We start from the raw sequence: 72,089 nt of genomic DNA on the forward strand, positions 1-72,089 counted from the left end.
TTCCGAGACCATGTCTGTACATGCTAGGCTCGTAAAGTTTTAACCTTGGTATTTGCATGTGCAAATCTAGCTTGCACCCGTTGTATGCACACGTAGAATCTATCACACCCGATCATCACGTGATGCTTCGAAACGACGAGTCTTAGCAACGGTGCATATTAAGGATGGTCACTTCATGGATATGTGAATATCGTTAGTGCCCCAATAGTTGGAGGATTGTGACGCCTTGCGTCTTCAACCTTCGTACATTCCCATAAAACTTATGAGTTCATGTAGTCTCACCAAAATATATTCTATCATCTTGCAATAAGGTCTTAGATATCACTTATATCTCATACCTTGATTATTTCTGAAAACTAAATTTTCAGCTCCTTACTTTTCAAACAAATTTGAACTTCAAGTTTCACGGAGACAAGATAACTTTAGGTACTAATTAAAACCATAGCTCTTTGAATCAACAATGTGAGGTTTACTAAAAGTTTGCAATAGGACTTAAACAATTCTTGATTCTTTAACAATACGGTACCAATCCGTAAAGTTTCTTGTCAGATTTTAACAGTATTTCTATCTCAATAACAAGACTAGCGCATAGTAGTAAACGGATGCCAATACTACAAAATTAATACAAAATACTACTCAGACTATGTTTATGATAATTAGTTCATGTTTTAATCTAATTACTAATGAACTCCCACTTAATACAACATCCCTCATAGTTGTTAAGTGGTACACGATCCAAATCCACTACACCAAAACCGATCATCACGTGAGATGATGTAGCTTCAATGGTGAACATCAACATGTTGATCATATCATCCATATGACTCGTGTTCAACCTTTCGGTTTCCGTTGTCCCGAGGCCATGTCTGTACATGCTAGGCTCGTCAAGCAAACCCAAGTATTCTGCGTGTGCAACATGGCTTACACCCGTTGTATGTGAATCGTTGAATCTATCACATCCGATCATCACGAGATGCTTCGAACGATTTAACTGTTACAACGGTGCATACGAGGGGAGAACACTTTATTATCTTGATATTAATGTGAGGGATCATCTTATAATGCTACCGTCGTGATCTAAGCAAAATAAGATGCATAAAAGGATTAACATCACATGCAGTTCATATGTGATATGATATGGCCCTTTTGTCTTTGCGCCTTCGATCTTCATCTCCAAAGCACGGACATGATCTCCATCATCAATGGGCATGATCTCCATCATCATCGGCGTAGCGTCAAGGTTCATGGCGCCGGCTTCATGGTTGTTCACCTCATGTAGCAACTATTACAACTACTTTGAAATACTACTCAACATGAAATTTAAAGACAACCATAAGGCTCCTGCCGGTTGCCACAATACAATAATGATCATCTCATACATATTCATCATCATATCATGGCCATATCACATCACCAAACCCTGCAAAAACAAGTTAGACGTCTCTAATTTGGTTTGCATATTTTACGTGGTTTAGGGTTTTCGAGAGAGATCTAATCTACCTACGAACATGAACCACAATGTTGATACTAATGTTTTCAATAGAAGAGTAAATTGAATCTTCACTATAGTAGGAGAGACAGACACCCGCAAAGCCTCTTATGCAATACAAGTTGCATGTCGAACGAGGAACAAGTCTCATGAACGCGGTCATGTAAAGTTAGTCCGAGCCGCTTCATCCCACTATGCCACAAAGATGCAAAGTACTCAAACTAAAGATAACAAGAGCATCAACGCCCACAAACCATTGTGTTCTACTCGTGCAACCATCTATGCATAGACACGGCTCTGATACCACTGTAGGAAAACGTTGCATAGAAAACAAAAAATTTCCTATCGCAAACACGCAATCCAAGCCAAGATGCAATCTAGAAGACGGTAGCAACGAGGGGATGATCAAGACTAACCCTTGAAGAGATTCCAAAGCCTATAAGAGTAGGCTCTTATTGCTGCGGTAGACGATCACTTGCCGCTTGCAAAAGCGCGTAGAAGATCTTGATCACGATCGGTTCCGGCGCCACGAACGGACAGCACCTCCGTACTCGGTCACACGTTCGGTTGTTGATGAAGACGACGTCCACCTCCCCGTTCCAGCGGGCAGCGGAAGTAGTAGCTCCTCTTGAATCCGACAGCACGACGGCGTGGTGTCGGTGGTGGTGGAGAAATCCGGCGGAGCTTCGCTTAAGCGTGCGGGATATGGTGAAGGAGAGAGAGACCGCTAGGGTTTGGGGAGAGGGGCGCCGGCTAGGGCACCCTTGAGGGGTGCGGCCATGGTGGTGGCTTGAGTGGCCGGCCAGCCCCTCTCTCCCCCTCTTTATATAGGTGGAAGCCCCAAGGCTTAGGTCAAAGAGTCCGAATAAGACCCCAACCAAAACCTTCCAAGTGTCCAAACCTAGGGGGAGTGGGACTCCCCCCTTTCCTTGGTGGGGTGGCCGGCCACCATGGTGGGGAGTCCACTTGGGACTCCTCCTCCCTTAGGTTGGCCGGCCAAGGTGGGTGGAGTCCCTTTGGGACTCCACCTTCCATCCTTATTTCTTCCGGACTTTTCTAGAACCTTCTAGAACCTTCCGTAGAACCTTCCGGATCATTTTAATTCACATAAAATGACTTCCCATATATGAATCTTATTCTCCGGACCATTCCGGAACTCCTCGTGATGTCCGGGATCTCATCCGGGACTCCGAACAAATATTCGAACTCCATTCCATATTCAAGTACTACCATTTCAACATCCAACTTTAAGTGTGTCACCCTACGGTTCGCGAACTATGCGGACATGGTTGAGTACTCACTCCGACCAATAACCAATAGCGGGATCTGGAGATCCATAATGGCTCCCACATATTCAACGATGACTTTAGTGATCGAATGAACCATTCACATACGATACCAATTCCCTTTGTCACGCGATATTTTACTTGTCCGAGGTTTGATCTTCGGTATCACTCTATACCTTGTTCAACCTCGTCTCCTGACAAGTACTCTTTACTCGTACCGTGGTATGTGGTCTCTTATGAACTTATTCATATGCTTGCAAGACATTAGACGACATTCCACCGAGAGGGCCCAGAGTATATCTATCCGTCATCGGGATGGACAAATCCCACTGTTGATCCATATGCCTCAACTCATACTTTCCGGATACTTAATCCCACCTTTATAACCACCCATTTACGCAGTGGCGTTTGATGTAATCAAAGTACCTTTCCGGTATAAGTGATTTACATGATCTCATGGTCATAAGGACTAGGTAACTATGTATCGAAAGCTTATAGCAAATAACTTAATGACGAGATCTTATGCTACGCTTAATTGGGTGTGTCCATTACATCATTCATATAATGATATAACCTTGTTATTAATAACATCCAATGTTCATGATTATGAAACTAATCATCCATTAATCAACAAGCTAGTTTAAGAGGCATACTAGGGACTTCTTGTTGTCTACATATCACACATGTACTAATGTTTCGGTTAATACAATTATAGCATGATATATAAACATTTATCATAAACATAAAGATATAAATAATAACCACTTTATTATTGCCTCTAGGGCATATCTCCTTCAGAATGAGGAGAGCCCCAAGGGGGCTCTTTATATAGGGGATGGGGATGAGGAGGTGGGGCCACCTAGGACAGCAGCTGCCCCTTCCTTCCACCGATGGACCTCCCTAGGGTTAGGATTTGGTCACGACCGACCTTCTTGGGCCGCCAGCCCACTCTTCCCTTGGGGACTGGGCCGACCACCCTTCTTGGGCTGACAAATGGTGGCTCGATTTGGGGTTTCCCTATTTTTATTTATATTTATAATATTTAATTCATCCAATTAAATAATAAAACATATTGTAAAGTCTTTGAACAATTCATTGACCTAGGAACTTATTCTGATACCTCTCCGGACCAATTCCGGTGTTCTCCTCCTATTCTCTAACAATTCCGAATCTATCTCAAAGCGTCATATACCCTTAAGCATGCCACCCTACGGGTTCGGGAATGCGTAGACATGATCGGGACGACGCTCCAATCAATGACCACCATGGGTTCTGGAAAACCATAATGGTCCCTATGCCTTCCACGAATTTATATTTATCGCTTGAAACTCAACGCCGAGTCTCATTCCTTTTGTTACACGATACCTAGTTTGTCTGAGACTTGATCTTCGGTATCTCACATACCTAGTCGATCTCGTTGCTGACAAACATGTTCAACTCGTTCTCGTGATATCATATCGTTGCGACCTAGTTACATGCTTGCAAGTGTTTTTGATATAATATCATCGAGTGGACCCTGAGTATCTATCTGCCATGCGGATGTACAAATCCCGCTATTGACACATACGCCTCAACCCGTTTCATTGGAATAACTGAATAACACCTTTTGACAACCCTGTTATGGAGTAGCGGTTGATGATGTCAAAGCAGCCGCCGATGATAGTGATTAAGCAAGGTCTCACGGTCTAAGGATTATGTTACAACATTTCATCTTAGTACCACAATGTTGAACTTTGCGATATCTTATATGGGTGTGAGTCCATCATGTTATTCATCTAACAACATGACTCCATTATTAGTGACATTGTTGTCACTACAACAAAACAGACTTTAAGTAACACAATCATGTAATACATTAAAATATGTGTTACGTGAAAAATTGTAGTCGCACATCATCCATAGACTGTAACATATACGAGGTAACATCCGAAAAGGTGTTACACGGGTATCACTATAGTCACACATAATTTTTTGTTCCTCGGAATGTGTTACAAATTATGATTGTGGTAACACATAATGACATAAACATTAGTTGGCACATAGTGCTCCAAAGCTCTCATTCTTCACTATTAAATGAGAGGATAAAAAGGGGAGAACCTTATTTTAATATTAGGATGTAGCTATGGCCTAACCGTTACAAAAATACATCGTAAAACAAAGCAAACAAAGAACGAAAACCCTCCCCCAACGAAGGACCATGGTCCATCACACCTCTAAGCAGTGGCGAAGCTATAACTTTTGGAACCAGGGTGCATTAAGGGTGCCACAAGAGATAAATAGTAATATTTTTAGGGGTGCATGTGTGGTGAAAAGCTGCAATTTTGCAAAGAAAACATTTATCGGGGGTATCCTGTGCAACCCCATAGCTTGCCGTGGATCCGCCAGTGCCTCTAAGATCCCAACGGTATAAAATGTGGAGCGAATCGACAAAGTCGTTGGGCATGGAGGAAGGAACCTTAGATGTGTTTCACTCACCGCCTCCCGGTCGCATGTCTTTAGTCCATCTCGTACCTGTTTGGTTCTGAGAGGGCTCTTGGTTCTAAATCTATTTTTAATTTTTAGGCTTTATTATAATTGTATTGACTCAAAGAAAAAAAATCATGCATTTGTGCTTAAACTTAATTTCAGTCGATGCAGATCATTCTCCCTGTGCAATAACAAATAAAATCCTTTCCCTCCATATTCGTTGAGAAGAAGAAATCGGGAGGGAAAAATCTAAAAAATTCCCGCTAATACACACATTTCCCTCCATTAATCACGCATATACACCGAACCCTTCTAAATAATCTCAGCAGCGCCATATTCATCTCCCGAAAAAACCTCATCTACCAGCCACGTCGCCCACCACCGCCTCCCCGTCCCCTGCTCGATTCACCGCAGCCGCCACCGTCCAGGCGGATTCCCCGGCGCAGCGCCCCTATCTCGACCTCCTTCCTCCTCCCCAGCCGACTCTCGGGCAGCGCCGCCAGATTCAACAGCGGTGTGGTCTTTCAGGAGCAGGTCGAGTGCTGGACGGCAGGAGGTAGGACCAGTTCGCCGGATCGTAGGTCCTCGCCGCCGCCGTTGTGGTGTGGCTCACCGTCATATTCCCGTTCCAGGCAGCAGCATCAGCAGCAGCAGAGGCCAGACCAATGAATTCCTCTCCGCATTATCTATTCATTGAGATAATTCTCTGTGCCTTCCATGTCCGAGAATACAAAGTTTCAGCTTGATTTCCCTATCCGATACTACAAGTTCCTAGGTGGATTCGATCCTTTCTCTTTGACTAATTTATCTGCTACGAATTCATCAGATTCTTTATTTGACATTCCAAATCCAGGGTGTGTCGCGGCCAAGTGCAGATGTGTGGGCAGTTTTGCTGATCTCCTACGCCTTCAGATCCGAAGGTCTATCCAGGTGAATAAATACCTAATTTCGCATTTGGATTAGATGTCTAATGCTCACCCTCTTGGACATGTATATATGTCATTCATGGGACCTGTGATTTCTTAAATGGTTGCATTTGTTCTAGTATTGTATTTTTTTACGGGAGTTGGAACTCCACAAGATAATTTTTACTCTTTACTATTTATCATAGATAATTATCATACAGAAAATATCTGACATAGATTACTGATCTGAAGGAAAAAATAAATTGATTTGTGTTGTTCTTTTTCCGAGCATTGCTTCATATACCAGATTGTCCCATCAAGTTGAACCGGCAAAACAGCAGGAGCAAGTCGATCATGCTCCTTTTTCTATAGCACATCGGAAGAGGTGTGGGGCACCAGCAAACACATCATTCTTGTAGTACAAGATGTAGTTAGGCAAGAACATAATGATTTATGACCTGTAGAGAGGCAATAAGGTGATGATTTATGGCCCGCTGCTTATGCATGCTTATGTTTTATCTAGTCCATGATTTTTCTTAAAAAACTATTTCATTGATGCAGTTAATAATATCTCATTTTGAAATAACAAGTATTTTTCGGTGAATCTTAAAGACTATGTGGCACAAAAGGAAAACCTACAAGAAGTGAACCGAACGGACCTGGTATTAATTGTATTACTTATGATCGATAGATCGAATATTATTGCACACAGAATCCCTTGTTTCTGCTTCATGGTGCTTCAAAGAGATGTATATAGTTTTTGTAGCAATCTTGCAGCTAATGAAAAAAAAAGATAGGTCGGTCAACATTTTCGTTTATATTTCTGTCCCATTTTCTTTTATGATAGTATGTCAAGCTTTTCCTACTATGGTAAAATCTTCCTATTTGTTTAGCAGTAGCATTTATACTTAGTAGTAGATTTTATAAATGCTGTGTAGTTAGCTAGATCAACTAGTCTCTAGCTGATGGAAAGCAGGTTCAGTCAACCATAGACATATCCTTGGCCCTTGGTTCGAGTTTACTCCATTATAGATAAGTTATTCATGTAATCTCAATGGTTCTCATGCATTTCTTCCTGTACGGTTCTCTGTTTGCTATGAATCTCTGTGTCCATTGTTATAGTAGCATGATTTTAAGCTTTTGTTACTTTTGTCAAATCTGCCTCTTTGCATAGAAGTAGCAGTTTTATACTATGTAATGTTGAAATATACTAGGGATACATAAATTAACTGTAGTCCATATTCTACTATTTTAGTGTATTTAACATTCTACTATTTTATTGTGTTAGTGGTACACTTTGCTGCAAAATGAAGAAGAATGAGGAAGAACACAACGCACCAAGATTATAAGTCATAACCCAAGTCAACAACATGTATATCTTTTAACTATTTCTCTCTTTTTCTTTGTATGTTTACTTACTTGCATTTCATGGACTATGTATATAGTTTCAACTACACTTGTGAAGGTAATTATTTTCTGTACTTTTTCTTTGTAGGTTCAAAGACAATTGAATAGTGAGGTCCTATGGTTGATGTTGTGCTCGCGCCAAGAAGCTTTTTTCAACGGAAGACTAGAAGTAGCAACATATGTAGTCTTTATCGATGGAATGAAGAATGTAATATATTTGTGAGAGTGCCTACCAAATAATTAAATGTAATGCATGATACATTAATGGTGTCGCGCTTTATTTTCTCTGTTATTTTCATGGTGTCAAGCGTAATAATAAAAAATTAAATAAACACATGAGATGTTTATTTTAGTAAATATTTATTCCATAAAAGAAATAGATTAATTAAGTTGTCGCACTAATATACTAGGGTTACTCATGGCGTTACTCTAGTTTTAAAAAGGTGTAACTATGGTATTTGACAACTATCAATAGTTGTGTTACAATATTTGGAATTTAGTTACAAATAGTGTTACCGAAGATATAAATAGTGCTACCAATTATGTTACAGTAGTAAGGAAAATGTGTTCTACATCTACGGAAATATGTTACTACTTGTGTTACAGTAGTTACAAAAGTATGTTACTAGCCTATTTGGTAACACATAAAATGCGTGTTACTATAACGTAATGGTAACACAATTTTCAGCATACTGTCACACTTGTTCTGTGTGACAACAAACACCTCTTAGTAACACGGCCTAATGGAACACATTCCAGACTGTGTTACTAAGTGGCCTAGTAACACTGTTTTGGACCTGTAGTGACACAAGCCTGTGTTACCAAAGCTCTGCCCTGTTGTAGTCATGTCCATGATCAAGAAACCTTGATTTTCTATTAATCAATGGACTATTTTACTAGGGACAAGGTTTTTTGCTTATAACATGGCATAAAACTTATTATGAACAAACACATATATGATAATAAAACATCTTTATTTATCTGCCTCTAGCGCACATATCAAATAGAGGCACGGTGACATGCCGTGCTAGCGCCCTCTCCTCAAGATTGATCCATGCATCTTGATGTCCGCAAAAATGGGGTTAGATAGTGGTACTGACGCGGCAACATGCCGCACCCACTGGAGTTAAAGATTTGGACGGAAAATTTCAGGAAAAAATACAAATGGGAAATTACCGTCCATCGTGAGTACTCGGATGGTATAAAGGAAATTAGTGCCAGGGGGATTAGTGACCTTGGAAAATTTCTACTGAATAATTACCAATGGGAAAATACTGTTGATGATGAAGATTTGCCTCGAAGAATTATAATCGAAGCATGTCGAGCACTGCTAAAAATACTGTCAAAAAATACGAACATTTGTAGAGCTATTACTGTAACTACCGTCTAATTACTGTTGGGACTAAATATTTGCATCTAAAACAATTCTCGCAAAGAAAATACAAACGGGAAATTATTTTTTATCATGGGGTACGCGACAGCTGCTGAGAAAATTACTGCTAGAGAATTAGGCCCTATTGGAAAATTAACGTTGAATAATTACGGGCGGGAAATTACTGTTGGGTTGAAGGGTTGCGTCGAAGAACTACCGTTGATGCATGCCGAGTACCCTGATGGGAAATGTTTGCATCGGTTAATTTCTGGAAAAAAAACGTAGTTACAATTTTCTAGCTGAAAAAGAAATATTATCCATCACTGTGTAGCGTAGAAACTGCAGGCGTGGTGACCACTGATTGGTTAAACATAGGGCTCTATAGTGCCCGTGAGGTGGAACGTTGATGCTGGGAAATTACCAGTGAAAATTACTATTGATGCCGAATGTTTGCATCAAAAAATTACCGTCAAAATGTGACGAGTACCGCTGGAAAATTACCTTAGAAAAATTGCGCACTATTGTTGTAGAATTGCTGGTGCATAATTTCTGTATGGAAAGTGCTCTTAGAGCTAAAGATACGCGTCAACAAATTTCTAGGAAGAAATATGAAGCAACGTGCCATTCAGGCTAAAAATAGGACTAGCGCTAAGAGCCGGCCCCTGATTTCCGGAGTATATGTAATCTAATCCGAATATGATTGGAGAACTGATCCGTTCTGATTCTGTATTGAACTCGCTCACTAGTGGAAAAGAGGCCTTTCGTCCCAACCTTTAGTCCCCGTTTTGAACCAAACCGAGATCAATGGGGGGTATTGGTCCCGGTTCATCATGAAAACCCTTTAGAGCATCTCCACTCGTCCCCCCGACGAGGCCCCCGAGCGACGTGTTTTCCATCCGGACGGCGAAATTCGGTCCAGTCGCGCCCCCGGTTCCTCGTTTTCGTCCGGATTTGGCCCTTAATCCATCCGGCGATCCCACGCCACCCCCGGCCCCCCGGGGCGCGCTCGGGGACTCCGGACGAAAGATTTTGGCGCGAAACGGCGTGTGGACCCGCGTAGTCGGCGACTGGAAAACCAAATCCTGTCGATTTTCCCTCCAATTTGCTTGCATATCCCCATTCCCTCCAATTTGCTTGCATATCCCCATTCTCTCCCGCCGAAATCCCCCAATCTCCTCGTCTTCCAGCTCCAGTTCCTGGCGGCGTCTTCTCGTCCACCACCACTCTCCTCCTCGTCTTCTCGTCCACCACAATGCCGCCGAAGGCGCCGGCGAGGAAGATGCGGGCGAAGAAGACGAAGCCGCCGGGCATGTCGAACGCCGAGTGGGCGGCGGACGAGAAACGGCGCGAGGTGGAAACAAGCGCCAGGGCGGAGAGGGTGAAAAGAGCCGCCGCCAAGAGGTCGGCGGAGGCGGCCCAGGACGAACAAGCGAGGCTGATCAGCATGGCCTATAGCGGCGGCATGTTCCCCGGCCAATGGCCGACGCAAGGTACAACAAGTTCCCCGTCTTCCTTCTCGCCTTCGCTGTACTCGCCGTCGCCGACTGCCGTGTTCCAAGAGGGCGCCTACGTCCAACCGTCCAAGCCCACACCGTCGCCGCCCGAGCTTGACGTCGGCGGCGGCGGCCTGTTCGAGGGCACCTCGCCGGCCCTGCGACGAGGGCCGCTCACGTTCGGTGCGATGGCGGCGCCGAACGAAGAGGAGATCCACGAGATGATCACCTCCGGCTCCACCGCCGCTGCGAGCCCGGGGTTCTTCATGACCGCCGCCGCTGCGTGCCCGGGGTTCTTCACGCAAGAGGAGACGAGGGCGACGGCAGCTGTGGCGGCGCGCAACGAGCATCGGGAGGATGTTGCCGACGGAAGCCAAGCCGTCGAAGAAGAAGGCGAGGAAGAAGAAGAGCCAACTGAAGCCGCCGCCAACCTGTCGAAGGGGAAGAAGAAGAGGAAGAAGGACTCGCCGCCTGCCGAACCGCGTATCAAATGGACGCCGAAGGAAGAGGAGTGCCTCGCCGAAGCTTGGATGACCGTGTCCACGAACGGCATAATCGGGGCCAATCAGTCGTTCGACACATACTGGTTTCGAGTGAGGCAGGCGTACGAGGAACGCAAGCTCGTCGATCCCTACTTCAACAAGACGAACATGAACGTGTACCGGGGAGACAAGGCAATGGCCACCCATTGGGGGATCATGCAGACGGCGTGCAGCAAATGGCACGGCGTACAGGAGGAGATCGACAAACGGCCGATCAGCGGCCACGACTTGGAGCAAAGGGTATGCTCCGCCGGCCCTACACCACCGAGGTACATCGTCGTTAGCTGACCCGTATCGCCGTGCTCTTTTTTCCCCAGCTGCGCCGAGCTTTGGACATGTACACGGACGACACCGGCCTGCAGTTCAAGTTCCTCAACGTCTACGCCCGCCTCGAGAAGTGCGAGAAGTGGAAGGAAGTTCGCACGTCCCTCTCGAAAAGCAAGACCGAGCAGTACAACCCCGACGCTCCGCCGGCTTGCGCGGCGGAAGGGCGCCCTGAGCTCGGCCAGAAGAAGCAGAAAGAGCTCAAACGGACGGACAATCCCGCCGACAGGATGCAGGCGTCGATCGACAAGTGCTGGGCCGACTTGAGATCGCACGCCGACGGGAGGAACGACAAGTTCGACGGCAGGTGGCGGGAGATGCTCGCCAACCAAGGCGCCCGGATCGCCCTGCTGAAGACGACGGTGGCGGCGAAGAAGAGGAACACAGACTTGGCGTTCCTCATGGGCGGCGGCGACATGGAACTGATGGACGAGGAGACGAGGAATTGGTACCAGGGCCACCGCAACGACATCCTCCGAGCCACTACGTCGTCTCCGCCGGCTCCTACCTCGTCTACCTCACCATCTACCTCGTCGACTGCGGCTGCTTCGACGTCCACTGCCGCTGCTTCATCGTCGCCCGCCGCAGCCGCTTCGGCCACGGCGTGTGAGGAAACTGGTCCGTCGGACACCGCCGTGCCGGCCGGGACTGCCGACGAGCCTGTCTCCGTGTAATTTCCCTCCGATCGCCGATCTGTGGCTGATCCTTTTGCTCCTTTTGCCGATCAACTGGCCGTACTTGTAGCGCGGGACGGCGATTTGTTTGAATTTAAACTCTATCCGCCGAACTCCGGGTGGACGACTGGAAATATGGTACTCCCCACGCCTTAATTTCGTCCAATCCGGCGGTAGTTTCGTCCGGATTTGGGCGTGGGGAGCGCCAACGAGTGGGGATGCTCTTAGTCCCGGTTCGTTTGGACCCTTTAGTCCCGGTTGGTAATACAATCCGGGACTAAAGGGTGGTGTATGGGGCAAAAGTCTTTAGTCCCGGTTCGTAATACCAACCGGGACTAAAGGGCGGGACTAAAGGGTTTTTTTGCCTCCCCATGCACCTCCACCCCCCTGGATCGCCTTTTTTAACACTGTAAAATAGAAAAGAAAATGATACAAAATTCAAAAAATAAAATGTTTTCGGATTCTTGTATGTTATGCAACCTACTATTAGAGAAAATTAACAAATTTGAATTTTCACTTTTTTTGCAAAAAACGTATAATATATCAAAAAAGTCCTTGGAAAAAGTTACATCCGAATTCACAAGGGTTTACCCGGTTAGCCAATTTTTAGATTCTCAAAATTCCAAATGAAAATATGAAAGCAGGAAGATTTTAGTTTTTGTCAGAAATTCTGAATTTTATTTTTTAATTTTTTTTAAAATAATAAATACATCATGCATAAAGATTACTATTACTTAACCATAAAGTTAGCCAATTTTTTAGATTTTCAAATTTTCAAGTTTGGCAAAAAAATATTAAAAAATAGTAAATTAAAAAAACAATTATAATACAAATTTAAAAAATTATAATTATAATACCATTACCACATCATGTTATTACGTTATTAGTTTTGTTTATTAAAATAATTATTTGGAATTCAAATAATAAATAAGTGTGACATCGACCAACATGTTAATAGGATTGATATGATACTAGTATCACAACATGCGCGCGAAGCACTTGGAAGCGGGATGGGAAAGGAACTTGAAAGTTAAGCATGCTAGTGCTGGAGTAGTGGGAGGATGGGTGACCGAGCGGGAAGTTGGACACGGGTAAGTAATTTGACTAGAGATTAAGCGTAGTTAGAGATTAAGTAGAGTTAGAAAGTAAACTAGTTAAATAACTGAAATACTAGAAATTCTGAAAAAATAGGAAAAAAAAGAGGAGCGAAAAATAATTGGGAACCAAATAGAAAGAAAAATAACGAAATAACCTTTAGTCCCGGTTCGTGTTACAAACCGGGACTAAAGGGTTTTTCCTCGACGCGCGCCAGCAGCCCACGTGGCGGGACCTTTAGTCCCGGTTTGTTTTACAACCGGGATTAAAGGGGGACCTTTAGTCCCGCCTAATTGGTCCCGGTTTCAAAACCGGGACTAAAGGGCCAAATGAACCGGGCCTATAGCCCCGTTTTCCACTAGTGGCTGTCCAAATATATAATCTGTGCGCCGCCACACGAGTTACTCGATCGGTAAGTACTACGATGGGAACAACCGGGGACTGGTCCGGGCTACCGGAAGATCTCCTGCTCATCGCCATGGCGGCGATGGAGGTACCCGACGTGGTCCGCTCGGGATACGTCTGCTCCGCGTGGCGCTCCGCCTACGCTACGTTCCGTCGCCTCCGCCTCCCCACGCGGCCCAACCAGCCGCCCTGCCTGCTATACCCTCGCGTCGACGCCGACGGGACCGGCTCCGCCTTGCTCTACTCCCCGTTCACCAACACCACCTTGCGCCTGCCCCCGATCCACAGTGCCGTCGGCTCGGCGAACGGGTGGATCTTCACCACCGACGAGGCCCCCAACCCTTACCTCGTCAACCCCGTGACCGGCGCCCGGGTCGCGCTGCCGCCCATCACGGCCCTCGAGCGCGTCAAGAACAGCTTCTTGGACGGCGAGGGGAACACCGTGTACGACGTCGACTTCGCCTGGAAAGGCGGGCCCGACATGCAGCACGTCACGGCGCAGAAGGCGAGAGACTGGGTGTACCGCCGGGTGGCCATCTCCGGCGCCGGCACGGCGGCGTGCATCGTCTTGCTGGTGCACATGCCGCACGGGGAGCTCTCCTTCACCAGGCCAGGCGACGAGCGCTGGACCCCGGTCCCTGACCCGATCAGATGGATCCCCGGCGCCTTCGACAGCGTAGCTCACGACGACGAGAAAAGCGGCCTGTTTTACGTGCTACGCTCCACCGGCGACGTGCTCGCTCTGGATCTTAGCGTTGCGTCACCGGTGACGAGGCACGTGACGATCACGTCGGGAAACCACGCCCCCAAGGACACTGACTACCTCATCCCCACGCCTTGCGACCGCAGCCTCTTGCTGGTGAGGAGACAGTTGGTCAGGTCCGTGGAGTTCCCGGAGGAGGAGGAGGACAAGAGCTCCGATGGGTGTGATACTGATAGGCGTCGCTCCAACTCCGCCACGACCCGCATCTACATGGAAAAGATTTGGCTCGACAGTCCAAGGCCATCAAGGATAGAGACGGCGGAAGGCGTGGGGGACAATGCTTTGTTCCTTGGGAGCAACTCGCCCATGTGCTTTCCCGTCGCGGGCTACCCAATGCTCAAGCCAAACTGCGCCTATCTGGTCGACGACTGTGAGCAGCTCACTATGCCCGTCACACGGAGGGACTTCGGTATCTGGGACTTCGGTAGCGGAAGCCTGCACAAGCTCGTTGATGTGTGGCCGTCTCTCCCTCCATGGTCGGATACGTCTATTCCGATCTGGATCACACCATCTCTTCACTAGGAGGACTAGTGTGAAGACACGGGACGCTCGTCGGATGTGGTGCAGGGAGAAGGTGCACCGACTTTTCGCACGTGCCGCGGAACACTGCACAAACAGTTCCATCATTTTCTTCCACGGCACCACAGCGGCGGGCATGATGGTGTGACTACAGATAACTGTTTGAACGGCCCGGGTGTAATTCGTATAGCAATTAAATCCAAGAACTGAGTTTATACATACTGTACATGTTGTCTGACGTAACATATTATTGTTTACACAGTAATGCCATGGGCCTAGGTCATTCTTGCCAAACCCAGCATCAGGACTTTAGCAGCTAGATAGGGATTTTCTATGACTATTTTCCCATCAGGTGGGCAATCTGTATTGTAAGACATTTTAGAATACTTAAACAGTGTGGTACAACGTCTTATAATTATAGACAGAGGGAGTATATCGCCAATATCCTTATGCTTGAATTACAGTCTGCTTGTCCTTTCATTGTACTGAACATTGTTACTCTCAGGCCGTGAACTGTGGACGTTCTTTTTTGGGTGAGCAGTAGCACTGAACTAATTTTGTTAGAAGGTTGTTAAATGCTACTAGTGGAAATAAACCAGTAGATTTTGAATAAACAGAGTTCAAAGTTCAGTGTTACCGGGAAGTTGGTCTAGTCGAAGAGGTGCGCAAAAATGACTGGCGAACCGGTCCGTTCTGATTCTGCATTTATGCTGGGAACTTCCTGGAATGTATGTTGGTTGTGCCCTGCCTATGATTGGGGTTGTGAGAAAAACGATACACTAAAGCCCAGCAAGGATTCATGATAGGATAAGCAAAAACCAGGGACTGAAGAAATACAAAGTTTGCTATTTGTGGCTTGATGAACAATACTTCCAATCTGAATTGTTTGCCCACTGTTACTTGTTACTGATTGTGCTAATGTGGTCTATCCATTTCCAAAAGGCAGGACACCTAGTAATTCGTAGGGTGCATTTTTCATAGCGCCTTTCGCACGTTAAGAATTCATAAAGATACTGAAAAAATCACCCTAATAGCTAGCCCTCATACTAGTCTTTCTGATAAATGAAATATGAAAATATATTTCATAATATATCTAATGGTACTGATTTGGCATTGTAAATGTAAATGTTTTTTTCTAAGAACTTGATAAAAATAGTCTTGTCATTTTTTCAAAAAAATATTCAATTTAAAGTACAGCCAACAAGCTTTATCTTTGGATTCACAATAAATTAACATATTTATTGAAGCAATCATTACTAAGCAAAAGATACATAATACATATCTGCAAGTGTCATTTGGCCGAACAAAAACATTTTATCAGTTCTAACACAGAGGTCAGTCAGATGAGCATCAGCTGAAACAGAATGGAGAACAACAGCTCACCGAAATGTAAGCCACTGCTATGATACATATTATTAACCAACATGTCACGTCTGAATCTTTTCTTCATTTAGAATACTTTATAACATAGCTCTAGGCAGCTTTGCACATGGTTGAATAGTTGGTACACTAAACTCCAACGGAAAGAAATAATTGTAAATATTAACAAAATAAAAATCCCTGAACGATGAGGAGTTGAGGACTCCATATCTAGTCCAAGAAGAGCCATAGAAGCATGCCAATACACATCAACAAACCAGTGTTTAAATTGGTAAATCTAAACCTCTATTTATATAGCAAACATGGAAAATAAAGAAGCAGAGATTTACATTGTTCCATATGAGTTGAGCAAGATTGACACTTTCTGAATGAGAGGCGCCTCTGGCAATAGAACGAGCAGATATCTCAGGCGACATGCTTCTCTACTGCTTCTTTCATTCCCTCTCAGATGATGGGTTTTTTTCGATCAAGGAGCATAGCCCCAGCCTCTGCATCCACACAACTTTCTTTTTTATTAAATTATTCGCAATGCCTTACATGGGGAATACAAAGATCAATCTCGAAGCCTCCTTACTAGCGACAACTCGCTATACCTACGATGAAGGGGGGACCATGAACAACGCCATACTCCCTGACGGTACACAAACACACATCATCCAAAAAGCAAAACCCTGAGGGTGTGCCATTGCACACGTCGCAGGGTTCGCAACCGCCATCTATCTCGAACCCATCTCCAAACGAGATCAATGTATTGACCGTGTCAGGCCTGCCGTCGATGTCACCATAACACCAAACAGCTCCACCATCTTGCCCGCGTCCAACAATCCTCGCCCGTCTTCGATACCCCGCAGCTCCACGCCGCTGAGAATCATCGACGACAACTTGGTAGATGAACACCACTCCACCAAAAACCACCTCCATCCAGCCGCTGCTCAAAAAACGATGCCCCAAGAGGTAGCACGACGCAGGAAGCGCCGTCATCGTCCGATCCTGGCTGGATCTAGGGTTTCCCCCGGAGCAGCACGAGTGAGTTCCCGCGGACTGCGACGACGATGCCTTCAAGAAGGAAATGACGCTTAACGACGCCATCGCCCGCCAATCTTGACACGGTTTTCACCGACAACCGCGAGTCCCCAACTCGGCGAGAGCACACGGAGAGGCCAACAAAGATGATGCCTTCGCAGGGGAACGACGCCAATACCCGCCGCCATCATCCGCCAAGAACGAAGTCAAGGCTCGGTGTTCACCAGTGGCCCCTTCGCCGCTAGCTCGTCGTCGACTAGATCTTCATCGCCGGGGTAGAGGGATCTCGTGATCCGCCACCCCAGCAACCATCCGACCTCCTCCAGTGAAGAAGAAGGCCGCCTCCACCGTCGAACCCAAGGTTGCTGCCCCGGGCGACCTCGTACCGCGGGAGAAGCCCAAGATCATCGCCCCTCACCAGCGAGAGGCGGAGGGAATGGCGCTGTCCGCCACCACCAGCCACCACCGGCGTGCCGCCGATGGGAGGCGGGGAGGCCGCAGCACAGGCTCTGGCCACCGCCCCCGTCCATCCATGCGGGAGGCGGGAGGGCCGCCGTCGCCCCTCCATCCTCGTCAGATCGCCGCCCCGGGAGGCGGGAGGGCCGCCGCCGCCGCGCGTGAGGAACTCCATGGCCGCCATCCCCGACGCGTCACGAGGGAAGGCCGCCACCGCCACGCCCCGAGGTCTTTGCCCCGGCGGCGCTGCCGGCGGCGGCGGCGGGAGGCGGCTAGGGTTGGGAGGGTTGGGGGTCGGGAGGGTTGGAGGCGGCTCAGATGATGGGTTTGAACTGCACTTATTATTCCGTTTCTCCCCTATTCTCTGGAAAAATCAACATACAAGTAACTCCTTGGCCCTGCAGCTTCTACTGCACATGCCTTGCTTAGAATTCACAAACCCTAAACCCTAAATCCCGTGCTTAGCGGGCCGGCCAGGCAACACTTATTTTCGTTCCGGCAGCGGGCTGGCACACCACGCGAGTGAAGGGGCACATCCTATATTCCTGGCACAGCAGCCTGGCGCTGCGTACCCCCGCGTGCCTGCAACATCGCTCGTGGGCCCGCCCACCAACTACTCCGTCGAGGAAGAAGACGAGAGGCGCAGATGGACAGAGCAATCGTCCACCATGCGCAATATATTGCTAGGGCATGGTCCAGCCCGGTACAACACATGGTGACATGGCACGGGGAGCGGGACCAGCAGGGCCGTGCCCGGGCGGAGAAGGGGATATTGTTCTACACAATTTCTTCCTTCTATCAAACAATACTGAACCTTCAAATACCCATTCTACTAGTGTCACAACCTATAGATTCCACTAGTGCCTGCACTGGCTCCATCATCGTTGCAAAAAGGTTACATCACCAGCCTCACGAGTGTGGGGTGATTCCGATCAATATGGTGGTGGTGTTTAGACGTGGAGGGCTAGCTGCAAAAGATGCAAGAATATGCTGACCGCGCAGTTCGATCCAGGAACTGGCCACCTGAGGAGGCATATCGACAGCCACATCACAAACGAGGGAGGGATGGCGACAAGACATACCACACTACATTACAACCCAGACGTCTCGAGTACGCGGTTTCGACTATGATCCTTCTTTCGCTTGATAAGCTTTTTACCGTTTAATTGCTTGTGATGATTTATCATTAAATTTTGGTAAGCCTCCTGCTTTTTTCGAATATATTCAAACTACTCGTAATCATATATTCATTCCAGTTCTATTTTGATATTTTGAGTGGCCGGGCTAAGGAATACTACATTAGTGCGGTCGCTCATTATGTTGACAAAAGGTGGCAACTAGAAAAAAAGTATCATAGGATTCAAATTAATTATGTATTACATACTGGTGAGGACATTGCAGGATCTGTACTCAAAGTTGTGGAAAATTTTGGTCTCACCAACAGGATTTTTGCAGTAAGTTTGTATGTGATTCATCAAATATCAGTGCAATAAGTATGCTCACTCTTTTATTTAACTCTTATGTTGCATCTTTTTATTGTATCAATGTTGGTGGTTTTCATATAATTCATCTTGTTGCTAAATGTGCTTTACAAAGATTGAAACCATACATTGAAAAAATTGGAAACTGCATTTTTATGAATGCTTCTAATTCATGGCTTGCAAACTACAAGAGGCATTGCATTGTTGTAGGAATATGTCCGTCTACACCATATAAGAAGGAATGGAGAGAGGGAGTATGCCATTAGTTTGTGTTCTTAGTTGGTGTAATGGTTCATTGTCTCGATTAAGCATTTAAATCTAGTGATGTACAAATAGAAAGTTAGTCGGACTCAAATTTTGAACCGAGAGGTGGAAACACATTAAATGACATATCCAACTAAACATGAACATGGGTCATTTTTTTACAGAACTAAATAAATCAAATACAATGGCAAACACAACTACAATGGGTGACATGTGTCTTTTTCAATCATGTGCCCTCGTCCGCCTTGGCACCATGCATTTCTATAATTTGGATCCCTATTTTGAGATGATCTTTTGTCTATGGTTTTCGCATCATGTGCTTATTTTCCATCGAAATCTAGGGTGATGCGTTGTATTTATGGGAAATCTACCTCTTTCCGCAATATTTTGTAGGCTAGATGTACTACATCTTCATGTTCGTACCATGTATTTGAAAATTATCTATGTAAATCCTCACTAGAAAATTACCATACCAACTGATACACAAATGAATAAGACATAAACAAAGATTCATATATAAAGGTGTAAACCAAGCCGACTCGTACGCAATGATATCTAGTGTTTATTTGTCTAAAACAACACATGGAACGACTACAAGATTCTTATGGAAACACAACAATATAATACAAGGATATTGGTTAGCTAGAACATATAAATATAATTTTATCTAAAATTATGATTCGTAGGCATTGTTGGTTTATATTCTCAAGTAATATGTAGAGAATCTCATTCCCAAAAAAAAGCAAAAAGTTTTTTTTCCTAACCGCTTCCTGATCAGATAGTAGAATGCCGACGGGGAAAAATATATACTTGTGACATTAGCTATCCAGTATCTGAATGCCTTTCTCCATATTTTTGTCAAGTGTGAGCCCAATGTTTCCTTACACTTTATCTTACCATTTTGATGTTGTTTGATATAAATGGAATTTCAGCATTTAAGTTTTTAATCTGGCCACATTGGTAAGGCACAAGTATCCAGGTGAGAAACTTTTATGCTCAAACATCAACTCCAGGTATTGGTTGCAAGGGATGACTAGAAGAAGTCTACAACTAGACTCAAGAATAGTTCAGGCCAAAGCATGTGGACGTTAAACTTAAGGTTTGATCACTCCACGGCATAAAATTCTCGTACAAATATAAATCTACATGTACACTCTCTATGCAAATTCCCACATAGCAAAATCTCACTAAAATTCCAGAACGCGGGACGTCTAAGATTCAACTATTGTTTTTTATGTGTACAACATAAAATATTTCATATCAATTAAATATTGAAAATGCTTTCATGAGAAGATAAAAATCTCAACACACTTTTCCTTTTTCCATCTACTTAAACGAAGTTCGCCAAAAATTGTGTAACCGCCATATTATGTGATGTGATCTTAGACATAAAAATAATATGTAAATGGAATTGGTCACTTAACTCGACGACTAAAATAATTTGGCATGGTTACATGTCGCCTCGTGCAATCATGTGTTTTTCTTTGTTATTTGTTTTATCGACGACTATTCTGCCACACATGATTCTCATAGCATCAAGCCATCAAACTTATATGGATTTATTTGTCTTTGTTCATCCCTTGATTATGTGTGCGGAACCCTTTTTCGGATAGCGCCTTTGTGAGTACGCCCCATGTCTTTCATCCCATTGTCATGTTGTAGGACAGCACAACACCTAGATAGAAGGGCCTTTTTAGGGTACTAGATAGAATGGTATATGATATTCTTTTTTTTACATGGTGGGGGTGTCTGATATTCTTATGGAACTTCAAGTGCATGCTGTTGCCACGTGGTCCGAAGGAATTTGCATGTGCTAATTATTGCTAGCTCACTAATCCTGAGTTGGTTGTTGGTAGGTAGCAACACACCTAAAATTCTCATCAAGTTTGGGCGTACTGAAAGCTCGATCAAAATTTTATCAAAAGTTTCATTAATTTTTTATTAAAATAAGCTATGTCATCGGCCGAAAGCCTCTGTGCGCGTGCCTGGGCTTAGAGATGGTTGGGTCCACCAATGGTAGGTATGGGGAATTCGGTTTCAGCCATAAGTTGGTCTGAGTAATTCGCTTCATAAGAAATTACATGCTCAACTAGTATACGAACGAGGCTACACAACAACAGCTTGAACTAGCTTTGTGCACATAGACCTTGTTTTAGGATTCAAGGGAATTGCCTTGCCGCCCGCCTGAGTCGAGTGAAGCAACGATAAGTCGACAATTGCTAGAGTTCAATCACAGAAGCAACGACAATGGCAACAAAGGAATCAGCAACGTCCAGGTTGGGGTGTTTTGGAGACGCATGACGACTTTGGTGGGCTTTATTGGCCTGAGGCGGTAGGCACCGCATGGGAGGTTTCATGCTTTTATCATACAAAAGAAAAAAGAGCACACCTGAGTTTTCTATCATGGCCTCGTTTTGTATTGGTGTTTTGATTGGTTTGAGAGTGTCTATTCCCAGCCTAACACAACACACGCGGGAAGACCCCATGGGTTGTTTTGTAGGCCGGGATAGGACAGTCTAAGCCCAAAATTTCACGAGAAACACGTCGGGTTGAACGGGAGAAATCCATACCCCACCTATCGTGTTGCGCTCATGTTCAACGTTCCCAGCTCTAGCAACACAGAGAAAAACACCAATGCTCGCCACGAAAGCGGAAACACACGGAGTTTGCCTCCGCCACCACAAATGGACTCGAGTGGAACTAAGTGGAATTAGTGTAACTGGTCACCAAAGGTCTAAGGGTTAGTTCACTTTGATTTCCGTTCCAGCGAATTTGGCTTGTGCGTTGCCTCCCAATTTGTATGACCGCACCTAGTTTTAGAAACAATTCTAAGATAGCATTTGACACTTGGTGGGGTATTTCTCTTCTGTTATTGACAAGTTCATGTACAAATCAAGTAAAAATTAAACGAAAGCTGGAATAGCTCAGTTGGCTAGAGCGTGTGGCTGTTAACCACAAGGTCGGAGGTTCGAGCCCTCCTTCTAGCGAATATTTTTGTTTGTGTTTCTCCGTATATCTATCACTTTTTAGCGGAGATCCTCCTTCGGAAATTAGCTTAAGATGTTCCTTTTGTTATATTTTGTTGCTCCCGGAGATAAAAGGATGCAAAAATGTGAAGTAACAACAAACTGACTGGTACACTTAGAAATCCAGTGTTTGTTTATCTTGAAACAAACACAGGAGACGAGTAAAAGGTTCTTTCAGAAACACAACAGTACAAAGCCAGGATGCAGGACACAGCTAGGCTTCTACTTCCCAGCAAGCAAGATTGGCAAAGCTTCCTCAGTAATGAAAATCGCACTCACATCATATGCACACGGTACAGTTCCTCAATGTGCTGCAACCACCACGGAGCCGCGCACTCAAGAACACACAATTAAAAACTTCTTGATGATTTCCTGAAAACAGCAGAGTAACAGGCGGAACTAACAAACCACTGTAATTAACATGAGCAGTCCCAATGAACTGTTGCAGATGTATAAGCAAAACTCGATGTTAAGTGTGGAGACATTGACACTGGGAACAGCGAGGAGGAGAGGCTCTTCTTCGTGACATCTGCCAAGAACCCTCGTCCGCAGCCCAACTTGCGGGTCAGCATCATGTGATCTGGTGTGCTGGCCGGTGATACGTCAGGAACGTTTTTTAAACATTTATAATGTGCAGGTCAAAAAAATTGTTTATAATGTGATAGTTTATTTTTTATTACGATTTATTACTATTTTTCGTACTCAATTTCTAGTATTATTTTAGAAACCATCTGGAGCCGGAAGAAAATCAAGATAATTTTATAGTACATTTTGCATCGTGGAAAAGGGACTTGCGAAAGTAGTCATCCAAGGCGGAGCCAGAGCCACTAACGCTCCCATCGTGTCCCCCAAAAGGCGTCGGATTGATTGAATATGGGACGCCGCCGACTCGTGCCATATTTGGGGCGTGTCCGTTCCCACCCGTGTCCTCTAAAACCACCCCCAAATATAAATTAAAATAGTTCATATTTAAAAGAAATTGTTCGCACCAAAGTTATCGCAATCAAAGTAGCCGCGATCAAAGCACTGGACGCGATCATATTACAAACCGGTGTAGGAACTGAACATAACTAGAAAAAGCAGCTCGGCGATGACGATGGTACATCCTAAGTCGACGCTGGCCCGTCGACCTCGTCGTGCTTTGCCCGATCTAGCTGCTTCGTCACCGATGCCGATGCTAATGCCAATGACGATGCCGATGATGGGAAGTGGCGAGAGGACGCGATGTGACGGGAGACTAATTAAATTTCTCCATGTCCCAATGACGCGACGGGCTTAAGTTGTCGGTTACATCATGTACGATAAGCCCCGCCCACTTGGTGGCCGAATCTAAAGGTGTATATGATGCCCCCCATAGGGGGCTTCACAGCGATTTGGATTTTGGGCCGTCAGATCGAGCTGACGTGGCGCGATCTCGGCCGTCGATTTCGTCCAGGGCAGCGAGGCCCTCCCACGGACCCGCGTTTTATCCACGGGTCGTGTGAAGCCCGCCCAGCCCGGCGTCTCGCGGGGAGAGAGCACGCAACTTCGTCCTTCTTCCTCCTCACAGTCGCCGCCTCTCCCTTTCCCTCGTGCCTCCAGCGCCGCCGTCGGGGATTCAAGCCCCTGCCTCCGTCTTGGAGATGTGCTGCAGGGGTTCCATCCACGACGCTGCCGTCGACCTCCTCCTCGGCGTGATGAGCTCTGTAGTCTCCATCCATGGCTCCACTCCGTCAATCGCCCCAGCCAGCCAGGGTCGTGCACACCATCGGCACCCGGAGGGCGCCATCTCGTATCGTTGCGAGTTGTTCTGCCTCACGCTCGACCCGAGCAGCGGTGAGGGGAGGGGCGCCGGTGACGTCTGCAGACCTCGCCGTCCCTTGCAGGCCGCCGCCAAGACACAACATAGGGATCCACGACCAAGCTGAGTCGTCACCTGTTCGTCTCTGCCAGCCCCTCCCTTCACCTCTCTCCCCCTTGGCGCTCAACAAGAGAAGCATCGCTGCTGCACGACGGGAGTGGGTGGTGCCACTGTCCCCGTTCTCAGCGTCAAGAAGAAGTCCACATCTAGGTGCATCCATCCCCTTTATTCACCCTTCCCCCCCTCGATCTAAGCCCTGAAATTGTTTTTGATTTGTGCAAATTCTTTTAGATATGACAGGAAGGTGTTTGACGAAATTCCAAGCATGTTTCTATTCTATTGATCTTTCCATTTAGAAAAGACGAAAAGGTTCTTGGATTCAGTACATATTTGACTATCTTTTGGACTACATTTGTTCTTACATATTAGAAGTCTGAAGAGATTTGATTATTTTTTGCCACCAGCTAATTATTAGATCGACAAGATAGTTGACTATAAAGCTCTTGGAGCTGGCTACCTTAATGTTTTGCATACCAGATCCTTTTGTATATTCCTACACGGTTGAATTTGATGGGTTGCTAAACTATGGACACTAATTATATTATTGTTAATAAGATGATTGCATAATTTTTCAGCATTGGATGGGAAACAACGCCCACGCCTAGGCCATGCGGATGGATGACGAAGAGGAGCAGCTATTAGACACTGCCGTGGCTGTCAGGTTGTGATGCCTAGGCCTCCTGGAGATTAACATCGACGAGGAGTAGATTTTGTTCTCCGTTGCTCGCTCCTGATTGGGCTAGCAACTGCGGAGCGTTTGACCAGTAACGCGGTATCAAGGCCTCCTCCCACTTTCTTCAGCCCCACCGATCTCTTTATTTTTTGTACCATGTTCTCAGATGTGCCTCATTAGGGCGTTCGTCTCTGCCATATGGATAGGTTTATGCAGGGAAGAGGCTGTAGAAGAGGTGGTTTAGCTTTTGCTGGTTTGCAGCACAACGTGAGCTTCTTAAAAATTATGCATTTTCTTACCGTGATTTACTGTATACATCAATATAATGCTGATTCTTAGAACCAAATAAATATCTTATTTTAGCTAAGATTTTTATTTCTTGGATGTTCCAGGCTATTGTGTTCATCTACCTGACATGCTTTGGATTGTGTCAGGTTCATGACCTCATTTACTGGTCAGTTCCTTCTTCATTTCCAAATGCACACCATGCGCTTGATGAAATTCTCAAATGTTTTTGTTGTTTATATAGATATTTTATTGAAAAATAATATCCGAGAGTACCACCAGAGAGGCTATATATGCAAGCTTACATTGAAACGAGCATATATCCCAGCTGTACATTCTCTTCGCTGCGTGAGATACAAAAGCCCACAACTCATATTGGATTCCTACATAGCAGAATGATTTCTCTTTACTTGATTATCATGTATACCTTCTCTTAGGGGATTAAGCTGACACTTTCCTATACTGTAACTGCTTAGTGTTTTCATATTATCTCACTATTGCTCTACATTTTGTGCAGCGCAACAATATGAATTCAACAGTACGGATTATGTGAATATTTTTTCACATCGTCTTTCAGGGAGGTAAGCTTTCTTTGCCGATTCCTACTGTAGCTACAGCTTCCACAGTAAGAATAATCATACAGATGCTATACTTGTGTTATTTACTTATGACTGAAACTAATCTAGCTATGTATCCATTTAAGGTTTTTTCGCTCAGCCATTTCTTTGACCGTATTATTGTCTGCAGCGTTTTGAGAAGGAAAAGGTCATCTATACAATGAGTGTACCAAAATGGAGTCCGCGGTTCAGCTGAACTAATGTCATTGCAAGATGTGAATCTATTGATGGATCTTACCTGATACCTACCTAGATAGCTAGGTTGGTTCCACCTGAAGTGAAGGTAAAAAAAAACAGGGGAATTCTGAATTGGGAGGTACACGGTTATGGTTCAGGTAATTTTGCCACTGAAGATTAGCTAGACCATGTGTCTTCTGTGAGGTGCTCAAATCAGTCACTGCATTTTTTGATTTGCTAAATTTGCCGTTCGGTTATTATTCAATGAAAACATGACCGTCATATATGCTATTTCTTATTGAATATTATCCTGGTTTTACATGTTACGGATAACTGAATAATGTGTGATTAAGTGATTTGCCTCATTGTTATTTGCAGGGTTATGCCCCATTTTTGTGCCATGTATCTTTTCCTTATTAAAATATGAGGTCATGTTTTTTGTGAAAGAAAATACGAGGTCATGTTGATATAGTTGTTTCTTGTATTTGGTATTATTTTCGTGTGATATGTAAATGCTGCTTCCATATGTATGATCCTGCCACAAGCGACCATGTTAACAACATGCCATGCTTCAGCCCCTCCCTTTTTTGTTTTATAGTTCATACTTTTCTTGATTATTTATGTAAACCAAGTGTTACATAAGTTCCTCGACTATATTTTCTGCCCGCCGTCCTCTGCACAGAAGTTATGTAACCTCTTACTTTTTTATCTAACTCTAGAAGGTCTTAAGACTAACACATTCAGTTAGTTGCCTCTGGTGGCTTTTCACTAATGAGTAATGACACTCTTTTATTGGTACTTCAGCTCATGGTCTTCTCAATATTATTTTCCTCCTTAATTCATGTGAAGTTTTGCAAATAGTATATCTCATTGCAGCATGCTTAACTATACAAGTTTTTCTCAAAAAAAAAAAAAAACTATACAAGTTTTGTGGTAGGAGCATTAAAGAGAGACATTATTGACCTCACATGGTCTCCAAAAGGAATCATCACAAAGATTGGAGATGCCTTTCCTTGTCTAGCATATGGTTGGTTGGCTGATTTATTGGTCTACTTTGAAGGCTTTGATTTTTTCCGTTGTTCATTACATTGGGTTATTCGCTAACTTGACACACACCATCTTACTATAGGTTTATGCCTACTCATATCGGCGCAGAAACATACTCTGCAGGCCAGTTGTACTGTTCTTCATTCTGTGTATATGATAATAATTTTTTGTCTGATAATGATTCAATAGATTTGAACTCTCTTCTCAGCATCTTCTGCTCATTGTTAAAAGACTGGCCAGACATGGTCAAGGAAAAGTGTAAGGGATACATTCTTAACTGCCAGGGTAGCCTGCAAAAATTCCTAATATACCGTAGTTTGCAATGATGTAATGGTGTCCTACCTGCACCATCCAGTTTGCCTTTACTAATTATTATTTCTACCACATGCATTTGTATGCCGGTGGCTTTGGCTTGGTTCCTGGTTCATAATCTCATGGTACGAAGGAATTTTTAACCTGTTGGACTATTTGACATTATGCAAGGCGCAATAATGATAACTTGATTCCACTTCTTGGAAGCTGACCTAGCCATAAGCATTATGTGTTACAGCATGGTTGACCTCTATGTTCTTTTTTATATTTGTATTGTTGCACATCTCACTGACTGTGTTATCCTCCTGTAAGAATAACAATTCCAAGCTTGATGTAACTGTTCTTAGGTTCCCTGAAGAAATGACAATTGCTGGGACATGAAACCTGATTGGAATCTTGCTTAGATAATTTACACAGAGAAGCCTATAAGTTTGGATAATTCTTAGTCTTGCACATGTATAGGCCATAAGATGGCATTTGAAAAATGGCGTGCCCTATTTGATATCACATTTTCATGGTCATCCTAATTTATTCTCTTGCTGAGTTCTCTATTAATAAACTAGGTGACGTGTCTTCTTGGGAGTTGCAGGAAAAATTGAATTTTTTTCTGATTTTATTTCTCTGTGTGAGGTTATAAAAGGTCATGCTAGGCCCGCAAAAATGTTCATGTTAGATTACAGTGGGATCGCTGGAATGTCAGTTGATGCATGCCCTTTTTATTTACTTATTTCTGGATCACTGGCTTGCAATTTCTTTCCAGTTCACAAGAGGGATTTTTCTGAAATCTGTATTTTGTATCTTTTAGCTAAAACTGAACAACCATACACATAAGGCAAAGGATCAAGTCAGTGCCTCTTACTGATGTTTGTTTCATTTATCTTATAGCTTCATTAAAGAAAATCAGTAATGCATTATTTTCATTGTCTTTCGTACTACGGATATTGGTGATTTATCTTCAGATATACGCTCATTCTTGGGGACACACAACCAATTCAATAGGTCACTAGCTGGATTAGAAACCAGATATGGTATGCCTCTTTGATACGCACACCATTTCTTTATGCTGGATGAATAGCTCGCAGCTTCAGTTGACACCCTCATTTATTTTGTTAGCATTTGCGATCAACCACGAGCTAAAAACAGGGTCATATTGTTCTTTTTTCCCCTGTTAGCTGACTGAAATGATTGAACATATTTTCCTGTATATGAATAAAGACACATATGCTGAACCTGTGATGGAAAACGTTCTTTGTAGTTTACCATAAAAACTATAAAGGTACATGATCTAACACTTTTGTTAGTATATATTTTTGTATGCCTTCCAATACGACTAAATATTGCAGTTGCTAATGTTGTATGCTTATGCATATTGAACTTGTTTTCCTGTAGCTGATCCATAGTTGCCAAATACAAATATATTATTTTTGATTGGATGTGATCTGTTTCTAAATACGTTACACTTGGTTCCTTATATTTCTTACATTAAACCATCCGAGTGATGCACCATATAATTTCTACTTGCAGTATTTGTATGCACATGTACCTTGTTTTGTCTGCTCAGGAAGTACATGTGGCCTTTGATTTGCCCATTTTGCTGAGGTATGCCAAAACTGAGGGAGATCTGAGGGGAAGAAAAAAACAAGCACTACATATATCTTTCTGTGAGAGTTAACTCGCCATTAAAAGGAATAACATATTTACGTAAATTACACATGTAACTTTCATACATTATTACTGATATGTTAGTGATTTAGCCTGAACATTATTACTGATATCTGTAGTGCACATTTCTTTGTGTTGTCATCTACCTAACTGTTGGTTGTCAGACTTTTGCTTTTGTCTTTGACTGAGAGGAGTATATCTATTTTGGTAGTTGTAGTTTCTCTGCCTTATTCTTAGTGTAGATATGCCAGCTTTTTAAGTAGAGTCACATGAGGTGATTTGGACGAGTGAGGCGACCATGATAAGAAAGAAGGTTTCGATGCACACTGCCTATTTGCTGAGATGTTCCTGTGCAGTTTATTTATCGTGTTGATTGTATGGATTTTGGAGGGTGGAGCAAGGAGGAGCTGCCAGGTGTTAGTTTGGAAAGTGGGATATGCAAGGTATCCTCTGAAATTAGTTTGTTGATTTAGTAGTTGTCCCTTCTGCTTTGTTTCTTACTCTTTGTTTTCTTCAGTGTTCTTTTTCTCTAGGTTTACATGGCAATCCTTCCATGGTTTCTGGCATGCGTATGGTTCTTCCGATGTTTCCATTTTATGGATGATGTTGATTCCCTGCCACATCTTACAGTGTTGGTTCCCTCCCATTGTTTAAGGATACGACACAGGGTTCAATATGTTGGTTAATTTACCTTGCCATTTACAGCAGTGTTAGCTTTGGGTGGAGCAAGTACCTATTAAATCATGTGTAATATCCTCCAAAGACAATGATATGTTACTTTTGTTGATCTTTCCTTCTTTTGCACTTCACAAAGCCATATGCTATTGGTTGCTGTAATATGTTCCCATGTTTCCCTGATTGGGTACATGCCTTGGAGATCCGTTTGTAGTTTCATGTATTTGATCATACCAAAGAAAGCTTATTATCAAGAGTATTTCAAATTAATCATCGGTGCGTGATACCGGGGCAGCGCGCCAAGGCGCGCATCAAAATCTAGTTTTGTATAGATTTTCCTAGCGCTAGCTACTTAGTTATGCATGGATGCTAGATAAATGGCCAGGAAATAATCCATGGCGTATATGTCTATGCGCTCCACTGTACATGCGCTAGGGTTGCCTCTTTCGCCCTTCACCGATGAATTCCGTTGACACTAAAATTATCCCACTGTAAATATGGGATTTTCCATCGCATTATTGCAAGAACATAAGATCATCTCCACCGGCGGTCCTGATAGCGGGCTCCGTAGTATTTTGGGGCCGGCATCGGAAATAGGCTTACACTACGCCCAAAAAGCGTCGGCGTGTTTTCGAGCCCAATAGAAGCGCCGGTAACCCCGTGTCAGCTCCTTCGCAAAGGGTGCGAATCGGGCGCGCTGGCTCCTCGTGCAGCGGATGATTTTGGGCGTGGGATCCGCCTGTCAGCCATACATCCCAAAATTATACATGCTTTCCCCCAAAACTCCTTCCCCTCCGGCGCTCATTTCTCCCACCCGCCGCTCCATCTCTGGTTTAGAATCCAACGCGAAAAACCCTCGCCGCCATGCCGCAGAAGAAAAAGGCTCCGGTGAAGGCAGCGAAGGCGCCGGCGAAGCCGCGCACCATGGCGCCGAAGGAGAAGCCGGCGACCATGTCACAGTAGGCGTGGGACGAGGAGAAACGCTGTTGCGCCATGGTGACAGCCAACCGCAGAAACGCCGCATCGCCGATGAGGCGTACAAAGCCGAAGCCACGAAAGCGGCGGTTATCGCCGACGTGTGCCTCAGCTTGGGCGACGGTTAGCCCGAATGGAGCAAGCAACTCGCCGGCCGCAGCTTGGGCAGCGGGTTCTCAAGCTCACCCTCGTCGGCGGGGTACTTCGCGGAGGGGTCATCGTTCTCGCAGATGAGTCTGTCGCAGATGGACGGCTGCGCCCGCTACTCCCACGAGTACGTTGAGCTGCATCGGCGAAGAGGTGTTGGCGGTGCGAGCTGTGTCAGCGTCCATGACAGCCCCGGCACCGTCGACGTTCATGCTTCCCCCGGCGCCCGTGGAGCCGGTTCCCGCAATGAAGGTGATGTCGGTGCTCGCCGACGATGAGGACATCGTCGAGGTCCAGCCGCCCATGACCGTGTTCATCTGATCATTTGGCCTAGAAGCCCAAGTTTTTGCAGCCGGACTATGACGGCGATACGGTGGCAGCATGTTGGCCCAGACTTCATATTCAAAAATCTATTCAAATTTGGTGGCAGTGTGTTGGCCCAAACTTTATATTCGAAAACATAGTCGAATTTATATGCATGTTTTATGAGTTTTGATTTAGAAGATCTATCGGGGCCACCGTTTTGGGAAGCGCCAGTGTGGAAGAAGCACCCCTAAATGGAGGATGATGTGTCGGCGCCCCCATACGGTTGTGCCGGCGCCCCTGCCATCGCCTATTTGAAGGGTGTCGGTGGAGATGCTCTAAGACCGGAAGCGAAAACACGGGAAGATAGGTCATCGCCAGAGAAGGACTGGAGGGGCAGTGCTACATGAAACACCGTTGGAGGCATCTTCACCACTCTCACCAACGTCCTACCTCTCTCCAGCACGAATAGGGATTATTCCACCTCCTCGAGCGACATCTCGTCCTCTCAATTTCTTAGAGCATCTCCAGTCGCGTCCCCCAAAGCGTCCCCCAAAGCGATTTGGGGCGCGCTGGACCAAAAAACGTTCCCAGCCGCGTCCCCCAAAGCCGCTTTTTGTCCGGCGGGCCCCGATACGGTGTCCGGCGCCCCGAGCCCGTCCCCGCCCCACAGGGGATGCCGGACGCACCGAAAATCGAGGCAGGGAGTGGTGGGGCCGACCCGTCAGCGGCACAATTGAATTTTAACCTAACCGTCGCCTACCTCGCGATGAAAGTTATTGGCGCGCAGCGACGGTGCAGGTCCCGCAGAGGCGAAAAAACGGACGAAGGTTTCTGGATGTCTAATACGTCTCAAACGTATCTATAATTTCTTATGTTCCATGCTAGTTTTATGACAATACTCACATGTTTTATATACACTTTATATCATTTTTATGCATTTTCCGGCACTAACCTATTAACAAGATGCCGAAGCGCCAGTTCCTGTTTTCTGCTGTTTTTGGTTTCAGAAATCCTACACAGAAAATATTCTCGGAATTGGACGAAACAAAAGCCCACGGTCTTATTTTCCACGGAGCCTTCCAGAACATCGAAGAAGAGTCGGAGGCGGCCAGCAGGGGGGGCCACCCCATAGGGCGGCGCGGCCTGGCCCCCTGGCGCGCCCAAGTGTGGGGAGGCCAACCCCTGGCTCCCCCGATGCTGCCACTTCGCCTATATATTTTCCAGAAGCGAAAACCCTAGGACGATCGGTCTTCCGCCACGAAAAGTTACGTAGCCGCCGCCATCGCGAAGCCAAGTTCAGGGGACAGAAGTCTCTGTTCCGGCACGCCGTCGGGACGGGGAAGTGCCCCCGGAATCCATCTCCATCGACTCCATCGCCATCTTCATCGCCGTTGCTGTCTCCCATGATGAGGAGGGAGTAGTTCTCCCCCGAAGCTGAGGGCTCTACCGGTAGCTATGTGGTTAATCTCTCTCTCCCATGATGTGATCTTTATGTGATCATGAGCTTTGTATCATGTTGAATAAGTAGATGCTACTCTTCATCTATGTGCTATTCTAGTGGTGTTATTAAAGTAGTCTATTCCTCCTCCATGATGTAAAGAGGACAGTGTGTGCATCATGTAGTACTTGGCGTAGGCTATGATTGCAATCTCTTGTGGATTATGAAGTTAACTATTACTATGATAATATTGATGTGATATATTCCCCCTTTCATAGGTATTGTTGACAGTGTGTATGCTATGTTAGTACTCGGTCTAAATTGCAACGGTATTATCTTGGATTATAATTTGATGAGGATATCCTTATGAGTGGTGTTTGTCAAGTACTTGATGAACTTTGAGCGGAGCTTTTGTAGCCACTACATGATGATTAGTGATTCCAATAGGAGAGTAATTGAGAGTAGCACAAGTGAAGAGAAGTTATCTAATTGTTCAATTATGTGATCATTGTTGAGAGTGTCCACCAGTGAAAGTATGATCCCTAGGCCTTGTTTCTAAGCATTGAAACACCATTTCCAACAAGTTCTGCTACATGTTCGCTTGCTGCCATTTTTATTTCAGATTGCAATTACTACTTATAATCATCCATATTACTTGTATTTCACTATCTCTTCGCCGAACTAGTGCACCTATACATCTGACAAGTGTATTAGGTGTGTTGGGGACACAAGAGACTTCTTGTATCTTAATTACAGGGTTGCTTGAGAGGGATATCTTTGACCTCTACCTCCCTGAGTTCGATAAACCTTGGGTGATTCACTTAAGAGAAACTTGTTGCTGTTCTACAAACCTCTGCTCTTGGAGGCCCAACACTGTCTACAGGAATAGAAGCGTGCGTAGACATCAAGCTATTTTCTGGCGCCGTTGCCGGGGAGGTAAGGTAAAAGGTATTCACATCCTCCGACTACTAAGCTATTTCCTAGCACTGTTGCCGGTGTGTGAGTGCTCGAAGTTATTTCCTTTAGATTCTGCAATTGCATCTTTTTGTTTCTTGTTTTTATTTTTCACTAGTTAGGCATAATGGAAAACAACAAAAAATTTAGTGAGCTTTTTAATCTTTTTCCTGAGTTAAGACATAAATTGTTTTATGCGAAAATTAAAAAACCTATGGAACCTTATTTGCATACTAGTAGCAATGTTATTAGTATGAACGCAATTACTGCTAATGCTATGGAAAAACCCAAGCTTGGGGAAGCTAGTTTATATAAAAATAATCTTTTTTGCTCCTCAACTTTGGATGAAGTATTTTGCCTTGATAATGCTTTGTCTCCAATATGTGGTAATTCGAATGATGCTTGTGATATTCCAAATCCACCTGTTGAAAGTATTCCTTTTAAAATATCTATGAAAATTGTTGAAAGGGTTATGAATGATCAGTATGTAGGGGATGGATCAGTCCATCCAAGTGTTCACTTGTCTAAACTTACATAACTTTGTGAGTTATTTGAGATTGCAGGTTTATCAAGAGAAAATTTTATGAGGAAACTATTTCCATTGTCACTTAAGGACAAAGCAAAGGAATGGTATAGGTTGCTGGATGAACAACTATCGAATTGGAAACAGCTTGAATCTCTCTTTTACTCTAAATTTTATCCTCTTCATGAAGTGCATCTAGATAGGAATAGCATTTATAATTTTTACCCTCATGATGGAGAAAGCATTGCTCAAGCTTGGGGAAGACTAAAAATATTAATACTCAAATGTCCCATTCATGAGCTCCCCCGTAATGTTATTATTAATAATTTTTATGCAAGGCTTTCAGGACACCACAAGGACTATCTAGATGCCTGTTTGGAGGGATCTTTCACAAGCAAGGAGGTTGAAGCTAGATGGGATCTTCTTGAAATAATTCAAAGCAATACTGAAGATTGGGAGAACGACAAAGGTAAATAATCAGGTATAAACTATGAATATGAATGCATTAAGTCTTTCATTGAAACTGCTGGTTTTCAAAAGCTTAGTGATAATTATGGTCTTGATTCTCAAATTATGGTCGATTGCTATAGAGCCTTTGCTTCTCATATTAATGTTCCTAAAGAAAATTGGTACATGTATCATGAACCTTTTAAAGACATCAACATGAAGTATGAAACTGTTATTAATGATTGCAATGAACATGCTCAAACTCCTGAAAATGCTATTTCCTATAAGCATGTTAATTTTTGTGGAGTTCATAGACCTTGTGAAAAGAATAAAATTGAAGAAGAATATTGTATCCATCACAGGAATGAAAAAACTAGAAAGTGGTCTAGGGCTCTAGATGATCTTGGTGAAAAAGTTTGTGCCATCTATCCTTTTATTTGTGAATTTTGCCATAGAGTGGGTCATTTTAATTTTCAATGCTCCTCCAATGATAATTCGAACCTCATGAGTGCTGCAAATTTGTATTGTGATGATGAAATTACTGATAATCAGCATGATGAACTTACTTTATTTTTGGGGTGTGAAGAGTTATCAAGAAAAATTTCTTTGTTAGATATGAGTGATCTTGATATGAATAGTGTGTTGCATGGATGTTAATAATTGCCATGCCAACACCTACATACAAAGTGTTATAAAGGATGGGACTTTACGAAAATATGACAGGACTAATATGTGTTTTGTTCTTATTAATGAAAGAGAGGTATCCTCCCAAGTTTCTTCTATTATTTCTAATAATAAACCAGGTTATGTGGAGAAGCTTCCTTTCAAGCCTCTCCCTCCTAAAGGTGAAAAGAAGAAGAAGAAGAAGAAGAAGAAGAAGAAGAGGGGGAATAAAAAGAAAGAGGTAACATCATATCCCCGCGTGTATGAGATAACGATAGGTAACCGTAAGTATGTTGCTCCTAATGATTATTATGATAATGAATCTGAGTACAATGATCTTCCTATGCCCTTTACCTATATTAGTGATCATGATTTGGAAGAGCACACTACTTTTGATACTGAAAATCTCTTTGGTACCGATTATGAAAGTAATGATATTAGCACTATCCATGTTCCCTCAAACGATGATATTGAAAGCTCTAAGCTTGGGGATGTTGTGCTTGAAGATCCTATATTTGAGATCTTTACTTTTAATGAAAATGATGATATTATATCTTCGGGCTTAGACAATCGTTATAGAGATGGCTATTACACAGATTATAATTATCCTTATGAAACTTGTCATAGTTATGATGGGATTGCCAAAAACCATTCCCTTAGTATTCAACTTGTTTACCATGTTCAAATTCTCTATAATGATACTGCTCCAATTACTATTTATGAGAAGAGTTTTTCTTATGCCAAGAATAATGATACTTTTATGCATATGAACCATGATAAGAATGTTTTAAGTGATGGTTATATTGTGGATTTCATCAATGATGCTACTGAAAGTTATTATGAGAGAGGGAAACATGGTTATATGCATCTTAATAATATTAAGTTTCCTCTCTTTATGTTGAAAATCTTGAAGTTGCGCTTGTCTTGTTTTCCTATGCTTATTGCATTATGCTTACATGACTTGTTTATTTACAAGATTCCTTTTCATGGGAAGTGGGTTAGACTTAAAAGTGTTTCTTATTTGCTTTTGATGCTCTCTTTTACTTCAACTCTTATTTCTTGCGAGAGCATCAGTAAAATTACTGAGCCCATCTTAATGGCTATAAAAAAAGCACTTCTTGGAAGATAACCCTGATACGTCTCCGACGTATCGATAATTTCTTATGTTCCATGCCACATTATTGATGATATCTACATGTTTTATGCACACTTTATGTCATATTCGTGCATTTTCTGGAACTAACCTATTGACGAGATGCCGCTGCCGGTTCTCGTTTCTGCTGTTTTTGGTTTCAGAAATCCTAGTAAGGAAATATTCTCGGAATCGGACGAAATCAACGCCCAGAGTCTTATAATTGGACGAAGCTTCCAGAACACCCGAGAGCCGCCAGACGGAAGCCCTGGGGGCCCCACACGCCACCCTGGCGCGGCCAGAGGGGGGGCCGCGCCGCCCTAGTCTGTGGGCCCCCTGTTAGGCCCCCTGACCTGCCCTTCCGCCTACAAATAGCCTTCGTCAAGAAACCCCCAGTACCGAGAGCCACGATACGGAAAACCTTACTGAGACGCCGCCGCCGCCAATCCCATCTCGGGGGATTCAGGAGATCGCCTCCGGCACCCTACCGGAGAGGGGAATCATCTCCCGGAGGACTCTACACCGCCATGGTCGCCTCCGGGTTGATGTGTGAGTAGTTCACCCCTGGACTATGGGTCCATAGCAGTAGCTAGATGGTTGTCTTCTCCTCATTGTGCTATCATTGTCTGATCTTGTGAGCTGCCTATCATGATCAAGATCATCTATCTGTAAAGCTACATGTGCGTTTGTTGGGATCCGATGAATAGAGAATACTATGTTATGTTGATTATCAATCTATTGTCTATGTGTTGTTTATGATCTTGCATGCTCTCCGTTGTTAGTAGAGGCTCTGGCCAAGTTTTTGCTAGTAACTCCAAGAGGGAGTATTTATGCTCGATAGTGGGTTCATGCCTCCATTAAATCTGGGACAGTGAAAGAAAGTTCTAAGGTTGTGGATGTACTGTTGCCACTAGGGATAAAACATTGATGCTATGTCCGAGGATGTAGTTATTGATTACATTACGCACCATACTTAATCCAATTGTCTGTTGCTTGCAACTTAATACCGGAAGGGGTTCGGATGATAACCTGAAAGTGGACTTTTTAGGCATAGATGCATGCTGGATAGCGGTCTATGTACTTTGTCGTAATGCCCAATTGAATCTCACAATACTCATCATGTCATGTATGTGCATTGTCATGCCCTCTCTATTTGTCAATTGCCCAACTGTAATTTGTTTACCCAATATGCTATATTTCTTATGGGAGAGACACCTCTAGTGAACTGTGGACCCCGGTCCATTCTTTTACATCGAATACAATCTACTGCAATACTGTTTCTGCTGTTTTCTGCAAACAATCATCATCCACACTATACATCTAATCCTTTGTTACAGCAAGCCGGTGAGATTGACAACCTCACTGTTTCGTTGGGGCAAAGTACTTTGGTTGTGTTGTGCAGGTTCCACGTTGGCGCCGGAATCCCTGGTGTTGCGCCGCACTACATCTCGCCACCATCAACCTTCTACGTGCTTCTTGGCTCCTACTGGTTCGATAACCTTGGTTTCTTTCTGAGGGAAAACTTGCTGCTGTGCGCATCACACCTTCCTCTTGGGGTTTCCAACGAACGTGTGTTTACACGCCATCAAGCTCTTTTTCTGGCGCCGTTGCCGGGGAGGAAAGGTAAAAGGCACTCATACTCCGGTTCCAGGTAACAGTACTTTTCTAGCGCCGTTGTGTGTGTGCTCGAAGCTATTTCCTTTAGATCCTGCAATTGCATCTTTTTGTTTCTTGTTTACACTAGTTTGGCATAATGGAAAACAACAAAAATATGAGAGATCTTTATGAACTTTATCTTGAATTAGGACATGATGTGTTTGAAGAGAGAATTAAAAAACCCATGGAACTTTATATGCATGTTAATGGGAATGTTATTACTATGAATGTTTTGAACACTATTGTTGCTAATGCTATGGAAAATTCTAAGCTTGGGGAAGCTGGTTTTGATGAGCATGATCTTTTTAGTCCCCCGGGCATTGAGGAGGAAATTTTCTTTGATGATACTTTGCCTCCTATTTATGATGATTATAATGATATTGGTCTTTTGGTACCGCCTGTTATGGAGGATAAATTTGATTATGATTACAATATGCCTCCTATAGATGATAGCCACTTTGTTGAATTTGCTCCCACTACAACTAATAAAATTGATTATGCTTATGTGGAGAGTAATAATTTTATGCATGAGACTCATGATAAGAATGCTTTATGTGATAGTTATATTGTTGAGTTTGCTCATGATACTACTGAAAGTTATTATGAGAGAGGAAAATATGGTTGTAGAAATTTTCATCTTACTAAAACACCTCTCTATATGCTGAAATTTTTGAAGTTACACTTGTTTTATCTTTCTATGCTTGTTGCATTATGCCTACATAACTTGTTTATTTACAAGATTCCTTTTCATAGGAAGCATGTTAGGCTTAAATATATTTTCAATTTGCTTCTTGATGCTCTCTTTTGCTTCAACTCTTATTTCTTGTGAGTGCATCATTTAAATTGCTGAGCCCATCTTAATGGCTATAAAGAAAGAACTTCTTGGGAGATAACCCATGTGTTTATTTTACTACAGTACTTTGTTTTATATTTGTGTCTTGGAAGTTGTTACTACTGTAGCAACCTCTCCTTATCTTTATTTTATTGCATTGTTGTGCCAAGTAAAGTCTTTGATAGTAAGGTTCATACTAGATTTGGATTACTGCACAGAAACAGATTTCTTTGCTGTCACGAATCTGGGCCTAATTCTCTGTAGGTAACTCAGAAAATTATGCCAATTTACGCGAGTGATCCTCAGATATGTACGCAACTTTCATTCAATTTGAGCATTTTCATTTGAGCAAGTCTGGTGCCTCAATAAAATTCGTCTTTACGGACTGTTCTGTTTTGACAGATTCTGCCTTTTATTTTGCATTGCCTCTTTTGCTGTGTTGGATGGATTCCTTTGTTCCATTAACCTCCAGTAGCTTTAAGCAATGTCCAGAAGTGTTAAGAATGATTGTGTCACCTCTGAACATGTGAATTTTTGATTGTGCACTAACCCTCTAATGAGTTGTTTTGAGTTTGGTGTGGAGGAAGTTTTCAAGGGTCAAGAGAGGAGGATGATATACTACGATCAAGAAGGGTGAAAAGTCTAAGCTTGGGGATGCCCCGGTGGTTCATACCTGCATATTTCAAGAAGACTCAAGCATCTAAGCTTGGGGATGCCCAAGGCATCCCCTTCTTCATCGACAACATTATCAGGTTCCTTCTCTTGAAACTATATTTTTATTCGGTCACATCTTATGTACTTTACTTGGAGCGTCTGTGTGTTTTTGTTTTTGCTTTTGTTTAAATAAATGCTTGTGTGGGAGAGAGACACGCTCCGCTGGTTCATATGAACACATGTGTTCTTAGCTTTTAATGTTCATGGCGAAGGTTGAAACTGGTTCGTTAATTTGTTATATGGTTGGAATCGGAAAATGATACATGTAGTAATTACTAAAATGTCTTGGATAATGTGATACTTGGCAATTGTTGTGCTCATGTTTAAGCTCTTGCATCATATACTTTGCAACTATTAATGAAGAAATACATAGAGCATGCTAAAATTTGGTTTGCATAATTGGTCTCTCTAAGGTCTAGATAATTTCTAGTATTGAGTTTGAACAACAAGGAAGACGGTGTAGAGTCTTATAATGTTTACAATATGTCTTTTATGTGAGTTTTGCTGCACCGGTTCATCCTTGTGTTTGTTTCAAATAACCTTGCTAGCCTAAGCCTTGTATCGAGATGGAATACTTCTCATGCATCCAAAATCCTTGAGCCAAACACCATGCCATTTGTGTCCACCATACCTACCTACTACATGGTATTTCTCTGCCATTCCAAGTAAATTGCTTCATGTGCTACCTTTAAACCTTCAAAATGCTTCTCAATTTGTGTTAATGTTTTATAGCTCATGAGGAAGTATGTGGTGTTTATCTTTCAACCTTGTCATTTACTCTTGACAGACTTTCATAATGGACTAGTGGCACATCCACTTATCCAATAATTTTGCAAAAAGAGCTGGCAATGGGGTTCCCAGCCCCGATTAATCAAACTTCTTTAATAATTCTCTTCACATGTTTTGCTCTGATTCATCAGTAAGCAACTTAATTTTGCAAATAGACACTCCTCCATGGTATGAGATTGATGGTAGGCACCCGAGGATTCGGTTAGTCATGGCTTGTGTAAGCAAAGGTTGGGGGGAGTGTCACCCATAATAAAAACTAAAGTACATGTGTAAACAAAAGAGAAGAGGGATGATCTACCTTGCTGGTAGAGATAACGTCCTTCATGGGAGCCGCTCTTGAAAGTCTGGTTGGCGAGGTAGCTAGACTACCCATTACCATTCGTTGACAACAACAAACACCTCTCAAAACTTTACTTTTATGCTCTATATGATTTCAAAACTTAAAAAGCTCTAGCACATGATTTAATCCCTGCTTCCCTCTGCGAAGGGCCATTCTTCTACTTTTTATGTTGAGTCAGTTCGCCTATTTCTCTCCACCTCAAGAAGCAAACACTTGTGTGAACTGTGCATTGATTCCTACATACTTGCATATTGCACTTGTTATATTGCTTTGCATTGACAACTATCCATGAGATATACATGTTACAAGTTGAAAGCAACCGCTGAAACTTCATCTTCCTTTATGTTTCTTCAATACCTTTACTTTGAATTATTGCTTTATGAGTTAACTCTTATGCAAGACTTATTGATGCTTGTCTTGTAGTACTATTCATGAAAAGTCTTTGCTTTATGATTCAATTGTTTACTCATGTCATTTACATTGTTTTGATCGCTGCATTCATTACATATGCTTACAATAGTATGATCAAGGTTATGATGGCATGTCACTTCAGAAATTATCTTTGTTATCGTTTACCTTCTCGGGACGAGCAGGAACTAAGCTTGGGGATGCTGATACGTCTCTGACGTATCGATAATTTCTTATGTTCCATGCCACATTATTGATGATATCTACATGTTTTATGCACACTTTATGTCATATTCGTGCATTTTCTGGAACTAACCTATTGACGAGATGCCGCAGTGCCAGTTCCTGTTTTCTGCTGTTTTTGGTTTCAGAAATCCTAGTAAGGAAATATTCTCGGAATCGGATGAAATCAACGCCCAGAGTCTTATAATTGGACGAAGCTTCCAGAACACCCGAGAGCCGCCAGAGGGAAGCCCTGGGGGCCCCACACGCCACCCTGGCGCGGCCAGAGGGGGGGCCGCGCCGCCCTAGTGTGTGGGCCCCCTGTCAGGCCCCCTGACCTGCCCTTCCGCCTACAAATAGCCTTCGTCGAGAAACCCCCAGTACCGAGAGCCACGATACGGAAAACCTTACTGAGACGCCGCCGCCGCCAATCCCATCTCGGGGGATTCAGGAGATCGCCTCCGGCACCCTGCCGGAGAGGGGAATCATCTCCCGGAGGATTCTACACCGCCATGGTCGCCTCCAGATTGATGTGTGAGTAGTTCACCCCTGGACTATGGGTCCATAGCAGTAGCTAGATGGTTGTCTTCTCCTCATTGTGCTATCATTGTCTGATCTTGTGAGCTGCCTATCATGATCAAGATCATCTATCTGTAAAGCTACATGTGCGTTTGTTGGGATCCGATGAATAGAGAATACTATGTTATGTTGATTATCAATCTATTGTCTATGTGTTGTTTATGATCTTGCATGCTCTCCGTTGTTAGTAGAGGCTCTGGCCAAGTTTTTGCTAGTAACTCCAAGAGGGAGTATTTATGCTCGATAGTGGGTTCATGCCTCCATTAAATCTGGGACAGTGACAGAAAGTTCTAAGGTTGTGGATGTACTGTTGCCACTAGGGATAAAACATTGATGCTATGTCCGAGGATGTAGTTATTGATTACATTACGCACCATACTTAATCCAATTGTCTGTTGCTTGCAACTTAATACCGGAAGGGGTTCGGATGATAACCTGAAAGTGGACTTTTTAGGCATAGATGCATGCTGGATAGCGGTCTATGTACTTTGTCGTAATGCCCAATTGAATCTCACAATACTCATCATGTCATGTATGTGCATTGTCATGCCCTCTCTATTTGTCAATTGCCCAACTGTAATTTGTTTACCCAATATGCTATATTTCTTATGGGAGAGACACCTCTAGTGAACTGTGGACCCCGGTCCATTCTTTTACATCGAATACACCCATCGTAACATCTGTTTCTGCTATTTTCTGCAAACAATCATCATCCACACTATACATCTAATCCTTTGTTACAGCAAGCCGGTGAGATTGACAACCTCACTGTTTCGTTGGGGCAAAGTACTTTGGTTGTGTTGTGCAGGTTCCACGTTGGCGCCGGAATCCCTGGTGTTGCGCCGCACTACATGTCGCCGCCATCAACCTTCTACGTGCTTCTTGGCTCCTACTGGTTCGATAACCTTGGTTTCTTTCTGAGGGAAAACTTGCTGCTGTGCGCATCACACCTTCCTCTTGGGGTTCCCAACAAACGTGTGTTTACACGCCATCAAACCCATGTTTTTATTTTGCTACTGTTTTGTTGTGTCTTGGAAGTTGTTACTACTGTAGCAACCTCTTCTTATCATGTTTATTTCGTTTTTGTGCCAAGTGAAGTCTTTGATAGAAAGTTGATACTAGATTTGGATTTCTGCGCAGGAACAGATTTTTAGCTGTCACGAATTTGAGCTGTTCTCTCTGTAGGAGAATCTAAAAATTCTGTAAAAATTCATGAGTAATACTCAGATATGTACACAACTTTCATTCAATTTGAGCTTCTTCATCTGAGCATGTTAAGTGCCTCGAAAAATTTCATCTTTACGGACTGTTCTGTTTTTGACAGATTCTATCTTTTATTTCGCATTGCCTCTTTTACTGTGGTTGAGTGGATTTCTTTGCTCCATTAAATTTCAGTAGCCTTGGGTAATGTCTAGAAGTGTTGGGAATGATTGTGTCCTTGCTGAACATGTGAATTTTTGATTATGCACTAACCCTCTAATGATATTACTTTGAGTTTGGTGTGGAGGAAGTTTTCAAGGATCAAGAGAGGAGGATGATATAATATGATCAAGAAGAGTGAAAAGTCTAAGCTTGGGGATGCCCCCGTGGTTCATCCCTGCATATTTCAAGAAGACTCAAGCGTCTAAGCTTGGGGATGCCCAAGGCATCCCCTTCTTCATCAACAACTTATCAGGTCACCTCTAGTGAAACTATATTTTTATTCCGTCACATCTTATGTGCTTTACTTGGAGCGTCTGTGTGCTTTTATTCTCGTTTGTTATTTTCATTCTCTGAATAAATAGGATCCTAGCATGCTTGTGTGGGAGAGAGACACGCTCCACTTTTTCATTTGAACACTGGTGTCCTTCGTTTTACTTTTAATGTTCATGGCAAAAGCTGAAAGCCGCTTCATTTATTGCTATTTGGTTGGAAATAGAAAATGCTTCATGTGGTAATTGATATATTGTCCTGAATAATTTGATACTTGGCAATTGTTTCGAGCTCTCAAGTAGATCATGTTTAAGCTCTTGCATCATGTGGTTTAAACCTATTAGTGGAGAACTACCGTAGAGCTAGTTGAAATTTGGTTTGCATGATTGGTCTCTCTAAAGTCTAGATATTTTCTGGTAAAAGTGTTTGAGCAACAAGGAAGACAGTGTAGAGTTTTATAATGCTTGCAATATATTCTTATGTAAGTTTTGCTGTACCGGTTCATACTTGTGTTTGCTTCAAACAACCTTTCTAGCCAAAGCCTTGTACTGAGAGGGTATGCTTCTCGTGCATCCAAAACCTTGAGCCAAAACCTATGCCATTTGTGTCCACCATAACTACCTACTATGTGGTATTTTTATGCACTGTCATGCGTGCTACCTTTAAAAATTCATTCCTTGTCTTTGCAATACATAGCTCATGGGAAAGTAGCCTAAAAAACTATTGTAGTAAAGAATATGTCGCTTATGTATCTTAGTTCTTATAAGTTGCTTGTTGAGCGGTAACCATGTTTCTGAGGACGCCGTCAACCTGTCACACCTTTGTTGAATATCATGTTTGTTGCTATGCATGTTCGTCTTGTCTGAAGTAAGAGAGATTTTCCATGAGTTAAATGGTTTGAGTATGCATATTGTTAGAGAAGAACATTGGGCCACCAACCAAAGCCATGTATCATGGTGGAAGTTTCAGCTTGGACACTAATCCTCAAATCTCTTATGAGAATATTATCTGTTGTTGAATGCTTAAAGCATAAAAGAGGAGTCCATTATCTGTTTTCTATGTTGTCCCGGTATGGATGTCCTCAAGTTGAGATCTATCAAAATTGAGAGATCAAATGCGATCTATCTCCTTGGACCTTTGTACAGGTGGCATAGAGGTACCCCTTTGTGACACTTGGTTGAAACATATGTAATGCAATGATAATCCATGGAAATCCGAGCTAATTAGGACAAGGAGCGGGCACTATTAGTATTCGATGCATGAGGCTTGCAACTTATAGGAGGTTTTATGCATAACACATATGAATTATTACTACCGTTGACAAAGTTGTTTCCATGTTTTCAAAATAAAAAGCTCTAGCACATGAGTAATCCTTGCTTCCCTCTGCGAAGGGCCTTTCTTTTACTTTATGTTGAGTCAGTTTACCTACTTCTTTCTATCTTAGAAGCAAACACTTGGGTCAACTGTGTGCATTGATTCTTACATACTTGCTTATTTGCACTCATCATATTACTTTGTGTTGACAATTATCCATGAGATATACATGTTGAAAGTTGAAAGCAACTGCTGAAACTTAAATCTTCCTTTGTGTTGCTTCAAAACCTTCTATTAAGAATCTATTGCTTTATGAGTTAACTCTTATGCAAGACTTTTTGATGATTGTCTTGAAAGTACTATTCATGAAAAGTCTTTGCTATATGATTCAGTTGTTTAGTCATTATCTATTTGTTAACAAACTATAGACCATTGCTTTGAATCACTTCATTCATCTTATATGCTTTACAATAGTATTGATCAAGATTATGATGGTAGCATGTCACTTCAGAAATTATCCTTTTTATCGTTTACCTACTCGAGGGCGAGTAGGAACTAAGCTTGGGGATGCTTGATACGTCTCAAACGTATCTATAATTTCTTATGTTCCATGTTAGTTTTATGACAATACTCACATGTTTTATATACACTTTATATCATTTTTATGTATTTTCCGGCACTAACCTATTAACAAGATGCCGAAGCGCCAGTTCCTGTTTTCTGCTATTTTTGGTTTCAGAAATCCTACACAGGAAATATTCTCGGAATTGGACGAAACAAAAGCCCACGGTCTTATTTTCCACGGAGCCTTCCAGAACATCGAAGAAGAGTCGGAGGCGGCCAGCGGGGGGGCCACCCCATAGGGCGGCGCGGCCTGGCCCCCTAGCGCGCCCAGGTGTGGGAAGGCCACCCCTTGGCTACGCTGCCTCTTCGCCTATATATTCTTCCAGAAGCGAATACCCTAGGACGATCGGTCTTCCGCCACGAAAAGTTACGTAGCTGCCGCTGATGACCCACAAGTATAGGGGGTGTATCGTAGTAGTTTCGATAAATAAGAGTGTCGAACCCAACGAGGAGCAGAAGGTGTTGACAAGCAGTTTCGATGAAGGATTCACTGTAAATGCTCACAGACAAGTATTCAGGGGGTTTTGATATAGCAGATAAATAAAGTACGAGTAAGTAAAATGCGAGAGAAATAATTGCAGCGAGTGTCCCAATCCTTTTTAGCACAAAGGACAAGCCGGTTTGTTTTGATAAGTTTTGTGTGGGTGAACCTATGCTAATGCACCGCCCTTCCTAGGACTAATACATACTTGTGATTATACTCCTTGCAAGCATCCGCAACTACAAGAAAATAATTAAGATAAATCTAACCACAGCCTTAAACTCTGAGATCCTGCTATCCCTCCTGCATCGATATACCAACGGGGGTTCATGTTTCTGTCACTCCGGCAACCCCGCAATTGGCAAACGAATACAAGATGTATTCCCCTAGGCCCATAAAGGTGAAGTGTCATGTAGTTGACGTTCACATGACACCACTAGAAGAATAACACCACAACTTAAATATCGAACCATTGAATATTACCCAACATAATTCACTACTAACATTTAGACTTCACCCATGTCCTCAAGAACTAAACGAACTACTCACGAGACATCATATGGAACATGATCAGAGGTGATATGATGATGAATAAAAATCTGAACATAAACCTTGGTTCAATGGTTTCACTCAATAGCATCAATAACAAGTAGTAATCAATACCGGGAGAGTTTCCCCTATCAAACAATCAAGATTCAACCCTAGATGTTACAGCGGTGACGAGGTGCAGCGGTGGAGATGGCGGTGATGATGATGAAGATGATGGTGATGATGATCCCAATGATGTCCAGCTCGATGACGGTGACGATGGTGTCGATTTCCCCCTCCGGGAGGGAATTTCCCCGGCAGATTTCAGCCTGCCGGAGAGCTCTTTTCTCTCTGGTGTTTTCCGTCCCGCAGAGGCGGCTGTGACTCTTCGCGACTATCCCCTGGAGCTTAGGTTTTCGGGACGAAGAAGTACGCGAAGGAGAGGCGGCCGAGGGGGGCTGTGGGCCCCCTCCCCACAAGGCGGCGCGACCAGGCTAGGGCCCACGCCGGCCTATGGGGGGGCCATGGCGGCCCTCCTCGGTCCCTCCTTTTGGCTGGCTTCATCTTCGGGAAAAATAAGATCTTCGGTGTAATTTCCATCAATTGTTGATCTTCAGAAATATTGCAATCTGACGGTGCTTTTTCCAGCAGAATCCTGACTCCAGTGAGCGATCCTCCAATAATCATGAAACATGCAAAATAGATGAAATAACATAATTATCATCTCTAAATATGAAATATATCAATGAATAACAGTAAATTACGATATAAAATAGTGATGCAAAATGGACGTATCAACTCCCCCCAAGCTTAGACTTCGCTTGTCCCCAAGCGAAACTGAACTCAGTAAACAAGACCACATGTTTATGGAGTGAAGAGTCGATAAACCAAATACGGACAAGAAGCATCGTATTAATTCACACAAAACATTCTAGTGAACAACTTCCTCATATAATTCAACTTGAAACAAGTAGAAGGTAATCACAAATAAAGGTGCATAAGAAATCATAATTGGTGATGGCAAACTTCGTTCTTGGTCAGAGAACAATTAACAGATTGTACTTATCTGTCGAGCAAAGCTCTTATGTTAAAACTTATATGGCACAATGTTGCATACTCAATCATAATAATCTCCTCATAATCATTGATAATTTTCAAAGCTATATTCATTCGGATAAAACTTGTACTAAACAAGGAAGAGTAAAAAGCATGATTAAGCAGATCACAATATAAATGGTTTGATCACAACAACTCAATTGCTTGCTTAAGATAGAGGGAAATAGGTTTACTGACTCAACATAAAGTAAAAGATAGGCCCTTCGCAGAGGGAAGCAGTGATTAAATCATGTGCTAGAGCTTTTTCAGTTTTGAAATCATATAGAGAGCATACAAGTAAAGTTTTGAGAGGTGTTTGTTGTTGTCAACGAATGGTAGTGGGTACTCTAAGCCCCTTGCCAAACAGACTTCCAAAGAGCGGCTCCCATGAAGGACGTTATCTCTACCAGCAAGGTAGATCATCCCTCTTCTCTTTTGTTTACACATGTACTTTAGTTTTTATTTATTTATGGGTGACACTCCTCCCAACCTTTTCTTTCATAAGCCATGGCTAACCGAATCCTCGGGTGCCTTCCAACAATCTCATACCATGGAGGAGTGTCTATTTGCAAAATTAAGTTGCTTACTGATGAATCAGAGCAAAACATGTGAAGAGAGTTATTAATGAGAGTTAATTAAATGGGGGCTGGGAACCCCGCTGCCAGCTCTTATTGCAAAATTATAGGATAAGCGGATGTGCCACTAGTCCATTGGTGAAAGTCTGCCTAACAAGATTGAAAGATGAAACACCACATACTTCCTCATGAGCTATAAAACATTGACACAAATAAGGGATGATAAATTTTGAATTGTTTAAAGGTAGCACATGAAGTATTTACTTGGAATGGCAGGAAATACCACTTAGTAGGTAGTTATGGTGGACACTGATGGCATAGGTTTGGGTTAAGGTTTGGATGCACGAGAAGCATTCCCTCTCAGTACAGGTCTTTGGCTAGCAAGGTTGATTAGCAAGCATAAGAGTTGAGGGAAACAAACAAATACACATGTGATAGAAACAATCATGCATCTTCCTTGTAAGCACATACAATTTTAACTTCAGAATAATAAGCTAAGAGCTAACAAGAAAGAAAGATAATGGAACAACATATCTATATGTATTTCTCTTTTCTACTTAAACTCAAAGTGTTGTTGCTATTGACCAATGCTAAGTTTGCCAAAACCAAATAGATTTACTTAATGCTCCCAAAGTGATACCAATACTAACAACAAGATCAATCATATAGTAGAGATTGCAAACTAAAATAAAGTGTGCAATATGTAAATGATAAGACTTCTCATTAATATTCCATAACGATAACAAACTAAAGGAGAGATACTTCCACACTGCAACCCATCTTATATGATAACTTCCCTACTCATGATATGACACTACTTGATAATAAAAAGGTAAAAGATAGTGATGATGTGATACCGCGGCACTCCCCCCAAGCTTGGAGCAAACCAAGGGGGTGCCAATACTAATGATGAATTACTCCTTCGGCGGTGGTTATGAATTCTTCCCATCATCAGACTTCCAAGGAAGAGGTTCTCCATCAACGAATGACATCTTGGTCTCCGGAATCCTGAAACTAGCAGCATAGCTTATGTGTTTAAACCTGTTTTCATACTCACAGTTTTGATTCCGAACATCATAGAGTTGAGCTTGGAGTTGGTTGGTGGATGTCGTCCCACAGCCTTGCAGTCTCCTTCTTGTGTCCATCAATAAGTTCAGACACAATCTTGTGGAAGATGTCCACTTCACGCTCAGCCATCTTCTTGTAGTTGAAGACCTCTTGTTGACAAGGGATTAACTTATCAATGTCTACAGATTGTAGACTAGGGTTTAGTCGGAAGTAGAGGGCAAGTAGATCTCGAAGGTTTCAGCCGAAAAGTACTCGACGATTATAAAACTAGGGGTTTGTGAGACAATGATTCGATGCTTTCTTTGTCCCTCGACTCCCCTTATATAGGAGGCAGAGCCGAGGGATTCGTGATACACAAGTTACAGAGTCTGGGAGGGTTTCTGACCCGTCCCGCAAGATTACAAGTCTATGTTTCCTAATACAACTCTAGCTTTCCTTAACGCTATCTTGGGCTTCCAAACTTCATATTCTTCGAGTCATGGGCCTTCAGTAAACCCCGGGTACTATCTTCGGCAGGCCCATTGGGGATGCCTATGTCAGTAGCCCCCGAGATTTTGCTTGAATCGAAGAGTCAGGGAAAATCTCCAATTTTATATTTTTGCCAAGCTCATCACATATCTTTAGATACGCAATTCTATATTGCACAGGGATACTGGTAGTTGGGGCTAGTTCATCTGACGGATCAGGTACTAGTTAACTGCTCTAGTGGCAATCCGCAAAAACCTACTTCAAGATCACGTCCCTGGACATGATCTCGGGATACTGGTGTAAACTTCGACAGGTGCCGCTTAAGGTCTTACCATTCTATCGAGTCCCAATCATATTTTATCGGGTACCTAACGCGTCCGTTAGGATTTTTCTTCGTATCTGTTGATACGGAAAAAAGTAGCAATCCGACGTCAGAGACGGTGCCACGCCACTCAGAACGGATCTGGGGTCTTACCTTCGCAAAGTTTTGCGGCATTCAGAGATTTTATTCGTGACTTTTAGCGCTCTGAGAATATGTTGTCGAGTGCTTTTTCGGCTGTTGGAATAGCACATTCTATTGAGTCACGGATGACTTATATTGACTTCCCGATGGGAGTATATGTCGAGTTATTCTTATGACTCGAAATATACTCTTTTCTTGTATTATTTTATCGGGCACGCGAACAGCGTTCCCGATGGGAGTAGCCCCCGAGGCTACAGCCAAGGATTTGTACTTGGTTGTAGGCTCCACACTTTATGCCGCTATATTTTCATTCTTTCTCAATCTTTTCATATCTATCGGGTGCGCGAACAGCGCTCCCGATGGGAGTAGCCCCCGAGGCTATGAACAAATGCTTGCGTTTGATCATAGGCTCCCGCAATTTCTATATTGTCATACTCGAATTTTACTTTTTTCCAAAGTAGCCCCCGAGAATTTGGGCAAAAACTTGTATTTGATCAAAGGCTCCCGAAATAATCGATAATTTTTCCTGCCGCCAATCTTCTTATTTTTTACTGTCGAGATTTTCCCCTTGGTCAAAGTGATCTCATTACTGACGATAGCCACGATCATTTTATCCAGAAAGCGCGAGTGTTGCTCTCTCTCTGTCTTGTGGGTCCAAATTTCTTGCCATCTTGACACGTCGTGCAAGTGGGGGACACACGTCCTCCGCTTTTCCTGGCGCACGTACTGTAGCGCCTGTTCTGTTTCTTCACAGTAAAAATACCTTTTTACCCCCTCGTTATGAGTTCATTGTCCACCGCACGATCTCTCCATCCAACGGTGCATTGCTTCGCTAAATCCCTATATAAGTCCTTCTTCTTCCTCCGTTCACACCTTCGCTCGCGCCGCACCTCTGCTCCCCTCTGCAAAAAAACCTCCATTGCTCCCAGTGCTTCCTGAGCTCGCCCACGCACAAACTTCGCTCTTTCGTCACCGTTGATGCCACCACGCGCGCGACTTACTCGCCACAGCACGCCCGAATCCAAGATGGCCGCTGAAGATTTGGAGTGGGAGAGATCCAAAATCTCCAACCAGGACGTGAACATGATGAAGAAGCTGGGATTGATGAAGAAGGAAGGCGCCATTCGCTTCCCCAGCGAAGAAAGCTACCCCTCTCCTCCAATCGAGTATCGGGTTAGTTTTGTCGACCACCTCATCCGCGGTCTCTCCACCCCTATTCATGATTTCCTCCGCGGCCTCCTCTTTGTCTATGGGGTTCAGCTGCACCAGCTGACCCCTAACTCCATCCTTCATGTCGCCATTTTCATCACCCTCTGCGAGTGCTTCCTCGGAGTCCCTCCTAACTGGGCTCTGTGGAAGCGCATCTTCTGCCTCCGCCGCAATGGCTCCCACAACACCGCTTACAACATAGGCGATGTTGTTATCTGCGTTCGCTCTGACGTCGAGTATTTTGACGTCAAATTCCCCGACTCCGTCCAAGGGTGGCGCAAAAGATGGCTCTATGTGCACGAAGAAAGTGCCAACTCCGTCGAGCACAACATAGCTCCTTTTGATGGAAGCGCCAAGATTCTTCGCCGCTGTTCCTGGGATGCTGAAGCTACCGAAGAAGAAAAACGGCGACAGAGGCCCTCATGTCCCGTATCCATGAGCTTCAGAATACCCGAGGCAAGGAACTGTCGGGTATCCAGATCACAGCCTATTTCCTTAGCTTTAGGGTGCAGCCTCTGCAGGCTCGCAAAAATCCCCTTTGGACTTACGCTGGCGAAAAAGATGCGAATAGGCTCTCCAAGGATCTTTCTGTAAAGGACTTGGAGAAACTTATCCGAAGAATTTCATCGCTCAGCAAGAAGGATCCTATTCCATCCTCTTGCCGTGTGGAGCCATACAGCGCCACCAATCCTCTCCCCCAGGTATTTTCTTCGACTTACATTTTGTCCTCCCGACTTTTTTGACTTTCTGAACTTTTACTATTTTGTCGACTGCTTTTTTTTACTGACACCTCTGCATAATTTCTCTTGTCGCTATTTTTCCGTAGAATCATCCAATCCTAGCTTCTCTTCCTCCTCTTCCTGAAGATGGAGAAGTTGAAGAATAGGCTGTTGTCACTGACGACAACCAGGGTACTTCTCTCCCTGAGAGTGAAGTCGCAGGTTGTCGCAAATCTGCGGCTTCCTCTGAAAAAGAAGTTGAATCTGACGCCAGCGAGTCGACACAATCCCTTCCTTCTGTTGTTTCCCCAGGAAACAAAAGAAAGAGGCTTGAAGTTGTCGACACTGGCACGTCCAAAGCCGGCACATCTCATGCCGAAGAAGTTGCTCCTACTGAAGAAAGGACAACTTTAAACCCTTATGAAGCTGCCCTTATCAGCTCGAAAGTTTTTCTTGTTACTTTTTTTGCTCTCGAAATTTTGTCTATATTGTCTCTTTATACTGTAACCTATTTTTTGCAGTGATGAAGAGGAGGACAATCCCCCCATTGACATGACTGCTCGAACGAGCACGTCTCGTACTTTGGTTATCTCGGAGGCTCAACCTGATGGAGACGAAACCTCGACTCCTCGACAAGACACCGAGCTTGCTGCTCCAGTCCCGAGCCCCCGTGCCTCTTCACCAAAAAGAGCTAGGGTTGAGCCAGTCGAAGAATCCACCCAATTAACTGGTGGTTTCACGACTCCTTCATTGAATGATGTAAGTTTTCCCTTTGTTCTTTTGTGTGTTACCTCTTTTTTGCTTGCTGCTGTCGAACTTTTTCCGCACTATATTTGATTTTTCTTTCTTTGGATCTCTCTTCAGCCTTTGATGAAGGAATTTTTCCGTCTCGGTACCCAATTCGTCGGGTACCGTGATCTTTCGAACAAACTTAAAGGTACTATCTTGCTATTTTTCTCTTGATTGAATGTTCTTCATCATAATTTTTGTCATGACAATTGTTACTGTCGATTGTTTTTTCAGCTGACCTTGCGGAAGCCAACAAACATGCTGACGCTCTTGCTCTGAAATTGGAGCAAAGCGAAAAGGCTCGCAAGAAGGCTGAATCCAGCGCCGCCGTTATTGAAGATCTTCGAAAAAGACTTCACGACGCAGAGACCTCTCTGAGTAACAACATTACTCAACAGACCACCCGAGAGAAAGAAATTATCTCTCGACTAGAATCGCAGAGTCGACGTTTTGTCAGTGAGTGCTCTAACTGTTTCTTTGTTCTTCGAGTACCGTCCTTTCCTTAACGTGCCTTTTTTGACAAGCTATATTTTCCATCGTCAGGGAGGACGCGTCAAGAGTACGAACTCGAACTCCCTGAAGGTGATCATCTTCTCGACGCGCTCTCCCTCCTCGAGATTCATGGAGACGAAGCACGCCAAGACATTGATGATGCTGACTCGGGCCTGATACGTCTCCAACGTATCTATAATTTCCGATGTTCCATGCTTGTTTTATGACAATACCCACATGTTTTGTTCACACTTTATATCATTTTTATGCGTTTTCCGGAACTAACCTATTGACGAGATGCCGAAAGGCCAGTTGCTGTTTTCTGCTGTTTTTGGTTTCAGAAATCCTAGTAAGGAAATATTTTCGGAATCGGACGAAATCAACGCCAAAAGTCTTAGAAATACGCGAAGCTTCCAGAGCACCGGAGAAAGGTCAGAGGGGTGCCAGGGGGGCCCCACACCCTAGGGCGGCGCGGCCCAAGGGGGGGGCGCGCCCCCCTATGGTTTGGGCAGCCCGTGGCCCCTCCGACTCCGACTCTTCGCCTATTTAAGCCATCGTGACCTAAAACTTCGACACCAATTGACGAAACTCCAGAAAAGTTACTGTGGCGCCGCCGCCATCGCGAAACTCCAATTCGGGGGACAGAACTCTCTGTTCCGGCACCCTGCCGGACGGGGAATTGCCCCCGGAGCCATCTCCACCGCCGTCTTCACCGCCATCTTCACCGCCATCGCTGCCTCCATGATGAGGAGGGAGTAATCCACCCCCGAGGCTGAGGGCTTCGCTGTAGCTATGTGGTTCATCTCTCTCCCATGTACCTCAATACAATAATCTCATGAGCTGCTTTACATGATTGAGATTCATATGAGTTTTGTATCACAATTTATCTATGTGCTACTCTAGCAATGTTATTAAAGTAGTTTTATTCCTCCTGCACGTGTGTAAAGGTGACAGTGTGTGTACCGTGTTAGTACTTGGTTTATGCTATGATCATGATCTCTTGTAGATTGCGAAGTTAACTATTGCTATGATATATTGATGTGATCTATTCCTCCTACATATGCATGAAGGTGACAGTATGCATGCTATGCTAGTACTTGGTTTAGTCTTTTGATATATCTTACACTAAAGGTTACTAAAATATGAGCATTATTGTGGAGCTTGTTAACTCCGGCATTGAGGGTTCGTGTAATCCTACGCAATGTGTTCATCATCCAACAAAAGTGTAGAGTATGCATTTATCTATTCTGTTATGTAATCAATGTTGAGAGTGTCCACTAGTGAAAGTCTAATCCCTAGGCCTTGTTCCTAAATACTGCTGCGTTACTACTGCTTGTTTACTGTTTCACTGTGTTACTACTGCTGCAATACTACCACCATCAACTACACGCCAGCAAGCTATTTTCTGGCATCGTTGCTATTGCTCATATATATTCATACCACCTGTATTTCACTATCTCTTCGCCGAACTAGTGCACCTATTTGGTGTGTTGGGGACACAAGAGACTTCTTGCTTTGTGGTTGCAGGGTTGCATGAGAGGGATATCTTTGACCTCTTCCTCCCTGAGTTCGATAAACCTTGGGTGATCCACTTAAGGGAAAACTTGCTGCTGTTCTACAAACCTCTGCTCTTGGAGGCCCAACACTGTCTACAGGAAAGGAGGGGGAACGTAGACATCAGGGCCTTGCGAAGCTTTTTCCATATTTCTTCTCGAAGAAAGAAGAACCCAAGACTTTTGCTGAACTGGCCAAGTGCTTCAATGCTGAAGAAGATCTTGGACACAATCTTCGACAAGAAGGCTTGAAGGTTGGTGTTGAAGGCACCATTGCCTTGGTTGCTAGCAGCCAGCAAAACGTCGACTGGGCCAAGGTTGGCGACGTGCCGAAGATGGAGACGAAGACATGGCAATCTTTGATCAAGGCTGCCAAGCCAAACTCAAAGAAAATCCTTGCCTTCCTTGGATTCAAACCAACTCCAGCTCCAAGTTCGTCGAAGCCGGAGGTCAAGTAGACCACTTTTATTTTTTGTTTTGCTATCTTTCTTTTGACGTTGTCGCCATGATAGTTTTGGCGAAAACTTTCCCACTTATTCGCTAGGAGATTTCTCTTGTAATGGCTATGTAAATATCTGACCTTATCAATAGAAAAGCTATGTTTGCCAGGTTATTGATGTCGAAGTTCTTTCTTTCCAGTTGATTTTTGACAACTATACTGTGGTGCCTTCTTCAACTGTCTTGCCTACTGCGCCTTGCTCAAAAAAGTCTTCTACTGGCAAGTTCATTGAAAGTTCTTCAAGTGCTGCACATACCGAAGATTTGGACGATCTCCGTCAACAGTTGCAGTCGATGAAAAAACAAGCTCTCGTGATAATGGAACAATCTCGAAGATCTTCTGAAAAGGAAAAACTTGCTGTGCAACAAGCTCAAGAGGCCATATCATTGAAGGAAACAACAGTTGTTGAGGCCGCACAAGCTGCTTCTCGAGAAAATTGCATGCTTGAGCTAATGGTTGAAGCGAGTCAAGATAAGGCGGGTACATCTCTCAACCTTATCCTTCCTCTTTTTTCTTTGCATGTTTTCTATCTTTAACTCGTATGCTGTCGCCAAGTAGGTCCCTTTTTAGACGCTGATGCTGAAGATCAACAGGTTGACACAAGATCAAATTATCTTACTAACCTTGCACTTGACCATGGCGTCCTTTTTTGGGCCACCCCTGAACGCACCCGACAGATCGTCAGATTTCAAGATCGAGCCTGCCAAGTTCGTGAATTCCTTGACTTCTGTACCAAGACCTTGTCCATGATTTACAACTCCATGTTTCCTCGAAATGTTCAGCCTAAGACCCTTCCTGAGCTGATGGAAAAATTTGAGGACTCACACAAAATCCACGGTTTTGTGAGAGCTCAACTAGTAGCTGGCGCCAGGTTTGCTCTTATCATGCTTCAGATATGCCACTCGAAACTTGACATGACCAAAGTTGTAGAGAAAGTTCATGATAGGCTGAAGCGACAAAGGGCGGGTGTCGATAGAATTGATGCAAAAGTTACGCCTGTGGCCGAAGAAATAATTGGTGATCTTCTTCGGATGGATGTCGACTTTTTTGCAGACGGCCACTATGCCGATTTTCTGGGTTCCGCTCCCGAAGAAGGCAAAGTCACGCTTGATGATATATTGAAGCATGACTAATTATATTTCTTCGGTAGATAACTTTCTTAGTCGAAAAGAACTGTAACTATATTGCAGAACAAAGACATGTATATATTTTTCTAGCCCCCGAGTGTTTCGGTGGCGATTTTCTGTATTGTACTTGCGAGGTTAAACCGAGGCGAAGATTTTCTATATTGTGTTTGCGGTACTAGCCCCCGAGATTTTTTGTTGATCACTATTTTTTATCTTTATTGATTTGCGAGGTATGTTATACCAAGGCAAACTATCTTTTTCGTAATTTTGAAGAACTATATTGTAATTGTCGGGTTTAAGCCCCCGAGCGTGTCGAAGAAGAGGATGTATGTCATCAATATCTTTACTATATTGCAGCACCACGAGCCCGCCTCATTAAAAACCTTTCTAGCCCCACTCGGTGCCCTGAAAAGGAAAAGAGTGCGTCTGAAAGCTCGCGGGCGTTTCAGTACATTGTATTTTTACAAAGGAGGATCTATATTTCGACTCTAGGCGTAGAACCGCCTGAGTTGCGCCACGTTCCAGGGGTTTTTCTCGGGAACTCCAGCCTTCTTGTCCTTTATCCTGTACGCTCCTCCTTCGATTACTTCTGTGATGATGTATGGGCCAAGCCATGGCGACTCGAGTTGCTCATGACTTTTTTGCGTGAGCCGAAGAACTAAGTCTCCCACCTGGAAGGATCTTGGTCGCAAATGTCGACTGTGGTAGTTCTTCAAATCCTGCTGATACTTGGTGACCCGTGATAACACTTCATCTCGAGCTTCATCAAGTGCATCGACATCATCCTCCAGTGCTTTCCTCGAAGTTTCTTCATCGTATTCCGTGACTCGTGGAGAATCGTGCTCTATTTCGATTGGTAGTACTGCTTCAGCTCCATGGACCAGGAAGAACGGAGTTTCTTGTGTCGTTGTATTTGGTGTTGTTCGTATACTCCATAGCACACTGGGTAACTCCTCTGGCCAAGTGTGTCGAGCTTTTTCCAGTGGTGCTAATAAGCGCTTCTTGATGCCATTGCAGATGATGCCATTGGCTTTCTCGACTTGGCCATTGGTTTGCGGGTGCGCAACCGATGCAAAGTGTAGTTTGATGCCTACTTCTGCACAATAGTCCTTGAATTCATTGGATGTGAAGTTACTACCATTGTCTGTTACGATGCTGTGAGGTACCCCAAATCTGAAGACGATACTTTTTACGAATTTGATGGCAGACACTCCGTCCGGCGAATTTATCGGCTTTGCTTCTATCCATTTTTTAAATTTGTCGACAGCGACGAGCATATACTCGTATCCTCCTGGCGAAGCTTTGTGTAGTTTTCCCACCATGTCGAGACCCCACTGAGCAAAGGGCCAAGACATCGGTATTGGCATCAGCTCTGCTGCCGGAGAGTGAGGTTTTGCCGCAAATCTCTGGCACGCATCACAAGTACGAACTATTTCTTTCGCATCTTCGATTGCTGTTAGCCAATAAAACCCTGCTCTGAAAACCTTGGCTGCTATAGCTCGACTGCTTGCGTGATGACCACAGATTCCTTCGTGTACGTCCTTCAAGATCATCCTTCCTTCTTAGGGTGTGACGCACCTTTGTAGCACTCCTGAAATACTTCATTTGTATAACTCCCCTTTGACCACAGTAAAGGCTTTAGATCGTCTAATAACTCACCTTGCTTCAACTGGGTCGTCAGGTATTTCTTTCCTTAGAATGTATGATATGTACACCTACATCCAAGGTATTTGCACCATCATAACCAGGTCATGTTCCTCTTCTTCTTCTGGTACCTCTTTTGTAGCCCCCGAGGGTTTATTTTCCTTCTCCTTCTTCTTTGGTTTCTTCGACTTCGTAGATCTCTCAGCTATCTCCTGCCAAAATACTCCTGGTGGAATTGCGAGACATTGCGACCCGATGTTTGCGAGAACATCGGCTTCATCATTGCTCAGCCTGCTAATGTGGTTTACTTCGCATCCATCAAACAACTTTTCTAGCTCGTTGTATACTTCCTGGTATGCTATCATACTATCGTTGACTGCATCACATTGATTCATGACTTGCTGAGCCACCAATTGCGAGTCACCGAAGATTTTTAGTCGAGTTGCGCCACAAGCCTTCGCCATCTTCATCCCGTGTATGAGAGCTTCATATTCTGCCTCGTTGTTAGATGTGTTTGGGAACGTCATCCTCAAGACATACTTCAGCTTGTCGCCCTCAGGTGATATTAGTATCACGCCTGCTCCAGCTCCTTCCAATCTCTTGGACCCGTCGAAGTTCATAGTCCAAGTTCTCGATAAATCCGGTGGTCCTGTATTTTGTAACTCCATCCACTCTGTGATGAAGTCTGGTAGAATCTGCGACTTTATTGCTTTTCTTTTTTCATACGTGATGTCCCGAGGGGAAAGCTCTATTCCCCAAAGGGAGACACGACCTATAGCTTCTGGATTGTTTAGTATATTGGACAAGGGCGCCTCATTGACCACTATTATCGGGTGTGCCGAAAAAGAGTGCTGCAATTTTCTTGCGGTTGTAAACACTCCATATGCTAGCTTTTGGTACTGAGGATACCGCTGTTTTGAAGGCGATAAAACTTCGCTGATGAAGTATACTGGCCTCTGTACTCCATGAAGTTTTCCTTCTTCCTCTCTTTCGACAACAAGTGCTGTACTTACCACCTGAGGTGTGGCCGCAATGTATAACAGCAGAGGTTCCTTCTTCTTCGGCGCCACCAAAATTGGTGGTGTCGAGATTGTGCGCTCTAGATCCTCGAAAGCTTTGTCTCCCTCTTCGTTCCATTGGAACTTCTCTCCCTGCTTGATCAAGGCGTAGAACGGCAACGCCTTTTCCCCTAACCTGGCGACGAATCTGCTCAAAGCTGCGACTCGCCCAGTTAGTTGCTGTATTTCTTTTAACTTTGTTGGCTTCCTCATTGTTACAATAGCTTGTATTTTTTTCTGGATTAGCTTCGATCCCTCTTGCTGAAACTAGGAACCCGAGAAGTTCTCCCGCAGGGACGCCGAAAGAGCACTTTGTCGGGTTCAGTTTGAGGCAGAACTTGTCTAGATTGTCGAAAGTTTCCCTTAGGTCTTCGATCAACGTTGACCCTTTCTTTGTTGTTATGACGACATCGTCGATGTATACTTGTATGTTTTTTCCAATCTGTGTTGCCAGGCACTTCTGCATCATCCGCTGATATGTTGCTCCTGCGTTTTTTAAACCAAAAGGCATAGTTTTGTAGCAAAACACGCCATAAGGTGTTATGAACGCTGTCTTGACCTCATCTTCTTCTTTTAATCTAATCTGGTTATAACCAGAATATGCGTCCAGGAAGAAAAGACGTTCACAGCATGCCGTGGAATCGATAATTTGATCGATCCTTGGGAGGGGAAAGTGATCCTTTGGACAATGTTTATTTAGACACGTGAAGTCGACGCACATGCGAAGGACTTTCGTGTTTTTCTTCGGCACCAACACTGGGTTAGCTACCCACGTGGCTTCTGTATGTAATTCCTTGATGAAACCAGCTTCTCTTAGTCTATCAATTTCCGACAGCATAGCTTTGCGATTTGGTTCCGAGAAACGCCGTAAAGGTTGTTTGATTGGTCTCGCTATTGAATCCAAATTTAGGTGGTGCTCGGCAAGTTCCCTGGGTACTCCTGGCATGTTAGCTGGACACCATGCGAAGATTTTCCAGTGCTCACGGATGAACTCGACGAGCGCGCTTTCCTATGCGAGGTCCATATCTTTTGCAATGGACGTCGTCTTCTGTGGATCTGTCGGGTGAATCTGCACTTCCTTGGAATCTTTCGTAGTGCTAAAGGTTGGCTCCCTAAGAGGCCTTCCTACATCTGGTAACACGTCATAATCAGTTGTGAGCCTTGACGTCATATATTCTGCCTGCATCTCGGAAGTTTCTGACAGCCTATGGAAATCCGTGTCGCACTTATCAGCTAACGCAAAGCTGCATTTGACTGTAATTGGTCCCTTAGGCCTAGGTAGCCTCCATAGCAAGTACGTGTAATGTGGTACTGCCATAAACCTGGCGTATGCTGGTCGTCCCAACAAGGCGTGGTATTGCGACGGGAAATCAACGACTTCAAACTCCAGTCTTTCTATTATGTAGTTTTCTCGAGTGCCAAACTGAACGTCGAGATTGATCTTCCCCAATGGATAACTTGGCTTCTCTGGTGTGATGCCGTGGAAACGTGTGTCCGTAGGCTTAAGGTTTGCCAAGGATATGTTCATCTTCCTTAGTGTATCTGCATACATAAGGTTTAAACTGCTGCCTCCATCTATGAATACTCGAGATACGTCAAATCCTGCGATTACTGCTGGTAATATAAGTGCTGACTTCCCTGGTCGAGGAATTTGTTGCGGGTGATCCGCAATTGTGAAGCCAATGTCCTGTCCTGACCAGTTTAGGTAGTCGATCGTTGGTGGAGGCATCTTCTCTGCCATGAATACTTGTCGCGAGATTACTTTCTGAGCCCTGTTAGATGGCCTAGCCTTCTGAATCATCGACACCACGCCGTTAGAGTTGGGGTCAACATATGGAGGTGGATGTGGAGCTGCCGCTATTCTCAGCTGGTGCCGATTTTCGTCCGTAATTGCGGGAGGAGGTGGTAGGTGGATCTCACTCCTAGGTCCCTGAGGATTTCGACTCGCTGCCTGAGCATTGGCTTGCCCGACAAACCTCAACATTGCCTGAAAGTTTCGACAATCTTTCTGCAAATGCCCTGACTGCCTCTTCCCTTTATTGTCGACATAGAAGTGCATCTGGCATGGGCCGTTCATCATATCCTCGGGAGACACATACGGTCTCTGGAACCTTGGTCCATGATGACGCGTCAAGCACACGCCCGTTGGGAACCCCAAGAGGAAGGTGTGATGCGTACAGCAGCAAGTTTTCCCTCAGTAAGAAACCAAGGTTTATCGAACCAGTAGGAGTCAAGAAGCACGTTGAAGGTTGTTGGTGACGGAGTGTAGTGCGGCGCAACACCAGGGATTCCGGCGCCAACGTGGAACCTGCACAACACAATCCAAGTACTTTGCCCCAACTTAACAGTGAGGTTGTCAATCTCACCGGCTTGCTGTAACAAAGGATTAAATGTATAGTGTGCAAGATGATGTTTGCAAAGAACAGTAAGAACAAGTATTGTAGTAGATTGTATTCGATGTAAAAGAATTGGACCGGGGTCCACATTTCACTAGTGGTGTCTCTCCAATAAGATTTAGCATGTTGGGTGAACAAATTACAGTTGGGCAATTGACAAATAAAGAGGGCATGACAATGCACATACATCTCATGATGAGTAGTGTGAAATTCAATCGGGCATTACGACAAAGTACATAGACCGCTATCCAGCATGCATCTATGCCTAAAAAGTCCACCTTCGGGTTAGCATCCGCACCCCTTCCAGTATTAAGTTGCAAACAACAGACAATTGCATTAAGTATGGTGCGTAATGTAATCAACACAAATATCCTTAGACAAAGCATCAATGTTTTATCCCTAGTAGCAACAGCACATCCACAACCTTAGAACTTTCTGTCACTGTCCCAGATTTAATGGAGGCATGAACCCACTATCGAGCATAAATACTCCCTCTTGGAGTTACAAGTATCAACTTGGCCAGAGCCTCTACTAGCAACGGAGAGCATGCAAGATCATAAACAACACATATATGATAGATAACATAGTATTCCATATTCATCGGATCCCAACAAACACAACATGTAGCATTACAAATAGATGATCTTGATCATGTTAGGCAGCTCACAAGATCGAACAATGATAGCACATGAGGAGAAGACAACCATCTAGCTACTGCTATGGACCCATAGTCCAGGGGTGAACTACTCACACATCACTCCGGAGGCGATCATGGCGATGAAGAGTCCTCCGGGAGATGATTCCCCTCTCCGGCAGGGTGCCGGAGGCGATCTCCTGAATCCCCCGAGATGGGATTGGCGGCTGCGGCGTCTCTGGAAGGTTTTCCGTATCGTGGCTCTCGGTACTGGGGTTTTCTCGACGAAGGCTTTAAGTAGGCGGAAGGTTAGGTCAGGGGGCGTCACGAGGGGCCCACACACTAGGGCGGCGCGGGCCCCTCCTTGGCCGCACCGCCTTGGTGTGTCGCCACCTCGTGGCCCCACTTCGTGATCCTTTCGGTCTTCTGGAAGCTTCGTGGAAAAATAAGACCCTGGGCGTTGATTTCGTCCAATTCCGAGAATATTTCCTTACTAGGATTTCTGAAACCAAAAACAGCAGAAAACAGCAACTGGCTCTTCGGCATCTTGTCAATAGGTTAGTGCCGGAAAATGTATAAATATGACATAAAGTATGCATAAAACATGTGAGTATCATCAATAAAGTAGTATGGAACATAAGAAATTACTAGCAAAAGAGCCCGTGCGTTGCACTGGGACAAAATAGATTCGAGAGAGTCGCGGGCCACGTTGAGAATCCACTATAGTAGCCCCTGGACATATTATCCTAACGGTCTAAACGTGCCAGGTCTTAATTAGCGATCATGAGGCTATCACAAATTCACAATCGAGTATACTACGGCCCATCAGAGGTCTGGCCGTCGGCCTCCGTCTGTCCCAGGAGATCCCGTCTCCCCCTCCTCTCTCGGTCAACTCCACCCCTTTCTGTCCCAGGAGAGAATTCCCACATGGCCCCCGCTCGGGTTCTTTGCCTCCAAATTTCCTCTGGTCCAGCGCCTCTCCGGCTCCGCCGTCCCGCACGGCCGCTCGTGTTCCTTGCCTCCAAATTTCTTCTCGTTCCTCAACAACACGGTGGCGCTGCCGGCGACTGTGCTCTGGCTCGGCCATCCCGGCCTGCCTTTCCCTTATTTAATTAGCTAGCTCGTACTGCTCTTTGGCTTCTTGACTCCCGTCTCAGCTCGAAAATAGCAACTTGGAAAACTATATAAATTGGTGGAACTTAATTTACGAAGGCGAGGTGGGATTAACAATCTATCCAGTGGTTGGTTTTTTTTTGAGAAAATCTATCCAGTGGTTGGTAGCATCAGGTCGGCACGTAACCGTGAAAGCAGGCCCAGTAGCGCAGCGGCCCATCAGCATCAGCCACGGGCGTTTCTGATGAAAACGTTCGACATGGACAATTTAACGGTGGCATATGATGTAATTCTAAGGAAAAAACGGGAGCAAAGTTAAGTAGTATGGAACATAAGAAATTATAGATACGTTTGAGACGTATCAAGCATCCCCAAGCTTAGTTCCTACTCGTCCTCGAGTAGGTAAACGATAACAAAGATAATTTCTGAAGTGACATGCTATCATAATCTTGATCAATACTATTGTAAGCATATGTAATGAATGAAGTGATTCGAAGCAATGGTATTGACAATGAGTAAACAACTGAATCATATAGCAAAGACTTTTCATGAATAGTACTTTCAAGACAAGTATCAATAAGTCTTGCATAAGAGTTAACTCATAAAGCAATAGATTCAAAGTAAAGGCATTGAAGCAACACAAAGGAAGATTTAAGTTTCAGCGGTTGCTTTCAACTTCAACATGTTTATCTCATGGATAGTTGTCAATACAAAGTAATATAACAAGTGCAATAAGCAAGCATGTAAGAATCAATGCACACAGTTGACAAAAGTGTTTGCTTCTAAGATAGAAAGAAATAGGTTAACTGACTCAACATAAAAGTAAAAGAATGGCCCTTCGCAGAGGGAAGCATGGATTGCTGTATTTGTGCTAGAGCTTTTATTTTGAAAACAAGAAACAATTTTGTCAACGGTAGTAATAAAGCATATGAGTTATGTATAAGATATCCTATAAGCTGCAAGCCTCATGCATAGATTACCAATAGTGCCCGCACCTCGTCCTAATTAGCTTGGATTTACATGGATTATCATTGCATAACATATGTTTTAACCAAGTGTCACAAAGGGGTACCTCTATGCCGCCTGTACAAAGGTCTAAGGAGAAAGTTCGCATTGGATTTCTCGTTTTTGATTATTCTCAACTTAGACATCCATACCGGGACAACATAGACAACAGATAATGGACTCCTCTTTAATGCATAAGCATTCAACAACAGATAATATTCTCATAAGAGATTGAGGATTGTTGTCCAAACTGAAACTTCCACCATGGATCATGGCTTTAGTTAGCGGCCCAATGTTCTTCTCTAACAATATGCATACTCAAACCATTTGATCATGATAAATCACCCTTACTTCAGACAAGACGAACATGCATAGCAACTCACATGATATTCAACAAAGTGAATAATTGATGGCGTCCCCAGCAACATGGTTATCGCTCAACAAGCAACTTATTAGGAAATAAGATACATAAGTACATATTCAATACCACCATAGTTTTTTAAGCTATTTTTCCCATGAGCTATATATTGCAAAGACAAAGAATGGAATTTTAAAGGTAGCACTTCAAGCAATTTACTTCGGAATGGCGGAAAAATACCATGTAGTAGGTAGGTATGGTGGACACAAATGGCATAGTTTTTGGCTCAAGGATTTTGGATGCACGAGAAGTATCCCCTCTCAATACAAGGCTTAGGCTAGCAAGGTTGTTTGAAACAAACTCAAGTATGAACCGGTACAGCAAAACTTACATAAGAACATAATGCAAGCATTATAAGACTCTACACTGTCTTCCTTGTTGTTCAAACCCTCACCAGAAAATATCTAGACCTTAGAGAGACCAATCATGCAAACCAAATTTTAACAAGCTCTACAGTATTTCTTCACTAATAGGTGCAAAGTATATGATGCAAGAGCTTAAACATGAGCACAACAATTGCCAAGTATCAAATTATTCAAGACATTATACCAATTACCACATGTAGTATTTTCTGTTTCCAACCATATAACAAGTAACGAAGTAGTTTCAACCTTCGCCATGAACATTAAGATAAAGCTAAGAACATATATGTTCATATGCAACAGCGGAGCATGTCTTTCTCCCACACAATGAATGCTAGGATCCAATTTTATTCAAACGAAACAAAAACAAGAACATAAAGACGCTCCAAGTAAAGCACATAAGATGTGATGGAATAAAAATATAGTTTCACTAGAGGTGACCTGATAATGTTGTCGATGAAGAAGGGGATGCCTTGGGCATCCCCAAGCTTAGATGCTTGAGTCTTCTTGAAATATGCAGGGATGAACCACGGGGGCATCCCCAAGCTTAGAGCTTTCACTCTCCTTGATCATATTGTATCATCCTCCTCTCTTGATCCTTGAAAACTTCCTCCACACCAAACTCAAAACAAACTCATTAGAGGGTTAGTGCATAATAAAAAATTCACATGTTCAGAGGTGACATAATCATTCTTAACACTTCTGGACATTGCACAAAGCTACTGAAAGTTAATGGAACAAAGAAATCCATCAAACATAGCAAAACAGGCAATGCGAAATAAAAGGCAGAATCTGTCAAAACAGAACAGTACGTGAAGACGAATTTTTCTAGGGCACTCAACTTGCTCAGATGAAAATAATCAAATTGAATGAAAGTTGCGTACATATCTGAGGATCACGCATGTAAATTGGCAGATTTTTCTGAGTTACCTACAGACGGGGCTACTCAATTTCGTGACTGTAAGAATTCTGTTTCTGCGCAGTAATCCAAATCTAGTATCATCTTTGCTATCAAAGACTTTACTTGACACAACAATGCAATAAAATAAAGATAAGGAGAGGTTGCTACAGTAGTAACAACTTCCTAGACTCAAATATAAAACAAAAGTGCAGAAGTAAAATAATGGGTTGTCTCCCATAAGCGCTTTTCTTTATAGCCATTAAGATGGGCTCAGTAATTTTGATGATGCTCTCGCAAGAAATAAGAGTTGAAGCAAAAGAGAGCATCAAAAGCAAATAAGAAACAATTTAAGTCTAACCCACTTCCTATGAAAAGGAATCTTGTACACAAATAAATTAATGAAGAACAAAGTGACAAGCATAGGAAGATAAAACACGAGTAACTTCAAAATTTCCAGCATGTAGAGAGGTGTTTTAGTAACATGAAAATTTCTACAACCATATTTTCCTCTCTCATAATAATTTCCAGTAGCATCATGAACAAACTCAACAACATAACTATCACATAAAGCATTCTTATCATGAGTCTCATGCATAAAATAATTACTACTCTCAACATAAGCATAGTCATTCTTATTAATTGTAGTGGGAGCAAATTCAACAAAGTAGCTATCATTATTATTCTCATCATCAAATATAGGAGGCATAGTACAATCATAATAAACTTTATCCTCCATAGTAGGTGGCACCAAAATACAACTATCATCATAAATGGGAGGCAAAGTATCATCAAAGTAAATTTTCTCCTCCATGCTTGGGGGACTAAAAATATCATGCTCATCAAAACCAGCTTCCCCAAGCTTAGAATTTTCTATAGCATTAGCAGTAATTGCATTCGTAATAACATCGCTACTAGCATGCAAATAAGGTTCCATAGGTTTTTTAATTTTCGCATCAAACAATCCATGTCTTAACTCAGGAAATAGATTAAAAAGCTCACAGTTGTTTTCCATTATGCCTAACTAGTGAAATCACACAACTTAGTGTTCTCAGGAGTATTTATTTTAACAATAATAAAAATAAGTAAAGCAACACCAAATTAAGTAAAGTAAAACAAGTAACTAATTTTTTTTGTGTTTTTAAACAAGTAAATAAAGTAAAGCAAGTAACTAATTTTTTTGTATTTCGATATAAGAAAGCAAACAAAGCAGTAAATAAAGTAAAGTAAAGCAAGACAAAAACAAAGTAAAGAGATTGGAAGTGGAAACTCCCCTTGCAGCGTGTCTTGATCTCCCCGGCAACGGCGCCAGAAAACAGTCTTGATGACGCGTCAAGCACACGCCCGTTGGGAACCCCAAGAGGAAGGTGTGATGCGTACAGCAGCAAGTTTTCCCTCAGTAAGAAACCAAGGTTTATCGAACCAGTAGGAGTCAAGAAGCACGTTGAAGGTTGTTGGTGACGGAGTGTAGTGCGGCGCAACACCAGGGATTCCGGCGCCAACGTGGAACCTGCACAACACAATCCAAGTACTTTGCCCCAACTTAACAGTGAGGTTGTCAATCTCACCGGCTTGCTGTAACAAAGGATTAAATGTATAGTGTGGAAGATGATGTTTGCAAAGAATAGTAAGAACAAGTATTGCAGTAGATTGTATTCGATGTAAAAGAATTGGACCGGGGTCCACAGTTCACTAGTGGTGTCTCTCCAATAAGAATTAGCATGTTGGGTGAACAAATTACAGTTGGGCAATTGACAAATAAAGAGGGCATGACAATGCACATACATATCATGATGAGTAGTGTGAATTTCAATCGGGCATTACGACAAAGTACATAGACCGCTATCCAGCATGCATCTATGCCTAAAAAATCCACCTTCGGGTTAGCATCCGCACCCCTTCTAGTCTTAAGTTGCAAACAACAGACAATTGCATTAAGTATGGTGCGTAATGTAATCAACACAAATATCCTTAGACAAAGCATCAATGTTTTATCCCTAGTAGCAACAGCACATCCACAACCTTAGAACTTTCTATCACTGTCCCAGATTTAATGGAGGCATGAACCCACTATCGAGCATAAATACTCCCTCTTGGAGTTACAAGTATCAACTTGGCCAGAGCCTCTACTAGCAACGGAGAGCATGCAAGATCATAAACAACACATATATGATAGATTGATAATCAACATAACATAGTAATCCATATTCATTGGATCCCAACAAACACAACATGTAGCATTACAAATAGATGATCTTGATCATGTTAGGCAGCTCACAAGATCGAACAATGATAGCACATGAGGAGAAGACAACCATCTAGCTACCGCTATGGACCCATAGTCCAGGGGTGAACTACTCACACATCACTCCGGAGGCGACCATGGCGATGAAGAGTCCTCCGGGAGATGATTCCCCTCTCTGACAGGGTGCCGGAGGCGATCTCCTGAATCCCCCGAGATGGGATTGGTGGCGGCGGCGTCTCTGGAAGGTTTTCCGTATCGTGGCTCTCGGTACTGGGGTTTTCTCAACGAAGGCTTTAAGTAGGCGGAAGGGTAGGTCAGGGGGCGTAACGAGGGGCCCACACACTAGGGCGGCGCGGGCCCCTCCTTGGCCGCGCCGCCTTGGTGTGTCGCCACCTCGTGGCCCCACTTCGTGATCCTTTCGGTCTTCTGGAAGCTTCGTGGAAAAATAAGACCCTGGGCGTTGATTTCGTCCAATTCCGAGAATATTTCCTTACTAGGATTTCTGAAACCAAAAACAGGAGAAAACATCAACTGACTCTTCGGCATCTTGTCAATAGGTTAGTGCCGGAAAATGCATAAATATGACATAAAGTATGCATAAAACATGTGAGTATCATCAATAAAGTAGCATGGAACAAAATAAATTATAGATACGTTTGAGACATATCAGTCCACTATTTTGCCTGTTATTTCGGGAATCATCTCTGTTGTCGCATTGCTGCTCGTCACAGAAGTATGTATTAAAGGTGTGTACAAGATACAACCAAGAGTTTTGCTGGTCCGTGGAATACTAGATAGGTATACAAACTTCAATTGGATGAAAAGAGTATCATGGAGTTGGAATCCTCACCAGATGAAATAGTCAAAGAGTTTTTGATTTCATCAGAGACGATGAAGAGGCTTGCATTTGCAAGAAATTAAGTGGGAGCGCTGAGACATATTTATAATACTTATGTAGATGACATATAGTTGGTTATAAATGATGTAATTATATACTTGATTAAAAGGTTTCGTTGAAAATTAAACTTCAATGAAAGGATATGGACTGAAACATATTTAGTGTCAAGATCTATGAAGATAGATTGAAACACATAATAAGTTTAAGTCAAAGTACATAGAATGGATATTGAAGTAGTTCAATATAGAAATATTAAGAAAATGTTCTTGTCATGTGAAGGTTTAACAAGACTTGAGTGTATCTGACACTCGATGAGTAAAAACACATGAGTGATTTTAGATCATGAATAATATGTACAAAATCAGATATCTTGTGCTCTAAAAGGTTAGAGCATATACCAGAATGATTCATGTGATGAGTATTGGACAACAGTAAGAATATCCTTGAGTACTTTAGAAGAACCAAGGATACATATATAATTTTGTATGAAGAAATGACAAACAAATCACTGTAAGGTGTTGCACCGATATTGGTTTTGTCACATATAAAATACAATTTCAATCTCAAATTTGACGAAGTGTTGTTTAAAAGGTAGCACAATGAGCTAGAAGTTGTCTATGCTAGATTTAGAAGAGTTCTAAATATTGTGACGGATTCTACAAATGAAGGCAGAATATGTCATTGTTTTGACAATAACTGAGGATGTTAAGTCAAGAAGTTCTTTGAGAACTTGGTGTAGTTCCGATAGTGTCAGAACTTTGAAGCTATATTGTGTGTGACAATATTACTGACATATTTCAGACCGCGGAATTAAGGTTCCACCAGAAGACCAAACATATTTAATGCCGACTCATTTGGAAATGAGTGATGCGTTGAGACGCAAATGAATTACAAAATACATATGTTTCTGAGCGTGTCATATCCGTTGACTAAAACCTCTCCCGTGAGCAAAACATGATAAAGCACCAGAAGGCCAAGGTATATCTTTACAAATGTAAACTAGATTATTGACTCTAGTGCAAGTGGGAGACTGTTGGAGATATGCCCAAGAGGCAATAATAAATGGTTATTATATATCTTTGTGTTTATGATAATGTTTACATACCATGCTATAATTGTATTAACCGAAACATTTTTACATGTGTGTTATGTGAACAAACAAGGAGTCCCTAGTAAGCCTCTTGTATAACTAGCTTGTTGATTAATAGATGATCATAGTTTCATGATCATGAACATTGGATGTTATTAATAACAAGGTTATGTCATTATATGAATGATGTAATGGACACACCCAATTAAGCGTAGCCTAAGATCACGTCATTAAGTTATTTGCTATAAGCTTTCGATACATAGTTACCTAGTCCTTATGACCATGAGATCATGTAAATCACTTATACCGGAAAGGTACTTTGATTACATCAAACGCCACTGCGTAAATGGGTGGTTATAAAGGTGGGATTAAGTATCCGGAAAGTATGAGTTGAGGCATATGGATCAACAGTGGGATTTGTCCATCCTGATGACGGATAGATATACTCTGGGCCCTCTCGGTGGAATGTCGTCTAAATGTCTTGCAAGCATATGAATAAGTTCATAAGAGACCACATACCACGGTACGAGTAAAGAGTACTTGTCAGGAGACGAGGTTGAACAAGGTATAGAGATACCGATGATCAAACCTCGGACAAGTAAAATATCGCGTGACAAAGGGAATCGGTATCGTATGTAAATGGTTCAGTCGATCACTAAAGTCATCGTTAAATATGTGGGAGCCATTATGGATCTCCAGATCCCGCTATTGGTTATTGGTCAGAGAGAAGTCTCAACCATGTCTACATAGTTCGCGAACCGTAGGGTGACACACTTAAGGTTTGATGTCGTTTAAGTAGATATGGAATATGGAATGGAGTTCGAAGTTTTGTTCGGAGTCTCGGATGGGATCCAGGACATCACGAGGAGGTCCGGAATGGTCCGGAGAATAAGATTCATATATAGGAAGTCATATTCCAAGTTTGGAAATGATCCGGTGCATTTATGGCAGGTTCTAGAAGGTTCTAGAAAAGTCCGGAAGAAATCACCATGGAAAGTGGAGTCCCGGAGGGACTCCACCTTGCATGGCCGGCCAAACCCTAAGGGGTGGAGTCCCAGGTGGACTCCACCATAGGTGGCCGGCCAACCCACCTAAAGGAAAGGTGGGAGTCCCACCTTGGCTAGGACTCCCCCCTTGAGTAGGTTTCCCACCTATGGGAGGTTTTGTTGTTGGGGTCTTATTCGAAGACTTGGACTACAACTCTTGGGGATTTCCACCTATATAATGAGGAGCCTAGGGGAGGGGCCGGCCACACCTTGCCACCCTTGGCCGCAGCCCTAGTTGGCCGGCGCCCAAACCCCCTCTCCCCAAACCCTAGCTACCTCTCCTCCACATACAACTCCCGCATACGCTTAGGCGAAGCCCTGCCGGAGTTCTCCATCAACACCGCCACCACGCCGTCGTGCTGCCGGGATTCTGAGGAGGATCTACTACTTCCGCTGCCAGCTGGAACAGGGAGAAGGACGTCGTCTTCATCAACACCGAACGTGTGACCGAGTACGGAGGTGCTGCCCGTGGCACCGTCAAGATCTTCTACGCGCTTTTGAAAGCGGCAAGTGATCGTCTACCGCAGCAATGAGAGCCTCCTCTTGTAGGCTTTGGAAATCTTCAAGGGTTAGTCTCGTTCATCCCCTCGTTGCTCCCATCTTCTAGATTGAATCTTGGCTTGGATTGCGTTCTCGCGGTAGGAAATTTTTTGTTTTCTATGCTACGAATCCCTACAGTGGTATCAGAGCCGTGTCTATGCATAGATGGTTGCACGAGTAGAACACAATGGTTTTGTGGGCGT

General features: G+C 43.4%; 2 protein-coding genes, 2 long non-coding RNA genes and 1 other non-coding gene across 14 annotated transcripts; all 5 read left to right on the forward strand.

Annotated features, from left to right (window-relative positions):
* Positions 1 to 5,582: 5,582 nt before the first annotated feature.
* Positions 5,583 to 7,845, forward strand: LOC127297247 (uncharacterized). Of its 5 annotated transcripts, XR_011744128.1 has the most exons (4): positions 5,583 to 5,897; positions 6,095 to 6,171; positions 6,454 to 7,518; positions 7,642 to 7,845. It is a non-coding gene; the product is annotated as an uncharacterized lncRNA (long non-coding RNA). The 5 variants fall into 5 exon arrangements; XR_011744126.1 differs by having other exon boundaries at positions 5,583 to 6,622; positions 6,708 to 7,518; XR_011744127.1 differs by having other exon boundaries at positions 5,583 to 6,171.
* Positions 7,846 to 10,661: 2,816 nt separating this feature from the next.
* On the forward strand, positions 10,662 to 12,181 carry LOC127297248 (uncharacterized). Its single transcript, XM_051327542.2, has 2 exons — positions 10,662 to 11,200; positions 11,278 to 12,181. Exons 1-2 carry the CDS (start codon positions 10,685 to 10,687, stop codon positions 11,956 to 11,958), a joined length of 1,197 nt encoding a protein of 398 aa, XP_051183502.2. The 5' UTR covers positions 10,662 to 10,684; the 3' UTR covers positions 11,959 to 12,181.
* Positions 12,182 to 13,477: 1,296 nt separating this feature from the next.
* On the forward strand, positions 13,478 to 14,743 carry LOC127348099 (uncharacterized). The gene has a single exon (XM_051374199.2). The coding sequence runs from the start codon at positions 13,478 to 13,480 to the stop codon at positions 14,741 to 14,743; it is 1,266 nt and encodes a 421-aa protein (XP_051230159.1).
* Positions 14,744 to 22,257: 7,514 nt separating this feature from the next.
* TRNAN-GUU (transfer RNA asparagine (anticodon GUU)) lies at positions 22,258 to 22,331 on the forward strand. The gene has a single exon. It is a non-coding gene; the product is annotated as a tRNA-Asn (tRNA).
* A 1,548-nt stretch (positions 22,332 to 23,879) lies between these two features.
* On the forward strand, positions 23,880 to 29,972 carry LOC127297249 (uncharacterized). Of its 6 annotated transcripts, XR_007849030.2 has the most exons (8): positions 23,880 to 24,420; positions 24,846 to 25,210; positions 25,336 to 25,397; positions 25,746 to 25,809; positions 25,976 to 26,180; positions 26,960 to 27,049; positions 27,152 to 29,486; positions 29,561 to 29,972. It is a non-coding gene; the product is annotated as an uncharacterized lncRNA (long non-coding RNA). The 6 variants fall into 6 exon arrangements; XR_007849027.2 differs by having other exon boundaries at positions 25,976 to 27,049; XR_007849028.2 differs by having other exon boundaries at positions 26,960 to 29,486.
* The last annotated feature ends 42,117 nt before the right edge of the window (positions 29,973 to 72,089 follow it).

Source organism: Lolium perenne, chromosome 4 (assembly GCF_019359855.2).
Source record: "Lolium perenne isolate Kyuss_39 chromosome 4, Kyuss_2.0, whole genome shotgun sequence".
In the NCBI taxonomy this organism is placed as follows: Eukaryota; Viridiplantae; Streptophyta; class Magnoliopsida; order Poales; family Poaceae; genus Lolium; species Lolium perenne.

Coding starts and splice junctions, on each gene's coding strand:
- LOC127348099 (XM_051374199.2), top strand. CDS start 13,478: ATGGGAACAACCGGGGACTGGTCCGGGCTACCGGAAGATCTCCTGCTC.
- LOC127297248 (XM_051327542.2), top strand. CDS start 10,685: ATGACCGCCGCCGCTGCGTGCCCGGGGTTCTTCACGCAAGAGGAGACG. Junction 11,201..11,277: donor GCCACGACTTGGAGCAAAGG/GTATGCTCCGCC, acceptor TTTTTTCCCCAG/CTGCGCCGAGCTTTGGACAT.